The 72,089-nt window shown below is 36.8% G+C and overlaps 2 protein-coding genes across 4 annotated transcripts; one reads left to right on the top strand and one right to left on the bottom strand.

The window, feature by feature from the left end:
- Positions 1–3,123: 3,123 nt before the first annotated feature.
- On the top strand, positions 3,124–5,269 carry LOC307057821 (UDP-glucuronosyltransferase 2B4-like; the record flags this gene model as incomplete). Its single annotated transcript, XM_079711114.1, has 3 exons — positions 3,124–3,856; positions 4,481–4,629; positions 5,237–5,269. Exons 1-3 carry the CDS (start codon positions 3,127–3,129, stop codon positions 5,267–5,269), a joined length of 912 nt encoding a protein of 303 aa, XP_079567240.1. The 5' UTR covers positions 3,124–3,126.
- Positions 5,270–16,047: 10,778 nt separating this feature from the next.
- On the bottom strand, positions 16,048–52,049 carry YTHDC1 (YTH N6-methyladenosine RNA binding protein C1). Of its 3 annotated transcripts, none has more exons than XM_079717619.1 (17): positions 51,743–52,048; positions 41,826–41,927; positions 41,130–41,458; positions 40,581–41,010; positions 36,130–36,219; positions 35,610–35,663; positions 34,946–35,040; positions 33,310–33,418; positions 33,111–33,228; positions 26,972–27,056; positions 25,815–25,981; positions 23,214–23,296; positions 21,937–21,973; positions 21,801–21,864; positions 21,630–21,692; positions 19,976–20,110; positions 16,048–17,040 (listed from the first exon to the last, which is right to left on the bottom strand). In XM_079717619.1, exons 1-17 carry the CDS (start codon positions 51,768–51,770, stop codon positions 16,816–16,818), a joined length of 2,214 nt encoding a protein of 737 aa, XP_079573745.1. In that variant the 5' UTR covers positions 51,771–52,048; the 3' UTR covers positions 16,048–16,815. The 3 variants fall into 3 exon arrangements, with proteins under 3 accessions (XP_079573745.1, XP_079573746.1, XP_079573747.1); XM_079717620.1 differs by having other exon boundaries at positions 21,801–21,840; XM_079717621.1 differs by lacking the exon at positions 35,610–35,663 and having other exon boundaries at positions 21,801–21,840; positions 51,743–52,049.
- Positions 52,050–72,089: the final 20,040 nt, after the last annotated feature.

Here is a 72,089-nt window from a genome sequence, read left to right as displayed (position 1 = left end):
CAAATATTTTCTCTCAGTCTGTGGCTTGTCTCTCATTCTTTTAAAAGTGTCTTTCAAAGAGAAGTTTTAACTTTGATAAAGTCCAGTTGATCAGTTTTGCCTTTTCTGAACTATGCTTTTGGTGTCATATTTAAGAAATTTTTGCCCAACTCAAGGTCATGAAAGTTTTCTCCTAGGAGTTTTATAGTTGTAGATTTTGCATTTGATTTTATGATCCATTTTAAGTTAGTTTTTGTATATGATACAAGGTATGATTTGAAGTTCTTTTTTTGGTTTATTTTTTTTGGTTTTTTTGGCACATGCCTATTCTGTTATGCCAGCACCACTTGTTGAAAAGGCTATCCTTTCTCCATTAAATTGTCTTTACACCTTTGTCAAAAATCAATTGTCCATATATGTGTGCCATATGTGTGTGGGTTAGTTTCTGGACTTGCTATTCTATTCTGCTGATCTATTTGTCTGTCTTTGCACCAGTACCATACTCTCTTGATTATTTAGCTTTACAGTAACTCCTGAAATCAGGTAATGTTAGTCCTTCAACTTTGTTTTCCTTTTTAAAGTTTGATATACAACTTTGGCTATTCTAGGTCCTTTTCCTTTCCATATGAATTTAAAAATCAGATCATCAATGTCTATCCAAAAAAAAAAAATCTTGCTGAACTTTAAAAACAAAACAAAACAAAAGCCTGCAAGGGACTTCCCTGGTGGTGCAGTGGTTAAGAATCCACCTGCCAATACAGGGGACATGGGTTTGAGCTCTGGTCCAGGAAGACCCCACATGCTGTGGAGCAACAAGCCCGTGCATGACAACTACTGAGCCTGCACACCACAACTCCTGAAGCCACGCACATAGAGCCTGTGCTCTGCAACAGCAGAAGCCACCACAGTGAAAAGCCCGTGCACCACAATGAAGAATAGCCCCTGCTGACTGCAACTAGAGAGAGTCCACACACAGCAACAAAGATCCAACACAGACAAAAATAAATTCAAAAAAAACCCCTGCAAACTTGAAGATAGATCAATAAGAGAATACAACTCAAAGAACAGAGAGAAAAAAGAATGAAGAAAAATGAACTGAGGGGTTGAGAATTGTGGGACATAATTAAGCACAGTAACATACACAAAATGAGAGCGTCAGAGAAAAAGGAGCAGAGCAAAATATTTTTAAAAATAATTCCTGAAAACATCCCATATATGATGAAAAGCATTAACCTATGTATCCCAATTGTTCAACCAAGTCCAAGTACGATAAACACAGGAGAGCCATACACAGACCTAATGAAATGTTGAAAGCTAAAGACAGAAAATCTTGAAGCACTAAAAGAAGAGTAATTTATCCATACAAGGGAACTCCAATAAGACATCACTTATATCTCATCAGAAACAATGGAAGCTCTATGGCAGTGGGATGACATATTCAAAGCGCTGAAAGACAAAACTGTCAACCAAAAGTTCTATATCAAACAAAACTATCTTTCAAAAATGAGGGCAAAATACAGATATTCCTCTCCCTCCACTCTCCCCCAAAAAATTCATTGCTGGGAAATAAGCCTTAAAGGAAAAACTAAAAGAAAGTCTTCAAACTGAAGGAAGTAAACCCAGATTGCAATTCTAATCACCATGATAAAACAGAGAGAACTGGTGAGATAAGTAATTATATGACGGTATAAATGCATATATCTTCTTTCTTCTCTTAATAAATATAAAAAGCAAGCATGTAAAACATGTATATAGTTGTAGTCCTAGGCATTTGACATATAGCTAATATATTTGGGGGGGTGAGTGGGATGCAGCAGTGTTACAGGCCCTGAGATGACAGGGTTCTACAATGGTTTATGTCCAGGGGTCCAGGGTCCTGTAGCTGCACAGCCTGGAAATGGTGGGCCAAGATTCCAATTCTGGCCCTAGTAGAAGTCACAGAGCAGCAGCAGTGTGTGCCCAGCAATGGCCTCTTAAAGTCACAAGTCAGGACCCATGGGTTGGGGTGCAGAGCCCCAGCAGTGTGGCCATGGTAATTGTGGATCAGGACCCTGACCCAGGGTGAGGTACAAAGTAGCAGCATTTTAGCCCCAGGAATGATAGGTTAAAGCCGTGACTTAGGCTCCAGGAATGGTGAGTAACTCAGCAGCTCAGCCTAGGTAATGACCAGTCAAAGCCACAACTAGGAATACACAGTGAAATCCAAGAAATAGCAGCATTGCCCCAGTTATGGCAAGACAAAGTACTGACTTAATACCTCTGGGCAGGGCACAGAGCAGGAGCTCCAGTCTCATAGATAGTCAGGCATTGCGGCAACTCAACCAGGGAAAGCAAGGTACCGGAGTGATGGGGCCCCAAGTGTCAGATCTCACCACAGCAACATTTCCAGCCTCAGGAAAGACACAGAAGCAGGGAATCTGGGCAGCTCTGTGTCTGCTGTAATCAGTGTTGGTGAAGACTGTGGAAGTCCTCAGTAGCAAATACTGCAAACCTCTATGATGGTGAAGCTTGCTGAGATTCTCCTGCTCTTCTTCTCCCCATGGGGTGAAATCCATTTGAAGGAATTTCTGTGGGTGCCAAGCTGCTCTGAACTGGAGGATGAGGTGATGGCGGTAAAATCTTTCCCAAGCTTTTTACAGGGCCATCCTCAGTTTTTGCAATCGGCAGGGTTTCTGCTGCTTCTTTATTGTAATCCAGAGCTTTCCCAAAGTAATTTACATTGGTTTGTAGTTGCTCATTTATTGTTTTTGTTGCTTTTGTGGGCGATACAAGTGTTGGGACCTCCTAACCCTCCATCCTGTTGATGTTACATTATCTCTAATTCTGTGTCAAGGGGACTACAGACACAAAAGCCTCTCACTTGCCACTGTTGTTACACTATTTTTCTCTTTTACATAACTGATTTGCGTGTGCAAGGTCATCAACTTTTAGATGCATAACAGCACTGTTGAAATAATATTAAACACCAGTATAAACATGAAGTGTTCTATGCTTTGCCCTTTCACTTGATTTCCACAGCTGTGACTATTCATATAATGTAGTTATTTGAGGCACAGGAGTTATAATTTAACATCCTGATTGATTTCTCCTTGGATATAAGCATGAGCAATGGCAAAAGGATAATGTAATTTTTGAAAAGTATTGCATATGAACAAGATGTCTGTGAAATGCCTCTCACTTTTGCTGCTACTACAGCTGACTTGCTACTTTAGCTCTGGAAGTTGTGGAAAGGTGCTGGCACAGCCAATGAAATACAGTCATTGGATGAATAGGAAGACAATCCTGGATGAACTTGTCATGAGGGGTCATAAGGTGACTGTTCTGACAACTTCAGCTTCCATTCCTATTGATCCCAACAAACCATCTGCTATTAAGTTTGAGACTTTCCCTATGTCTTTAACTAAAGATAATTTGAAGCATGCCATCAAGCATTTGGTAGAGAAATGGACATATCTGGCAAAAAAATCGTTGCGGACATATTTTTCATCATTGAGAAGTTTATTTTGGGAACTTTCTGATATGCTTATGAATATCTGTAAAGATGTTGTTTTGAACAAGAAGCTGATGACAAAACTACAGGATTCAAGGTTTGATGTTGTTCTTGCAGATGCTGTTGGACCCTGTGGTGAGCTGCTGGCTGAGGTACTTAAAGTACCTTCAGTGTACAGTCTCCGCTTCTCTCCTGGCTATTCAGCTGAAAAGTATAGTGGAAGACTTCCATTCCCAGCATCCTATGTACCTGCTACGTTTTCAGAATTAAGTGATCACATGACATTCACGGAGAGGGTCAAAAATATGATATATGCACTTTATTTTGACTTTTGGTTCCAGACATTTAATGAGAAGAAATGGAATCAGTTTTACAGCCAAGTACTAGGTAAATCATATTTTTAGTTGGTAGAATGAAGTCCTAACTTTCCTAGTGCCTTGGAAGGTGAGTTTGTATAAAGTAACAGAATTTTGTCTCTTATAAGTGAAACAATGAAATGAAAATATAAAATGATTTCATAAATATTATCAAAATATTAAATTATAGGGTAAGGTATAACCCTGTTTCCCATTACTCATACAGATTCTCCTCCAAGAAGTCATAAAACACAAACTGAAGAACTTGGGTCTTCTCCAAGCAATTATATATCCATATTACTAACTTCTTTTTTTAACTTAAAACAATCTCTAGAAACCTCATAAGATGCCTTGATAAATGAAGACAGGTAGATTGAAGAGTTACACACATATTTGTAGCACAAGTATCTAGGTAGCATTTAGAAATTGTTTCTACTTGTGTAGCTCGGTTTCTGTATGATATGATATGATATGATATGATATGATACAATATGATGTACACTATACACATACATATATATTTGCGTTATTAGAGAACACTTTCACACATCTTTGGCTATATCATTCCAAGCTCCTTTCCAAAAACTACCTACTATATTCACATGGCAATACTATCATTTGATCTAACTCTTTTTGTTTTGGTTTATCCTTCCAGGAAGACCGACTACATTATTAAAGACAATGGGGAAAGCTGAAATGTGGCTCATTCGAACATACTGGGATTTTGAATTTCCTCTCCCACTGCTACCAAATTTTGAATTTGTTGGAGACCTCCACTGCAAACCAGCCAACCCCCTGCCTAAGGTTACCTATTCCTATTTATTTTGTTTTGCTTACTTTGCATTTTCAATAGGAATAATCCTGTGTTCTTTATTTAGAATATTTAATTACAGTGAGAGAGATGTGGGATGCTAGATAAAGTGACTTGCCAATTAGAAACTCATATATTTATTTCTATACCAACGCAAGTATCAGAATTTCATTATCAATGCCAATGCAGGGGACATGGGTTCAAGCCCTGGTCTGGGAAGATCCCACATGCCACGGAGCAGCTAAGCCCATGTGCCACAACTACTGAGTTTGTGCTCTAGAGCCTGTGAGCCACAAGTACTGAAGCCCGCATGCCCAGAGCCCATGCTCCACAACAAGAGAAGTCACTGCAATGAGAAGTGCGCATGCTGCAAAGAGTAGCCCCTGCTCACCACAACTAGAGAAAGCCCATGCACAGCAAGGAAGAACCAATGCAGCCAAAAATAAATAAAAGAAGATGTGGTACATATATACAATGGAATATTAATCAGCCATAAAAAAGAACAAAATAATGCCATTTGCACCAACAAAGGCTAAGATAAGTGAAAGTTCAATGCTATCTAACCCTAGTTTTTGAAAGATTTCCCCATTCTCATTGCAGGAAAGTGATAGTGTTAGTAAGAAGGGAGGTTAAGAGGAGAGAAATAAGGACAAAGAAAAGATGAATAGTAGGATAATGATAATAATTAGTAACAGTAGCTGTTGCTATTAAGTTGCAAAACAAGATTTAAATACGTCAATGATTGTGAAGATTTCATTATATAAAGAAACGATTCCTTCAAGCTACTAAATTTTCCATTCATTATTAGGTTCTCAGAAAATTTCTGTAATTTTTAAAGAATTAAGACATTTGTCAAAATGCTTCAAGAATCTTAAAAATGCTATAGCCTTTGACTTCATAATATACTCCTAAGAAACCATGCAGAGAAAATTAATCAAGATGTGCAAAAACAATATTTTGGGCAGTAATTCATAAAAGACAACACTGGAAGTAATGTAAATATTCAAAATTAAGCAATAATTAAATAAATTATCATGTGCACATCACACCATTACAATTGTTTTCTCAAATAATTTTTTGTTACACTAAATCAACTATAGTATGAGGTTTAGTTGGAAAATAATAGCTATAATAAGATCACAATTTTCTTGTAGGATAAAAAATACAAATTAGAATTACAATTTTCAAAATATATGTCACAATGTATATTTAGTTATAGGAGTAAATAAGATTAGAATGAAAGCACGAATTTTAGCATAATGCCATCAAAGTTCATTCATGTTGTCAAACAATGGCAAGATGTCCTTCTTTCTCATAGATGAATAACATTCAGTTCTGTGTGTGTGTGCATGTATGTGTGTGTATTATATATATCACATCTTTATTATGTTGAAGTATGTTCCTTCTACACCCAATATGTTGAGGGTTTTTATCAGGAAAGGATGTTCTATCTTGCCAAATGTTATTCTACATTTATTGAGATGATCAAGTTATTTTAAATTTCATTCTATTAATGCAATGTATTACACTTACTGATTTGGGTACTTTGAACCATCCTTGCATCCCAGGGATAAATCCCATTTGGTCATGGTATATAATCCTTTTAATATGTTCTTGAATTTGACTTGCTGATATTTGGATGAGAATTTTTGCATCTATATTCATCCTGGATAATGGCTTATATTCAAGGTAATACTGGCCTTGTAGAATGAGTTTGGAAGTGTTCCCTCTCTCCTCTTTAATTTTTTTGGAAGAGTTTTTGAAGAACTGGCACTAATTATTCTTTAAACATTTCATAGAATATGTCAGTGAAGCCATCTGGTCCTGGGGTTTTCTGTTGAGAGGTTTTTGAAACTCATTCAATACCTTTACTTATTATAACTGTCCAGATTTTCTAATTCTTCCTGATTCAGTCTTGATAGATTGCGTGTTTCTAGGAATTTATTCATTCTTCTTGGTAATGTAATTTTTTGGCATATTATTCTACACAGTAGTCTCTTACGAGCCTATGTATTTCTGTAGCATCAGTTATAATGTCTCCACTTTCATTTCTAATTTTATTTATGTCTTCTTCCTTCCTTAGTTAATCTAGCTAAAGATTGTCATTTTGTTATTTTTTTAAAAGACAGAGAAAGACAAATACTAGATAATATCCATTTTATGTGGAATATAAAAAAGTCAAACTTGTAAAAACAGAGAGTAATATGGTGATTACCAGGAGCTGAGGGGTAGGAGAATAGGAGAGATGTCTTTTAAGGGTACAGACCGGCATCTCATAGAAAAATAAGTCCTAGAGATCTGAGGTACAGTACAGTGAATATGGACAACCATATTATATTATAATCATCAAACTTGCTAAGAGACTACATCTTAATTATTCCAACCACAAAAAGAAATGATAATTATGTGACATGATAGAGGTGCGAACTACCATGGAAAATGACAATCCTATTACAATATACTGAATATAAATGTATCAAATCAATACATTATACAACTTAAATTACATAATGTTTTATGTCAAATATATTTCATCTTCAAAATGTACATATCTCAATTTAAAAACACCTTATTGGCAATAAATACTAATCATCTTGAGCCTTCAGTGAATCATAATCTTTTTGCAATAGTAACATCAAAGATCACTGATCAGAGGAAGATCAAATGGTGGTGGAGCAAGATGATTTGGAGCTCACCTCCCCCCACAAACACATCAAAAATACATCTGCATGTGGAACAATTCTCATGGAAAACTAACTGGAAAGTGGCAGAACTCCTACAAACCAAGGCTGTAAGTAAGATACACACATAATTGAGTAGGACAGGAAAAAAAGAACCGGTTTGGGACCAATACCCCTGGGAGGGTACTAAGAGGAAAAGAGAGATTGCACAGATGGACACTCACCCTGGGAAGTGAGTGGGTCAAGTCACAGACTGGGCATCCCAGTTCTAGGGTCCTACAGGAAGGAGACAAGTTCCCTTGGCTGCTTGGAGAATTGCTGGGACAGATAGAAAGTCTGGAGAAGCCTAGACTCCACTTGTGTGGAATGCAAGGGTGCTGGCTTGCCAACAGACAGGGCGGAGAGAGGTCAGCCCTAGTGGCTGCTGCCTCACTGGGCTCCCCAGTCCAAGCCAAGCAAACACTCCTACCCCACCCACTCCACATCACAGCTTGGCCCTGGATCTAGGGAGATTCCCCACCAACTGGGAAAAGATTCAATCTTGGGATGCAGAGGTGACCTGGGGCCTGGGGTGTTTGCAGGTGGGATAGCGGAGGCCGTTGTTGGTGCTTACTAAGACAGCACCCCATAAGCAGCCCAGACTTCTGATGGCAGCACAGCTGCCTGAACTCCTGTGACCACAAGTACACAATCCCAGATGAGCAAATGCTCCAGCCTTGCCCACTTGATGCCACAACCTAGCACTAGATCTGGAGTGACCACAACAGGGGAAGAGATGTGAATGTGAGCTGTGTCTGAGGTAGCCACAGATGCCTACACAAGTAGTGCATCAGACCACTGTAAGAACAGGAGCCCCACTTGCTTCAGTACTCCCCTGCTTTGGGGAAAAGACCCCAGTGCAGGGAGGAGGAAAAACACACACTTAAATGGAACACACAACCAGCTCGAGCCAGATTCTCAACATTCTGCTCCAGCACCTTGGGAGCAGACTCCACCTGTGAAAGGGTAGAGATGGCCACTGAACAGAGTGGAAGTTCCACCTCACACCCTGCACAGGCTCAGGCTTCTCCATCACCAGCCACAACCCCTACACCAAGGTGATAGCTACCATACCAGCACACCCTAAGGAAATGTGTGACTGGAATCCACATCAAACACAGCCCTCCCACCAAAGGCACACAAGGTCTACATAAGGATGCTTCCACATAAGAACACCACTTCAGGACCACAAGAGGTAACTGTTTCACCTATATTCACAGAGACAGGGCAAGTAAAATGAAAAGGCAGAGAACTACTCTCAATTGAAAGAGCAAGACAAAAGCCCTGAAAAAAAAAATAATGAACAGAAATAATCAGTCTACTAGACAATGAATTCAAACTGTTGATAATAAAAATGCTAACTGAATTAGGAAAGAGAATTCATCTAAGCACAGATCATTTTAACAGGGAACTAGAAAATATAAAGAAGACACAAACAAAAATAGATGATTCAATATCTGAGATAAAAAGCACTTTAGAAGCAATGAATAAAATACTAAATGATACAGAAGAATGCATAAGTAATTTAGAAAATAGAATGAAAATCACCCAATCAGAACATCAGAATAAAAGACAAATAAATAAAAATAAAGTAACATATGAGATCTTTGGGATAACATAAAACATGCCAACATTTGCATTTTAGGGGTTCCAGAAGACGAAAGAGAGAGAAAAGTTATCGACATGTAGTTGAAGAAATTATGGATGAAAAATTCCCAAATCTAAAGAAGGAAACAGACATCCAGGTATAGAAAGCACAGAGGATCTGAAACAACATGAACTCAGACAGACCCAGAATAAGACATATCATAATTAATGACAAGAGTTAAAAATAAAGAGAGAATTCTAAAGGCAGCAAGAGAAAGACAAAGAGTCATATACAAAAGAATCACTATAAGGCTATTATCTGATTTCTCTGCAGAAACTTTCAGGCCAGAAGGGGGGCAGCATGATCTATTCAAATTCCTGAAAGGGAAAAATTTGCAACCTAGGATACTCTACCCAGTAAGACTGTCATTTAAAATAGGAGAGATAAAGAACTTCTCAAACAAGCAATAACTAAAAAAATTTGGCAATAATAAACCTACCCAAAAAGAAATGTTGATGGGTCTTCTGTAAATGAAAAAGAAGTAAGAATCTATAGGAAAGGGATAATCACAGTAGAAACGGCAAATATAAAGTAAGGATTGAAGATCACTTTTTTTCCTGAAGAGCACTTAAATAAGCCAGTACATAGATTAAAAGACAAAAAAAATTGCAAAAGAAACTATAACTACCATAAACAGTAAAGGGATAAACATGAAGATGTAAAATATAATATCAAAAATACAAAATATGAGGGAGAGGAATAAAAAATTAATCTCTTAGAATGTGTTTAAACTTAAATGACTATTAGTTTAAAGAAAGTAGATATAATTATGGGTTAACATATATGAACCCCACGATAACCACAAATCAAAAATGTACAATAGATACACAAAAATCAAAAAGATGGATCCCAAGCATACTATGAAATAAAATCATCAAACCACAACAGAAAAATTAAAAGAAGAAATGAACAGAAACTACAAAACAACTGGAAAACAGTTTTAGAATGGCAATGTCATTAATAACTATCAAAAATTCCTTTACATGTCAATGGACTAAAGACATAGGGCAGCTGACTGGATAACAAGGAACAAGAGGGCTTCCCTGGTGGCGCAGTGGTTGAGAGTTCACCTGCCGATGCAAGGGACATGGGTTTGTGCCCCGGTCTGGGAAGATCCCACATGCCGCGGAGTGGCTGGGCCCATGAGCCATGGCCGCTGAGCCTGTGCATCCGGAGCCTGTGCTCCACAACGGGAGAGGCCACAACAGTGAGAGGCCCGTGTACCACCAAAAAAAAAAAAAAAAAAAAAAAGAACAAGAGCCTTCAGTATGGTGCCTTACAAGAGACTCACTTCAGGGCAAAACACATACACAGACTGAAATTGAGGAGATAGGAAAAGATATTTTATGTAAATGAAAACAACAAGAAAGCAGAGGTAGCAATACTCATAACAGACAAAATAAACTTTGAAAGGCCATAATGAAAGACAAAGAAGGGCATTATAGAATAATAAAGAGAAAACAAAAAGAGGATATTACACTTGTTAACATATACACACCCAATACAGGAGCACCTAAATATATATATAGCAAATACTAACAGACACAAAACGAGGACTTGACAATAGTACTATAATAGCAGGAGATTTTAAACCCCCTCTGACATCAATGGGCCAATCATCCAGACAAATATCAATAAAGCAACAGTGTCCTTAAATGGCACAATAGACCAGTCGAATTTACTTGGTATCTACAGGACATTACTTCCAAAAAAAATAAGAAATACACATTTTTTTCCAGTGCACATGGAATGCTCTCCAATATAGATCACATACTAGGTCGCAAAACAAGCAGCAACAAACTTATGAGGATAGAAACTATACCAAGCAGTTTTCTGATCACAGTAGTATGAAACTAGAAATGAGCTAAAGAAAGAAAATCTGGAAAAGAACAAACCATCTTCATTCCAAATCAACATCATATCTCTTTTGCCAGATTGCACCAGGAAACACATTCCCAAACAGAGGAGAAATAAGCTCTTCCTTCCTCCTCTCAGAAGATTGTGGGCTACTGAGTTAAAACAATGCGGCTCAAAGCCTGACTTTATTGCATACTAGCAATAAAGTCTGAAGTGCCTACCAGAGAGAGATGATGTAAAGATTAAATGTAACATCATTAAATTTCTCCCTTCCCTTTTCTCCCTTTACCAGATTTTTACTATAAACTCCAATGTGCTTTGAGCACCTTTTCCCCACATCAGCACTTGGGTCAGATGAGTTGAAGTGCAAAGCATAACCCTGTGTCACTTTTTTTTTTTTTTTTTTTTTTTTTTTTGCGGTACGTGGGCCTCTCACTGTTGTGACCTCTCCCACTGCGGAGCACAGGCTCCGGACGCGCAGGCTTAGTGGCCATGGCTCACGGGCCCAGCCGCTCCGCAGCATGCAGGATCCTCCCGGACCGGGGCAAGAACCCATGTCCCCTGCATCGGCAGGCGGATTCCCAACCACTGCACCACCAGGGAAGCCCCGTCTCACTTTTTCATGAGCTGAAATGTACTTTGTTTTATCAAGATGTTTGTCCATATTGATCCTGCACCCTCACTCACCCTCTGCTTTACTCAGATCTATGACCTCTTCCCAATGATTTTTCCTTATTTCTGTAAATCCTTGACTGTACTTACAGCATCTTTGGTTCAAGGCCTAGTGAAGTAGAAAAGTTCCTCAAAAATTACAGAAATTTCTACCCTATTCTATGATGCAAGACAGAATGGGTTGTCCTATTGTTTGTTGGATTTATCCTTAAACCAGTTCCCTGAAGCTGGCAAAATAGTTAAAACATTTCCACACTTCACATTCACATAATTTAGTCCCAGGAGATGAAATAGTATCTATTTCAGTGACTCTCCGAAGAGCAGGCAAACCTTTCCCAGAAATTCTCAGAAAACCTCCCATGGCATTTAATTGGTCTAAGTATGGTAAACTGCCTAATTTTAAGCCAAGTCCTGGCAAAAGGAATGCCATGCCCTGATTCATGAGTTCCTAAAGGAATGGGATAACCCTGGCCAATCAAGTCCACTCTCTAAGGATGGGGCCAACTAATCCTGAATCACATGGGTTCTAGCAGGGTGGGATACTTGAGTGATAATTGAAGAACTGTTAGGATGGATAAAACAATGAATGAAGGCTATAAAAGAAATCAGTAACATTCACTATAACTATTATTTAGAATTTATTAGTCAATGGATCTGTTCTCAAATTCTCTCTCAAGCTATATGACCTCACTGCAGTGATGAAAAACAGATGCTATAGTACAGATAATGTACGTTTCTAAAGAGGTCTGCTTACAAAGCAGTTCTTGTACAAGTTTGTCTACATCAGAATGACTTTGAAACAAGAAATGACACAATTGGAGATTTAACCTTATCCAAAATCCTAAAAGTTTATATATAGTAACTATTTTATGTGCATTTAGTTTTGAAAACAAGAATTTAAAAATTGAGTATTTTGAGCTTAAAATTAATCCCAATAGTATTCTATCTCCATAGACGTCAGTTAAAAACTCTCAGAAGGGGCTTCCCTGGTGTCGCAGTGGTTGAGAGTCCGCCTGCCAATGCAGGGGACGCGGGTTCATGCTCCGGTCCAGGAAGGTCCCACATGCTACAGAGCGGCTGGGCCCGTGAGCCATGGCCGCTGAGCCTGCATGTCCGGAGCCTGTGCTCCACAACGGGAGAGGCCACAACAATGAGAGGCCCGCGACCGGAAGAAAAAAAAAAAAAAAAACTCTCAGAAGTTAGAGGAAAAATACGATTACCCCCATGGTAAAAGAAACACCTTTAATCTAAATAGTATGTTCCCATAAAAACCACTTACATGTCCTAATTTTGTATCAAAATTCTCATCCACTTCTGAAAACCACTACAGATGAAGTGGGTAGTCGGAATATTTGCATTCTTATAAGTCAGTTGTTTGCCCATTGATTGAATATTTCCAACCAAAAGTACTGAGCTCACATTCCAAAATCATTGAGTCCTTTGAAAACTATTTGAGGCTAACTGCAGCCTCCTGTCTTTTGCCACGTAATTTAAAAACAAAGTTCCTTTGCGTGAGTTCAGTGGACGCCAAGATCTGGAACAGTTTTCTGACCTGTTATACCCTGAATATCATTTGTAGGATTGAATAGTCTTTCAGATGTCACAGACAAGTTTAGGACATAAAGAAACTGAAAGGGAAACACAAAGACTTAAAAGCATGAAAAGGAGAAAAAACTTAGATGACCCATAATACAGAGGATAGAATACTATGAATTGTTTAAGTTCTAAGATACCTATTCCTACTACAAGGAACTTGAAGTCTAAAGGCTTGGATGAATAGTATCACGTGCCTCAATTTTTAATATGTACATCAAATTACGTTTGGAATGTTTTCTATCCAAATCAAACAAAATCTTAAAAGTTGAGATAAAATGACCCATGTGTGAACAGTCACCCTTACCTTGCGGTCAGGGAACTCTAGCATAGTCAGTGAAATGCTGGCAACAACTCGTATTTCCTTATTATTACATACATCGATGCCTTAAGATCATAATTTTAGTGATATGACAAAGCAGGATCTATGTCCTTCAGGTGAGTGACCAAGGCATTCTACAGCAGGATGAAAAGAGACATCCAGGAACAGAAGGAAGTTATGCCTACGATGACAAAATATTCTGAGTGAAAAATCAGACATAGCGATGTTAGTTCTATGAGAGAACACGCATTTAACAGCTATCTACTTGTCCATGTCATTTGGCAACTGTCCCTCCTGATGTAATTCCAGTGGCACTGACATAATATGCCCAGCTTCTCTTGCCTCCAATGCTGGCTAGTCAAAGAACACCATTTCCCTGGACACACACATTGGATCAGAGCTGGCTCCATGAAACCAGCATGGCTATTCAGAGTTCTTTTGTGGAATTGATATGGAAACTTGTTGGAAAAATGGTCTCTCTCCTTCTGACACTGAGAACTATATGGATAACAGAAGCCTGGAGATGGTAATGGCCATTTTTGGAATACTTAAGACTATGCCTGAGAATAAAGTCATTATAGAGGAAAGCAAAGCCAAAAGAGAAGTGACATACCTGAATTACATTCCCCTCCCTTGAATTCTTACTCCACCTAATAAAAACCCTGTATTTCTAAACTCTGAATAGGGAATTCCCTGGTGTCCAGTGGTTAAGATTTGGTGCTTTCACTGCGGTGGCCAGGTTCAATCCCTGGTCAGAGAGCTAAGATCCCATGCTGCCAAAACAAACAAGAAAACAAAAAGAAAACCACTCTGAATAACTGAATTTTGTTTGACTTAAACATGTTGCTGATGTATAGATTTTTACAGTCAATATTGTAGAATACATGGAAGAAACTATGCTTCTCACAATAAGGAAGGCTGTCATAAATGTCTTCAAATAGCTAATCAAAATTTCCATTTTACACTTCTATTATTTTATTTGCATAGGAAAAAAATTATCATTCAATCTTTCACACCACGTTCCTCTGTCAGTTTTTTCATTCAAAAAACTCAGGAGAAAAAAGTTATTGTGAGGAGTAAATCAGCTAACATTAAGTATACAGAATAATACGTGATAACATAGTAAGAAATCAATAAATGTTAGCTTTTTAGATTAACTGGATACTAAGCATCTTAACACCTAAAATACAAAGCACACGTTAACATGTGATTGGATACTTCTTTTAATAAGGAAGCTTGAAATATGTTTAACATCCTTAGTAGAACCCAGCACCATCATTTAAAATATTATTTTTCTACTTTTTCCAAATGATGAGATGGCTTCTTCAAAAACACCAAACAGGATGAAATATATGGGTGGAATCTTGGCTCCATCAATTACCACCTTTAAAATCTTGAGCAAATTATTAACCTCTTTGGGCCTGTCTCTCCATGTATAAAAATAGAGATGCTATATGAAGATGAAGTCAGTACATGAAAGCACAAAGTGACTTTAAATACAAAGTGCTCAACATGATGTATATTTATTACTATGATTATTTCAGAAAGATGACTTTAATATTACCTACTTATCTCATAAAGTAACATTTTTGGTGATTCCTCTACATTTTAGAAATTCTCCAGAGTTTAAGAACTTGAAAAGAAAACCTTAGATATCAACTTGTAAAACATACTGATGAATACAAACAAAATGTCAGTGAAATGACTTACCATATATTACCAACTGGTTTAATCAAAGGCAATGCTGAAACTAGAACCCAGGTTTCCTAATACAGATAAATGTTCTTTTCTTCTCTACCACACTGCACAGATTTAAAATAAATCCTTATGCTTTATTTTTGAAATAGGTAAATATACCTACTAATTGTAAGTGAATGGAAAAATATTCTAAATATCAGTGAGCATATGAAAGCAGTAAACAGACAGTTTTAAATATCCTTCAACAGTGAAGTTCCTGTGTTCTTGAGACTAATATAAAGTAAATATAAAACTGTAATCATAATCTGGTACAGAACACAATTATGACAATGTATGAAAACAAAAAAAATGTGGTCAAATTTTCAAATATACCAAATATTTAATATTCAAAGGCCAAAACTATAGGTATAACTCAAAATAAAGTACAAAAAAAATCTCTCATAAACTGTATTTTATACAGCTTGTTACTACTGAGAGGGACTGATGATTAACTTGATTAACTTAAAATAAGTAACTATAAGAGGGTTAAAATTTAAAAGTGTATTCTAAAAGTAAAATAGAAAATACCTAAAGTAGCTAACTTATCAAAGTTACACACAAACCAACACAAAACCTGAAAAAATAAAACAATCCTATAACCAGAGTAGATCCAAAAATGTTAGATGAACACTTAACCAAAATACTAAGGAAACTCCATTGTGTACCATTAGTTCTTATATTAGAAATAGAAGTAAGCTTTTAATATAATTGACCTAAGTTAATCATTTCTGATAAAACATGCAAAAAAAGACAAATGGGGTTCCCAGAATTCCTGAACACAAAGCATTCTTTTATGTCCACTAATATGTAAGGAAACAAACTTGCATCCAGACAAGAAAGAAATACAAGACATAAGTGTCAATCTTTACCAATTTATTTTATACAAAACAGTAGCAATGTAGAATATGGGAATTATCTTCTGCTGCCACACACGCAAAGTTGTGAACATTCCAAGCCAATGTATACAGTTTGGAGGGGAAGGCTAAACAATAGCATCAACCATGCTACTGAACATAGGAATTTTTTATCTAAAAAGACTAAAAATTAGATAGCAATGCCTTCTTAATATTGCTCTCATCATTGAAGATGGAAGAAACATAAAAAGTGACTTTTTTTTAAGATTAAAAAAAAGGAAAAACCAAGAGGCTGCTACAACACTGCCATACAGTCAAACCATCTTATTTCAATATTTGCATAATTGATAGCAGCATTATTTTTACTGAACCGTGTGCACCTACATTTAGAAATACATCAAAGCAAAATATTGTGGCAGTCATCCATCAAGATCCAAAAGAAAGAAAACAAACAAAAAATAACTCTAGGATGAACATACTATATGTAGATGAACATGTATGGAGACTGAATCAAATATCTACATTCTTGGACTGTTCCATTCTGCCCCAAATAAAAGTCTCAACTCAAATTGTCAACGGTGCATTTTTTGGAGGATTTGAGTTTTTCCAGTTCTTATTATACTGCATGCTTGGAACAAAGAGGGTCATAATAAATCCTTCTACACAATGAACTTTAAGTAGACAGTTGAAAATAAATTTACTACTTGTAAACACACACAAAAAGAAAAATACAAGATTCTTTTTATTTTCAAACAATCAGTGCTTCCAAAAGCACATTATCTTCTGTATCGACCTCTCTCCCCTCGGTCTCTGTCCCGATCACATAATCGCTCTCTTTCTCTTTCTCTATCACGTCCTCTATCTCGTTCTCTGTCTCTTCTGTTATCTCTAGGGCGGTCTCGCTCTCGATCCCGATCTCTTTCACGAGGTCTACTTCTCCGACCACTGACAACAGCTTGTGTTCGACGAAGGAAATCATCCACCCTCATATCATAATCATGCTAGAAAAGGTAAGAAATGGGTACGGTATGTCAAAAATCAAACGGAATTTATGTGTCCCTTCATTGTAGAGAAAGAATCTAAATAAATGCCCTATTCATTAATTCACAGAATGTAATCCTGACATTGTTTAGAAAAAGGATTTTGATGTCTTACTAATTAGACATCTACAACAGAGGACTATTCAAATCTCATTAAAAAATCACTTCATGCAGTTTTCTATTTAACTTTAATGATTTCTCCATCCAATCCCTTTAGTAAGATTTATGCCAGGGCTTCCCTGGTGGCGCGGTGGTTGAGAGTCTGCCTGCCGATGCAGGGGACACGGGTTCGTGCCCCGGTCCGGGAAGATCCCACATGCCGCGGAGCGGCTGGGCCCGTGAGCCAGGGCCGCTGGGCCTGCGCATCCGGAACCTGTGCTCCGCATGACCTCTCCGGGAGAGGCCACAACAGTGAGAGGCCCGCGTACCACAAAAAAAAAAAAAAAAAAAGATTTATGCCAAAATAATCACCTAATGATGACCATCAACCACATGATCAATACATGATCAATACATCAATACATGCTGTCAACAAGCTAAATGTCATCAATGTTTTTCTGCAACTGGTGAGCTCTACTTATTTTTCCTCCTTTGAGTCCACAAACTAAACCAAACCAACTCTGCCCTCTAAAGGTGAAATTAAGAATTCTTCCATTCCTGAATCACTGTTAATGACAATTTATGGAATTTGACAGAATTTTAAGAAAATATGTACTGCAGTAAGATTGTAGTCTATTCCACACAGAGCTAATAATACACAAAAGGTTGAGGAGGACGCGAAGGGTAAGATATGCAACTGAGGTGCAAGGTTGTTACCGTGGATATTTCTAAACTTGACCCCTGCTCTAGATTTCTACTCTTAGTTCTCAATTCTTCTTTACTTACTGAACTTGGTCTCTTCAAGAGTCAGCTTAAATATATAGAATATAAGGTTCAAAAACAATTCCACACTACCTTTCACATATAATAAATATGTGAATATTACCTAATTATGAAATATATACATAAATACTAACAAAAAAGCTACAATAGAAATATAACTTGTTTAAAAGTACATTTTGATAAAAGAATCTCAGAAAAACTTCCTTTTTTGAAAATGTGATCATTTACAAAAGGCATTTTTAAAAACACAACCCAGCTAGTCAACTAAGATTTCATCATACATAGGCTGTATATTTCTTCTTCTGTGACTGAAAAACCAAACAAAAAAAACCACTACTAAATTAAAGTCTATTAGTCAATTAGTATTCTCAAATTGTTTAACCGAACATTAAAGATCCTAGTATGACTTTATTTTGAAGGATTAGTATCTTTGAGGATAAGGAAATAAATGACAGATGAAAGTATCTCAAAGATAGGCTAGGAAACCACTGCTCTGACCGGTCCTCTCGGATATGCATGCTCTTTATCATGTGGGAAGATAAAAGGATGTTTATGTGGCCCAGCACAGAGAGGGAGGGGTGGGGGTGTGTGTGTGTGTGTGTGTGTGTGTGTGTGTGTGTGTGTGTGTGTGTGTGTGTGTGTGTGTGTGTGTGTGTGTGTGTGTGTGTGTGTGTGTGTGTGTGTGTGTGTGTGTGTGTGTGTGTGTGTGTGTGTCCCCTCTCAGATATGCATGCTCTTTATCATGTGGGAAGATAAAAGGATGTTTATGTGGCCCAGCACAGAGGGAGGGGTGTGTGTGTGTGTGTGTGTGTGTGTCCCCTCTCAGATATGCATGCTCTTTATCATGTGGGAAGATAAAAGGATGTTTATGTGGCCCAGCACAGAGAGGGAGGGGTGTGTGTGTGTGTGTGTGTGTGTGTGTGTGTGTCCCCTCTCAGATATGCATGCTCTTTATCATGTGGGAAGATAAAAGGATGTTTATGTGGCCCAGCACAGAGAGGGAGGGGTGTGTGTGTGTGTGTGTGTGTGTGTGTGTGTGTGTGTGTGTGTGTCCCCTCTCAGATATGCATGCTCTTTATCATGTGGGAAGATAAAAGGATGTTTATGTGGCCCAGCACAGAGAGGGAGAGGTGTGTGTGTGTGTGTGTGTGTGTGTGTGTGTGTGTGTGTGTGTGTCCGGTCCTCTCAGATATGCATGCTCTTTATCATGTGGGAAGATAAAAGGATGTTTATGTGGCCCAGCACAGAGAGGGAGAGGTGTGTGTGTGTGTGTGTGTGTGTGTGTGTGTGTGTGTGTGTCCCCTCTCAGATATGCATGCTCTTTATCATGTGGGAAGATAAAAGGATGTTTATGTGGCCCAGCACAGAGAGGGAGAGGTGTGTGTGTGTGTGTGTGTGTGTGTGTGTGTGTGTGTGTCCGGTCCTCTCAGATATGCATGCTCTTTATCATGTGGGAAGATAAAAGGATGTTTATGTGGCCCAGCACAGAGAGGGAGAGGTGTGTGTGTGTGTGTGTGTGTGTGTGTGTGTGTGTGTGTGTCCGGTCCTCTCAGATATGCATGCTCTTTATCATGTGGGAAGATAAAAGGATGTTTATGTGGCCCAGCACAGAGAGGGAGGGGTGTGTGTGTGTGTGTGTGTGTGTGTGTGTGTGTCCGGTCCTCTCAGATATGCATGCTCTTTATCATGTGGGAAGATAAAAGGATGTTTATGTGGCCCAGCACAGAGGGGTGGGGTGTGTGTGTGTGTGTGTGTGTGTGTGTGTAACATTTAATAAACTCAGCCCAACTACTATACTGAAGACCCAGAAATCTCAAACTCAAATATAGTCTGCTTAAATAATCAAAGGGGCTAGCCATTTTTAATAAAAACAAGTTGTGAATTACTTCAAAAACAGCCTTCAATAAGAATATGAAACCGTCTACCACTCAACATAATCTGGTATCCCTCACATTCAAATTATCTACAGAATTCTAAGCAGTTCCCTCATACTTCTGCCTTCTCATTCACTTACTACTCGTTTATCTCTGTATCTTGCTTCATGTGGTACTGGGTGATGTCCTGAGTACGGGGGATGAGCTTGAGGAGGTGGAGCATGGTGCTGATAGTAAGGATGGTGTGGAGGTTGTTCCATTCCAGGATAAGGAGTCTAAAAAAAGAAAACCACTTCCATAAGCATCTACCAAACAATCTTGTAAACAAACCATTCTTAGAATTCCCCTATCCAAACCACCCATCCCAAACAAATAATTTACTCTGTACAAGCCATTTACTTTGATGGCATTAGGATTCTTCAAAATATCCTCTTTATTTGCTTGTTGAAAACGTGTGTAATAAACTCTCTAATTACATATCTTCCAAAATTTAACAATTATACTTTTATACATACAATTTACATACTAATAAAAACAGCGAGCCCTCACTACACAGTGATTACTATGGACCAGGCACTGTCCTAAGCACTTTACATGGCTCATTTAATTCTCACAGCAACCCTACAGATAGGTACTATTTCGTAATCCTAGTTTACAAAAGGGAAACTGAGGCACCAAATGGTTAAGTAACCTGCTTAAGATCACACTGCTAGTAAAGGGGTGGAAGTTAGACACAATATCAGGCATTCTGGCTCTAGAATCAATCATCTTAACCACTATGCACAACTGTATTCTTAAAAAAAAAAAAACAACTCAGGGGCTAATGAACTTTTATATGCCATTATAAAATAATGGAAAATCAAAGGTACTTCTCCCCCTAATTAGTGCCAAGATAATATTATTAAATATTTTAATTTCATAGAATCTAAAGGAAAGAAACCTCATAATTCATCTATCTGTACAGAGTAACTAAGTGAAACAAAAGTCAGATGGAAATGCCACATTACAGGCAGCATTTAAGATAAAAAAGGTAAGAAACAATCAGAACTACTTAAACTTCCAAGTTTTTTATTTTTTAGGGATTAATGCTTCAGTTATCCTCAATACCTTAAGATATATTCTAAGAAGAATATCCAGTTTTCTTAAAGAAAGGAAAAAACATTAAAGTTTAGGAACAGGGTTTAATTAACCTTATTTAATATAGAGAATTTACTGAATATTAGGGTCAGGCACTATGCTAAACTTAACTTGTATTTTGTATATTTAGCTTCTTGACAATCCTGAGGTTGACATTAAATGACATTAATGACTACTCCATTAAATTTTAAGCCTTTAAAGGATAGACATAATGTTCAATTTATTCACCAACATATACCCAGGGCAAGCACAGTGCCTGCAACAAGTAGGTACTAAATATTAGTTTGACGAGCCAAAGAATGAATGGATGCTTATCGAGTTTTACAGATAAGGAAAACTATAAGAAAAAAAATACATTATGAAACGTGTCCAAGGTCAGAGTTGAGAAGGGAAGGTATTTGAACCCCGAAGAGTTTGCACTACTAGCCACTACAATAATAAATCATAATACTCATCAATTAAGCGGGTACTATTAATATAAATCAAATCATTCATTAGCCTTTAGTTTTAAAAACAGCATGCAAGTATATATCACCAAAGATACGTATTTTAAGTCTCCTAATGGGTAACTGTAACAATCATATTCCAAGTAAGCACTCAAAATGTATGGAACTGCAAATGAAGTTAAATAACTTGCAAAAACAGAATAATACAAACCATTCCTTGCCAAGGTGGTGGTGGTCCCATGTTATGAAATTCCCTCACATAATCATTGTAGGACTAAAATGAAAGATGATAATGTTAATAAATAAATAAAAAGCCCAGAAGTTACAAAATAAATCAGATACAGATTTTATGTACATTAAATTTAAAAAGTGAGATGCTTACCCCATTTAAAAACACATCTCGGCGAACTCCTGAAAACCGTCTGTTGGGAATAAGATTTGTGAAACTAAATTCAGGTAATTCATAAACTAGTTCCAAGAATGTAATTCAAAACTAAGCAAGAGTGAACCCAACTTACCTATCTACTTCCTGGTATCGTGGATCCTTTAAATACCCTGTTTAAACATCAAGCATTTTAGTATATCAAATATATGTTTTTTATTATGGCATTATAATTAAACCTTCCTTACCACTCAATTCAATTCTTCCCATGAAATAATAGTGATGCTATTATTGTATTATTCCACTTTCAGATTTTCTTCTCAGATTACATGATAGAAGTAACTAAATAACTTACTGATATCACAGAATTATAAACTGCTAGAGAGATTTTCATATGGATCTTCTAAATTCACACCCCAATTCTTGCTAGACAGAAATTTCTTCATGCTGCACCGTAAGGAAGGTAATGGCAGAGGAATTATCTTGAGGACACCGTAATAGGTCTTCCTTAAAACAAATGTTTACCTCTACCTTGAGTAGACACAGGCCTTGCTAAGTCAACCATAGTTTTAAAAAATGCAAACGTACAGGGAGAAAAGCAAAATTAACAAAAGTTGCAAAAATGAAGATATATACATTTTATCAATAAGTGAAAGAACCATGGTAATAAGAGAAATATTCTACCTCCTTCTTTTCATAAGTACTCAGTAAATTAAAAATGTAAAAAAATCTGAGTGGCCAAGTTACTGGGGAAAAATTTAATTTTATTCTCTGGAATATCCCATTTTGGAGAAGAATGAGGCTTATCAAGCCACTTGTCACATACAGTGCTTTAATGCTAACACCAACTTCCAAATTGCCTAATTTTTATACGTGTATCACTGACTGTTTTAAATGTCTTCTCTTAAATACACTTTGCCTTTTTCAATTCCATTAAGGGAAAGACTAACTGAAAAGCTGCTTTTAGATTAAACCAAGCATTCCCCATTCCTCTCTAAAAAAATGATGTCAAAGGTATTTTTATTTAGAAAATATAGCATAATTTCCATTTCCATTTAAAGCTGTATACACATGAAATACTAAGTATCAAAGGGAATCAAAAGCTTAATAGAGTGTAAGATCACTGCTTTCCCTAACTACATTTAATCTTAAAAGCACAAGTGCAGTTTCCATTTGTGCAATGATAATTAGTAATTTCAGATAATTAACATTATGATAATGAGTCACACTAAAATAAACAACCTTAACAAAGTAGAGGAATTACTACGTGATTAATAATTTCCTAAGGTTTAAGTAGTCACATCCTAAAATTTTCTCACTTTTAAAACTATAGGGTCATGATAGAAGTTTGTGTTGTTGTTGTTGTTTTTAATAATTTCAAGTCAAATATCTGCAGGATTATAAAATATTAACCTGGTCTCTGATGAAACTCAGGGGCATAGTCAATCCTTGGTTTCTTTCTGCTGTTATGAATATCATAATCTTCTGGTCGACGCCTACACAAATTAGACACATTAGAAATTAAACCAAAAACTGCTGGGAGAACAAACAGAAAAGCAAGTGTTTCTGACAGAAATAAGCATACAAAAAAGCTCATTATTTCCTTTAAAATAACACCCTCATTTTTGGTGAGCAAATATCTTAAAATTTCTAAATTCTAATTCCTCAAAGTAATTACTATACACCAATGCTTAGATGAAGCGCTGGAATAGATATTCTGTGTAATCCTCATGCTATGACGAGGCACTTGCAAAGAGTAATCTGCTCAAAATACGTAAATCACATTTTAGTAATCTAAACAAAAGTAAGTGAGCTGCCCTCAAACTAATATAAATATCCAGTTTAACAATTAAAACACTTTCCCAAATAAAGTCTCCATTCAGGTAAAAGAAAGGGGGGAAAAAAACTATCATCATTACATAACAGGTAACTCTAAAATCTATATATTTATACGTATTAATGTCATTTTAGGCTAAGTCTAAAGAAAATTAAGAATTTCTTAAATATTATTCTTCTGCTTTGCACAAAATTACACTTTTCACATGATCATACAGAAAATTTGATACTTATTAAACGTGACTTTACAGAAAACTTTTGAAAATCTTAATACTTTGAAAAACCAATTTCTAAAGTTAATAACATTTAGGAATTATGGGAATGTTTTCCAGAGACAATGCCTTAAAATAAAACTGGCACGTAATGGGGCAGAGTTTTAACAGAGTTCATAAAACGAGTTCAAAGTGTATTCTTTAGAAGGTGACAACTTTACTATCTGAAGAGGGCTGCTCTTCACTATCTTCCATAAATCTCAATGGTTAATGTAAATACATCATTACACTTCATTTTACTTAGTATTTAATAAAGAGCTACACAAAAGAAAAACAAAAATCCAAGTTTTTAAGGTAATAATAAATACACCTTTTTACCCTTAATGTAAAAAACTCCATAATAACCTGGTATCACTAGTTTTCCAGCTATTTCTCTGCATATCAACTGCTATCATTAACTTTTGCAACACAAGTTCACTCAAACTACAAAGCTGCAATAAACCCAAGCCCCCCCCAACAGAATAAAAACAGTTGCATCTACAATAAATAAGACTAAGAAAATTAAAAGCTGGTTTAAAAAAATAAACATACCGCTTTCTTGTAGTTTGGGGAGTGCATTTACGACCGGTATAAAACATGATAGTAACAGTTCATAAAGTAGTCCAACTACTGACTTTAAGCTGTAAGCCACATACAAATATGGAGGCCCTGGCAGGCTTGAGAGAAGGTGTAGTGTAAGTATAGTTTACAGTCCATTGCAAAACTGAGGTAAAAACTTCACTTGTATGTACTGCATTGCACTGGAAACCTCTTAGCTTAAAACTTCAAAAGACATCTTGGTGCTCAGTCCTTTTAGGCCAAAAATAAGGGGGCTCTGCCAGGTTTCCTCCTACCTACTTGACAGTGTCCTTCTTAAGCTCAAAGAAATGGGGACTCTTGTTGGATTATCTGTACCTACCACAGGATGTTTCCACCAAAAGGAAACTTAACCAAAGGTTTCATCCCATCAACCACACATCCAACAGTCTTTAGCAGAATATTTTAGATTTAGCTGTATGCAAATCTATACAGGGGAAGGTGTTGGGTAGAAGGGCATAAATCAGTCCTTTGCAAAGACTTCTCCAATTCTGTAACAAGTTAAACCCCCTTTTCCTGGAAAATGCTGTTTAGTTCATAAGTAGTGATCAATAACCATGGCGATCCTCTAAAAAACACTTTAAGTCCACAGGTACTGCCAGCATCTGGAAAAGCTGTAAACAGACACAGCAACAGCCCTTCTTTTTGGTTTGTTGCCGGGTCTCCCAGGGCCACTTGATCCCCTTTGGAAAGAACCTATTGTGTTCAGAAGCTCAGCAAGATGTGTGAATTCACTGGGTACAAGTTAGACAATATTTGACAATGGGGTTAACACATCACGATGGTAAAATCTGAAACAGTCCCAATAATGCTCCTCTTGAATATCAAAATAACTTAAAATATTTTATCCTCTAAATGAGGCGTCATCTTCTGAAAAAATATTAGTGATCCTTTATAAAAGTCCCATATCTGATAAGGCTTATCCAGAGACACACCTGAAAGAAAAGGCTTTTTACAAAATATTAACAATTTTTGCAAATAAAGACTTCCTCCTCTTCCTCCTTTCTAGCCTGTTCTTAGCAACAAAGGCCTACCTCATTTCAATGGTATACATTGTATTATCAGATTATTATCTAATCTAAACTGGTTATCACTCTTTAGCAGATAATTTTTTCTGCATAAGGAAAGATCCCCATTTTCCTCTTGAAAAATGACTGAGACCAAGGTGACCATGTGAAATCCTCAATGAAGCCACAAACTAGTCCATGCAGCTTGATTTGAGGATTTTCTCTTTCTTCTTTACCGCAGGACAAACTTTTGACGAATCACATTCCTCCATCATGTTATTCTGATACATGTGCCTATTATCAGTCCAAAGAACGTTTCTAACCTTCCCACATCCCGGACTGGTTCTCGACGGGATGGACGTCCTCTTGACCGGGGCTGAGAATGCATTCTTCTCTTGTGACGCATTTTATGAATGACCTGATACAAGTCAATACTTTCATCAGGGGGAAATAGAAGACAAAGCTGGGTTCCACATTCAAGTTCAATTTCCTAGAATAGGAAAGTAGTAATTTACAAGATGAAAAAAAAGGAGAAACTTTCAATAGACTTGTATTTTCCTGATGTACAAGAACAAAAACAGATTGACTTGGAGGCTTCCTTCCCAAGGCTGATGATCGTATGAGATTCCGATAAATTTCCTTGAAAGGTTTTAAAAAAACCTTTTAAAAGTGTTTCACGTATTTATATAAGGGGAAAAATTAAAAGTGTAGAATCTCCAAAGTTAACTACACAAAAAACTCTGTGACAATCACCCTCTGCAACAAAGGAATATTTCTTTGTGCAAAACACAGAAGTATCAGGACAAAGTCATCCATCTCAATACAGTGGAGGAAAAACATATGTTAGTGTGTCAACAATTTTCATAATCATAAATTGCTAAATGCACTTAAATACATTATATTAACTAGAAAAACAGACTAATCTACAGACTTTTTAAAATTAAGTTTTATTTTCAATTACCAATATTTTCACTTATGAGCAATGAAAACCTGGTTCAAAATTACATGTAGAAACCGTAAGGTTCACAGGTTTGGGTTTAAGTCACAGCACACTTTTAATTTCATTTGCAGACTTGAAAACCTGACTACACATACTTATCTCCTTTTCATAAAGCTTCCTTCTCCTCAGAAAACTTCAGCAAAGACATTAAATGGCATTTGTAAAATATACAAAGTTCAGAATCTGTTAAACAGTAATAACATAATGAAAAAGCATGTAAAAATCATGTCAACTCTCTTTGAAAACTTTTCCTTCAATTGTATTAATGAAGTACCATATAAAGCTACCTATCTTTCAACATTAACGGAGGTCAGATTAATCAATCAAAATCACAGTAATCACAAACTCCAAATAAGAATATTTTCCCTTAATCTTTCCCACAAATTCAATCAAAAATGGTTTTAAAATATCCTTCAATAAAGATCTCTAAAAGGGTTGATTAAATGTATGTTTTTTAAAGAATCAATTAAAACAACAAACCTGTCCATCACGTCCGATCTTTACTGGCTTATGTTCATTCCAAGGATTGGTGAGATGAGCCGACTTAGTGAAAGGTAATTCACGCCTAAATACAAAGTAATATTAATTATATTACTTTGCAGAATCCTTATACTACTTTAGTAGCGAATTCCTATGTTAATCATGATTTAAATATGACTAAAATTTAAGATTGATAGAGCTTATTCCCCAGAAAGGGAGCCCCCTTCAGAGACACACTCTTTCTACATTCTCACGTGTTCTCAAAATTTTAAAAACCTAAATAATACGCTTAAGATAATGAGTTTGAAACCAAGACAGTTTGGAGTTTAATCCCAGCTCTCTCTCAGCTTCTCTGAGCCTGAGTTTCTTCATCTTATAAACAAGGATATCACCACCTTCTTCATACTTGTTTTAAGCAGTTTGCATATGAAATAACATATCAAATGTTTAGCATATTTCTTGCTTCTGTGTACTAAAAATCTTGTATTTTTTTTTTTAATAAATTATTTATTTTTGGCTGCGCTGGGTCTTTGTTGCTGCGCACGGGTTTTTCTCTAGTTGTGGTGAGTGGTGGCTACTGTTCGTTGCCGTGAACGGGCTTCTCATTGCGGTGGCCTCTCTTGTTGTGGAGCACAGGCTCTAGGCATGCTGGCTTCAGTAGTTGTAGAGCACACGCTTAGCTGCTCCGTGGCATGTGGGATCTTCCCGGTCCAGGGCTCGAACCCGTGTCCCCTGCATCGGCAGGTGGATTCTCAACCACTGCGCAACCAGGGAAGCCCCTAAAAATCTTGTATTTTTAAATAACTGATCAACAAAGAGATGAAGCTTAACCAGGCAGTTAATACCAAATGAAAATACACGCCCTCTATCCTTGGTTCAGGGCTGCTTTCCCAGATTCAAATGTCCTCCCTCCTTTTGATAAGGCAATATTCCCCACCACATATGGAATGGCTCTTGACAACACGTTTTTATTCATAAATTCCTATATTTGCATGTATTAATTATGCCCTCCACTTACACTACAGTGCTATACCTAAATAATTTAAACAAACTCTGGCTCTAAGTTGAGCCATAGGGCAAAATGGTCTCACCAAGTTAAAAAAAGATACCCTGTATTTTTATAGTTCTTTATCGACCCAGCACAACACTGAACACAAACATGACACACAATAAGTACTTGTCAAAAAAAATAATCGAAAATTAACATCATTCAATAAAGTTTCATCTATTTGTGCATAAAGTAATACCAAATTAAATAAATGCTTTAATTAAAGATTATATATATATACAATACAAATGAAACTGCTCAAAGGACATACAAAGATGAATAAAATAAAGAGCTTGAATTCCTAACCTTTCTTCCACAGCTTTTATCCAAGAGTAAACAAGCACACACAATTATTTTGTAAAAGAATGGGTACCATAAATAGAGTATAAAAGTTTTGTTTTTAATGTGCATGGTCATATCTATTTTGGAAAGAAAGAAAAAACAATCAGAAAATGCTTCCTGGAAAAGGTGGCATATGGGATAAGCCTGAAAGAAAAGTGACTCAGGAAAAGCCGTATGTAGAGAGGTAAGGCAGGGTTACATTTGAAGCAATGAAAAGGACCTGAGCAAAGATATAATGGAGAAGAAAAAATACAAGCAAATAACCTGGTCCAGTGGACAAGCTATATACCCATTTATTCTAACCTTACGTGAATTTTCTTAAAGATGAATATTAAACGCCCAAATTTTACACAACTATTTTTAAACCTCAGAAAATATTTCGACATTTACAGGAAAAGAGAAGTATATATCTAAAATTAAAGTATCAAGGTGGCATGATCTGTGGTGGTGGTGATGTGAATGTATGGGGGAAGTGGGCAGAGTGTGACAGAAATGCCTACTAGGTACTACTACTGGATTCCTCATCTAAAAGACATCTTACCTCACACATCGAGAGTGGTTCAAGAGTGTATGTACATACATAAAAATATGTGTGTATGTATATATATCTACACACACACACACACACACCCCCTTTACAGGGAAGGCAGGGGGAAAGAGACTATCATTAAGCTAGAGTAAGTCCATACCAAAGGCCTAGAATATCCAGATGCAGATCTGTAGTTAAAACTGTACTTTAATGGCTTCTCAGATTTTTCCTCAGTTGCCAGTTAAAAAAAGGTTACGGAAAGGAATAAATAACCTACAACTACGAAAGTGCAGGACGGTTACAAGTTATTATTGCACAGAGTTACCACTGTTATTTAAACATTAGCAATGGAATACCCTAGGTCCAAAAAAAGGCATATGTTGAGCTGTTTGAGTCACTTAGGGTTAAAATTCTTTGGTGGCACTGATTCTAACTAGATTCTAGAGACCTCTGCCCACTGTTTTGACAAACTAGTTAATCCCAGACTGAAAAGCACAGAGAACTGTAAGGCCTTAGGAAAAACAGGGCTTAGATTAAGAGAAACTGCACATCTGTGGTCATCACAATTATAGAGCAGGGATCCTAAAAATGAGCTTTTGAGCAGACATGTAATGAAAAAGCCTACAGATGATTATCTTTACTGTGAGTACCCTAGGTAACATGGCAGTGATTCTCTGACTTAAGGAGCTTAGAAAATGGGGCATACCGTGAGCCATGGCCGCTGAGCCTGTGCGTCCGGAGCCTGTGCTCCGCAACGGGAGAGGCCAAAATAGTGAGAGGCCTGCATACCGCAAAAAAAAAAAAAAAAAAAAAAAAAAAGAAAATGGGGCATATTTAACAAAAGAACATGAAACTCTTCAGAGGCTCTTATGTACTGACAGCTGTTTTGGTCATTAAAACTAAAAGGAATAATATCGAGAAACCATGAAAGAAAAGAGAAATGGGTTATCTGGAATGGACAAGAAAGGGGTAAGATTAAAATACAATATAGTCAGTAGATTTAATTCTGGTTGAATGACATTCTATAGATTTTAGCCTTATTTTGATCTAACTCCCAGCGGCAACTTAAGTCACTTTTTAATGCTTCCTTTCATATCTGCTACCATGCACCATCTAGTTTTAAACTCCAGTGTGCCTACAGGTTTGAGGTGCATGTAAGGATTCTGCATTTTAATAATCAGATACTACTGATGCAGGTGATCCAGGGGCCACACCTCAAAAAACTTAAGGCTAGTTATTATTAAATCCAAAAGGTACTTAAATAAAACTCTAATAACTATCATATCTGAAAAAATATATATTAATAGCAGTTACTATTACTGATAGCAAAGCCTTCAGGGTTTATATTAAAGTTTAATCCTTTTTAACACTGAAGGTCAAATGTAATTCTCATTTCACACAGAAAACTTAGAGTTCAAGTGACTTACTCAAAGAAATGTCAATGTAATAAGAACGCGTGCCCCCTCAGAACTCTGAAGTATTTTAATATTACTCTTTAACGCACTTATGAGTATTTAAAAAAAAGTTAGTTTTTTTTTTAATTAAGAATATTCTTTCCAGGTAAACCTAAAACTTACTTAACAGTAATAAAAAACATTAATACCCAAAATTTTACACAAAATCTTAGCAGAATGGACTATTTGGGTTTGTACCTCTTCTGATGCTAGCTATATATATTTCAAATGCATTAGTAAAAGAGCCAGTAAGTCAATGAAGAAGAAAATGAAGATGATAATCTGTGAATAAACTCATCTTCTAAAATTAAGAAACAAATTTCCTTATCAATAATCTGAAATGAAGGTTCATAAAACAAGTAACATTCTAAAATTTGCTACCACCAATCTAAAACTGGGTAATTATTTTCCTTCTAAGAAAGCATCACCTCCAAATATTTTCCAGTGACACCAATAATGTTTCTAGTCATAAAACCATAGACTTAACAAATCTCTCCTTTGGCCTTTACAGTTATCCATCCAAAAAAATAAGTAAAAATGTCTATCTCTGCTAAGAAATAATTGGCACCTTGTCTTCACTATAAACTGCCACCAGATTTTTAAATTTTATAATTTTGATTATGATTTAACTTTAGAAATTAAGAACTATAAATCTATATTTAAAAACCCTGGGTACAGGGGAGTATGGGAATATCATCTATAGTCTCACCACCCTGACAATGCATTCCAACATTATAATTATGTATCCTTTCATTTGTTGTATCTTTCCATGTTATTACATGGACAATTATTTTTGTGTATTACATTTAAGTGACAAACCATAATTTACTTAACCAATTTCCTATGAGAGAATTTAGATTGCTTCTAATTTTTCCCTATAGAAAGTAATGACAGGGGGCTTCCCTAGTGGCGCAGTGGTTGAGAGTCCCCCTGCCAATGCAGGGGACAGGGGTTCGAACCCTGGTCTGGGAAGATCCCACATGCCGCTGAGAAACTGAGCCCATGCGCCACAACTACTAAGCTTGTGCTCTAGAGCCTGCAAGCCACAACTACTGAGCCCACATGCCACATCTATTGAAGTCTGCGCGCCTAGAACTCGTGCTCCGCGACAAGAGAAACCACCGCAATGAGGAGCCCGCACACCACAACACAGAGTAGCCCCTGCTAGCCGCAACAAGAGAAAGCCCGCATGCAGCAACGAAGACCCAACACAGCCAAAAATAAAAATAAATAAAATAAATTTATTAAAAAAAAAAGTAATGACGGGAAGAATAATGGTGATATATTTATATGCACATATAGCTTTTTGCTACTCTATTAAACATCAACCTAATACACTATCTCTGCTGTATCACTGCCCATTTTCATAGTTCCTCACTGTCCCACAGCAAAGGTTTATTAACTCCTTAGACTGGCCCGCATTACTACCCATCTTTGCCTTTTGTTCTTCTCTTTACTGACTATCTGCTTTATTAAAAAGGTGGTTCCCTATCCCATCCACACACCCCACTCACATCCCCCACCCCATGGTTTCTGATTTCATGTCTCTTCTTTGTGCTACTTTGCCTCCTGAATATGAACAGCATTTTTCTTTCTTATCCAATTCCTCTATCCTCATCAAAAATCCACCTAAGCCGACTTAATGATACAAAAAAATCCATATGGTCCCTTTCAGATAATTCTTATTTAGCTAAAGTTAATTTTACAGGTAGTAGATTTGTGCATGCCATATAAAGTTCACTTAAATAATTAGGTTTTCATATTGTTGAAACACCTTTCTAAGTCCAAGATGGAGCCACTCCTGCCCAAGGTGCTAAGCCAGCAAACTGAAACTTAGATAACTTTCATGTCCCTGTAAATGCTCCACTTGACCAGAAATGCAATATATCCAGTCAGTCAATCCCCAAACACCAAGCCAACTCTGGGCTTCCTCATCGCAAACAAGGTTGACTGTGTGGCCCCATCCAATCAGGTATTTTCTTATTTGTCTGTTTCTTATTCTTTACTATTTATCCTATAAAAGTTTTCTGCCTTCTGCCCCATTTTGCAGTTCTCGACAAGAGATTATCCACTTGCTGAAGTGTTAAGTCTCTCTGTATCATCTAAATTGACTTCTTTAATCATTTTTTTAAACAATATACAATCGTTCAGTAAGGACAAAAAAAGTGGTAAATAACTCGGATTCAAAGTAAGTCTACTTTTCTAACAAACATTTAAATCTTAACTACTGCAGTTTCAAAAGGTCACAATGCCAACTAACATGATTTGCTAACTTCCTTAAAAAACACTAGTTGTTCACAACTAAATTAGTCACCTCCAAAATGTTATATTAGCCAAGTCAAAGGGTGACTATTTTCCCACTCCACAGTAATAAAATGGCATGTTAAATCACTAAACATAAACGTGTGCTAAATAACATAAGCAACTATCTGATTTGTAAATTTACTGCCATAATACTAATGCAGAGAACAAATGAAATACATAAAACTCTTGACTAAATAAATCTTTGCCCCATGCATTCTATATTAATTATAAAGGTGGTGAACAATACAATCTAAGCATATTAATGTTACTTTTACTTTTTTTTAACATTGTTAAATAAACTCTATAGATCCCCATCAGCCTAGGAATGACACCAAAAAAAGGGGGACAATAATTAGAATAAATTAAAACTAAATAACTGTGGAGCTTTAACATTATTCTCAACTGGTAGCCCATTCAAAACAAGAGCAACTTTAATTATCTACACTGAAGTGTGTAATTTACCTGCAAATCCAGTCAATTTTAAAGACACCTCCGAGCATTTTAGCATTCATTCCTGCTGGAAGTACCCAATGTATAGGAGATCCTCCATGGTGTGATTCTGAAGAAAGTCTTGCAAATCCTAGGGGAATAAATCACAATATAATATATAGATGCAAATATAATTAATGTTTTTACATATCCAAATTATTTTTACTCTTACCTTGAAATTTTCCACTCTCTCTCACAGAAAATATTAAGATAACACTCCTTGCCGATCTGAATGCAGCATTTAATTTCTTCTCATTTACTGGCAGTGTAGACCATACACCCTATATAAATGATGTAAAGATCAAAGATTGAAATTAATGTAAATATTTTATGTTTCCAATTACATTTGCAGGAAACCAAGGTTACCAATAAGCTATAATGAATAAATGTCCTATTTATTCGTAGGACATTTATGAATAATGTTGTATGTCAAAATAATGGAATAATCTATTAAAAACTTGGGAAAAATATGGAGAAAATTACCAACCTTAACAAAATCATTAAAACAATTAGTAAACAAACACATGGGGGCAGGGGGCAATCAAATCATATGGGCTAGAATTTTAGATAATAAAAACAATCACCTACAATTTAAAATCAGAACCATTTACTGTGGTAAAAACATTCTGTTTGAAGGTGAATCACAATGTGTACATTTTTTTTCTTTAAAAACTGTGACTAACCAAATAATTAAAAATGATCATGTTAGTAAATCCGTAAGTGAAGAATTTCTGTCAAGTTTCTAGCATTTCTCTCTTCTTTCTATTTAAGTTCAAATTTTCATGTATCAATAGTTTGACTGAAGAGACCTGTGTTTTATGTAGAGCTGGAACATAGTTATTATTTCCAAAGCATTTTAAAGAATTCTTTCGTCATGAAAGATTCAGAGGCAGGAATGCTAATGTAAACCAGAACCTCTAATTCAGTTTAATCTGCTGATACATACTAGACCTCATTCTCACTAGGTGCTTAACTACTTCTGCCTAAATCCACTCCAGATAAAGAACAGAATAAACTTCCACTATTTAGTGTACTATTCCTTCCATCTGTAAAATTTAGTGGGTAACCCTCAACTTAAGTTAGAAATATAGGATTATTAATATTGACAGAAATACAGTTTAAAAAATGCTTAACTTTAGTTTTAACTTTCTCAACGTCAGCAGAAACTCTCTTAAAACAAAAATACAAAAATATTAGAATAGTTGGTATAAAAAGTAGATGCATTTTTGTAACAAAAACACTTTTTAAAAAATTAACCTTACGACATCCTATAGCAACTGGGCATATCCCTTTTGTAAAGCCCAGGGTGGGGCTTTAAACTAAAATTAACTCTTCCCTTTTCTTCTAAATCCAAGTGATCTTACTTCTAAAAGTAAAAGAAACTCTCCGTAAAAGAATGATTTCTTTTCAAGAAAATCTCAAGGTGTAAAACAAGCAGCAATATAAAACAAAACTGGTTAACTAAAAAAACTTTATAAAATGTATTAGTATAATAAACTAGCAATTGAGTATAGAAACACAAAAATCCAAAGAAACACGGCTTTTGTTGTACAACGTATAATTATATATTCTTCAAATATTGAACATTTTTATTTCTAAACTCATCTTCAAAAGATTTAAAAGAAAACTCAAATTACTACTAGGTTGCCTAACCAGTCAAAAAAGCAGACCCTACATGTCAACTGGACTATGGATCTCTAAAGCTTTAATGAAAATTACAGTATGTCATGTACTCAAGTGATACTCAAGTCTACCTTCACATTTAAATTTTCAAGATTAGGATATTTCAACAGAACTGATGCTAATACCTTAGCTTTGGCAAGGGACACATTCTCATGGTTGTTACTCTTTATGAGAAAAAATCTCGCATCCTGTAGGACATATTTGAGTTTACTGGTTTGATCTGAAAAAAAGAAATCCAAATTGATTAAACAGAAGCCATTATCACACAGAGGGAAATAAGTTGTACTAACTGAAATTAGCCCTCCAAAACCCAGCTAAACTTTTAAAATTCATAATCACCCATTCAACCTAGAAAGCTAAGCCACAATACATAATAAAGCAAAGCTAAGAAAGACACCAGCATTTTGCAAGAAGGCAAACCTAATATAGTAATGTTCTAATATATCAGATCCATATTTTTTAAGTGTGAAAATGGCTATAAATTTTATAGATCTTTATCACATTAACCATTTAAAATTTGCTAATAGACCATTATGCTACTAAAATATATATAACATCCACTCTGTCCAAAAACTGTTAAGATGTCCTAAAATGTCTGCTACTGTTCTAAAAGATACCCAGTAAGAAGTGAACATGGAGCTCTGTGTAAGACTAAATTATTTTTTTCCCTTAATGTAATATATCAGAACATTACTACATTAAAACGAACTATTAATGGAGAACCAATAAGGCAAAATAATGACTTTTAAGGAAGCATGCAATGAAAACAATTTCAAATTTAAATGATACCTTTTCGGACAGCACGAACGGAAGATGATAATTTCTCATGCTTCTTTTCTGAACCTGTATTTAGCCAAAGTACATTTGTTCAGATTGAGCTTTAATAGAGATAAGACAAAATTTCTACAGTCTTGTCACATAAAGTTCTCATTCAAGACAAATTATTCTTCCTGGCGCACCCACACACACAAAAAAAAATACTTCTCAATGTGTACGAGTGTTTTGCTTTTTGGGTTGTTTGGACGTTTTTAAAAATATTTGAACAGTTTCTCACTCAGAAAACTAGTCACTGAATCATCATCTTCCAAGAAAAAAAAAAGTGAAATTCCACTTAAGCAGTAACAGAACAGGATTAAAATAATAAGAAAAAGCTTAGTTTCCTCTAGATTTATTACACTGAACATGCCAGAAATCAATACTAATGAATATTAACAAGTTCACGCTAAACTACAGCCTCCACACACTTTTTACAGCAGATTACATTAGAATCAGTCAGATATGATCACAAATAAAAGTAAAATGAGAATACCTGCATATGACTCTGATGCAGAGCTTCCACTTCTATCAAAAACAATAGGAGATATTCCTCTAGCTCTCTTCCTTTCCTTCTTTTTCTCATCTAAAAAAGAATTCAGACAAGATTCTTAAAAACATTACAATATAGGTACAGTTAATCAAATAAGAATGTATCATCATGCATCTGGATTTTGCATAATTCCTAAGTATTATTCATTATTAATCCTTCCTGACCCCCTCAATTTCCTAACATGTTCCAATTCAGACAGTGTTCAAAAACTAAGGACATTTTGTTATTTCTCCCCCCAATTTTAATCAAATAAAAATACACAGCTATAATTAAGAACTACTTATCCTATATATAAAAGGTCTTAAAGTTTTAAAAGGGAAAAAAAATTCTGCAAAGCAAACACAACTTTTCTTTCAATTAAATTTACGGTGCTCCCTTCTACGAACCAAGTACCACTGTTTTAAGTCCTCTTTTTAAAAAGTATACTATCATTCTTCATCACAATTCCAGCTCTGATTCTATCTTAGATGTCTGATGAACCGCAGAACCCAAAGCCTTTCAATTTTTTTTTTTTTAAATTACACTATAGTAAATTAGCGACTCCCTTCTGGTTGCCACTGCTTGCTTTTATATCTTCAATTCCATTCTTCGTGACCACTTCCTTCCTAAATTACTGCTTATTTTCAAATTCAATTTAAAATTTATCTCTAAAATCTCAGCGACAGTCTACGTATTCTATTAAAAAGCTGGGAATCTTCAGTAGACAGAAGAGGTTTGCATTACCTATAAGAACCATTTCAGGCTTAATTTGGAAGCATATAAATGAGGGCCTAAAATGGAATTAGACTCTCTTATTTCTATTGGTATTTTAATTACATCAATATAAGCACCTTTACTTTTCAGCTAGAAAAAGGAATATGATGGGAGAAAATGCATATACTTATTTTTATAAAAGTTAACAGAATGTTGAAAAATAATAATCAATGATCTTTCATACAAACTCCTATTTTAAAAGCTTTAAATAAATTATTTCCCTTAATCCTCATAACAAACTCATGAGATACATAATACCCATTATTCTCATTTACAGAAAAGGAAACCTCAACTTAGTGGTGTGGTTAGGCAACTTGGCTAGGGTCCCACAGTTCCTGAGTGGCAAACCTAGTTTCCAACTTGAAAGTACAAGCCATGAGCAAGAGAATAGAAAAGATATTTTACTTCTATTCTTGAAGGGGGATTCTAGGTTTAAACTAGCTTAAAGATGGAAAACTCCAAGGACAAAAGTTCCTTTTCTTTTAGTTTAAGCATTTTTCCCTTTGTAATTTACTACTAATTCCTTCTCCAAATAGATGTTAACAAGAAGCTTGTAAATGATGCTAATTTTCCTAACTTAAGGCAAAAAGGAAAGGCAAAGCAGTACATATTGGCACAACTACAAAGCCAGGCCCATTTAAAGCTAGCAGCTTGGGAACATAATGAAATTTATATAACTAGCTATAGAGAAAAGCATTTATTTACAGGTTTGTTGGCTTTGAATGATACCTGACCTTTAAGTTTTAAAATCCTCTCCCTCAGAGTAAACTATAAGACTTCAAGAGAATAGACTGAAGCCTTTTAGTGTAAAATGAGTGAGAATCTCGCCCAAACAGATAACAGGAGTTTTTGTCATATCCCAAATCTCTTTCTCATCTATGTCTGTTTTGTTCACTGACTACACATTCTTATATAGTGTTTGGCACACAGAAGGAACTGAATTCATTGAATCAATGAGTATGGCATGTACGTGAAAGAGATTAGAAAAATAAAACTGTTAAAAAAATTTTTTTACATTATTTCTTTCAAAAATTCTAGCATGTTTCTTTTATTCTTTTCCTCTTTGAAAAGTTAGGGATCTAAGCATTATAAATTGATCACAAAGGTAATACATCTCTTGCTGCTGTTTAAAAATAACACTTTATGGTTCTAAGTACTAAAAGAATCTCTCAACAAGATGATGCAGGGACTTCCCTGGTGGTGGAGTGGTTAATAATCCACCTGCCAGTGTAGGGGACACAGGTTCGAGCCCTGGTCTGGGAAGATCCCACATGCCGCAGAGCAACTAAGCCCATGCGCCACAACCACTGAGGCTGCGCTCTAGAGCCCATGCGCCACAACTACCGAGCTCACTCGCCTAGAGCCCGTGCCCCACAAAAGGAGAAGCCACCACAACGAGAAGCGCATGCACCACAATGAAGAGTAGTCCCTGCTCACAGCAACTAGAGAAAGCCCGCACGCAGCAATGAAGACCCAACACAGCCAAAAATAAATAAATAAATTTATTTTTTTAAAAAAAGGATGATGCAGGAAATATAATAGAAGCAGAAGTAAGATCTCGCCCAACAATTTTTATGTAATGTTAAATATAGCATTACCATGAAAAATCTCCAAGGATTTTTTAATCTTTTTTGTATAAATAACTTTCACTGCTCTTAAGTTTATGATCTCCTCTCCCGACTATTATTCTCAGGTCAAAAAAACAATTGAAAGTTATCTAACAAATAAACCTTTAACAACCACCAAGTGTGTCACTTTTATAAGGAAATTACTGAAATTTTGAGAAAAAATAAGGTAAAATAAACTGGAATCTAGAAAGTTCATGACACAGAAACTGAACTGTGATCCCTTGTATTTAAAACTCTTTAAAAACATTTTTTACCTCTGGTGGAGTTCCAGATCCACCCCATTTTTCTCTCACACATTATTATAAAGAGAAACCACTCCAAAATAAAAATAATAATGTCCTGCATACTAAATACAGTCTTTAAAAAATGTTCCACATAAGAGCTCTTCCAAAGAAAAGCCACAAATTTTCCTTTAATATGGAAGGTAAGAGTTTCAGGCAGGTATCTCTTTTGTAACAGTAAGTCTCTTAACAGTTTTAATATCCAAGTTTTATAAAACTATTGGCTACCATTCAATCTGAAATGTCTAATCCACAAAAAACATAAAAGTATGAATAAGTATCTTACTAAGTATCGGCATCTAGGAACTTACTAAAAATATACATTATTACAGGCCCTACGTATTTATATAAGTCTCCCTCGTTTGACTTAAACAGGATAAACGTTCAAGTCTAAGAAATATCGTTCTTAACATGGACACCAAAAAGAAGATTCCTATAATAAAATGTTCCCTACTTTTACAGGTTTCACACATTCTCCACAATAAATGAACATTCATTCATATTGCCAATGCAACTTTTGTTCTCTATCCATTATCATAAATTATAAAATGTATATCCCATCAGTTAGCAAAAAGTATGATGGGATAGTAGAATTAAAGATTCCACAAGTTTTTTTTTTATATCAAACCCAACTACCCATCTATTCAGTTTAACTCTTTAGCCCCCTGTCAAAACCTGTCTAAACTCCCAAACCTAGAACTCTAGTGAGCAAAAGGCTAGAAGCACTTCAGCTGACAATTAGAAAATACCTGGTCATTTGCTCTTATCATTTACACTATATCAAAAATATGATTTACTAACAATGTACTACATTAAATGATAAAATTCTATAATAATGACATTTAACTATCATATACATCAAAAGAATAGAATTTTTCTTGTATTCCAATATTTAGTGCATTTGGCCTATGTAGGAGATCTGGCTGCATCTTTACATAAGACAGCCATGAGAGTATAATCATCAGAGTGACCAGCAGTCTCTAAGTACCCTGGCCTCTCGTTGCTCTACCCTCTGAATTTCCCCCCAAAAGAGGGCTCCCTCAGCCTAATGACTGCAACTATCTACCATTCTCAAATTCAAGTCTCATGGGTCAGATAAAGTGGCAGGGCATGTAGTATTGAAGGAATGACCCAAGATGCCTCTTACCCAGTCTCTCCACAATAATTTTATACTCTTATTTTCCATCTGGTACCTTTACACCCAGCCCTCTGGAGACCCTGCCCATCAGTCAACCCACAGGTACAAAAATGAAAGAAAAGTTTGTGCTCCCAAGAGAAAAGGAAAGTTATTTTGGTTTCTGTTGCCACATGATGGACATCTAGAGGCATTTAACATGAAAATATTGTAATACCTAGCAGACAGGTTCCATATGAATATACTTCAAGTACATCAGTGTTTAAATAAGCTGTTGTTGACTAGTATGGAAATCTAAAAATTTATAACATTAAAACCTCAAATACATTTCCTTATAGAGAAACAATCAGACTAGTGTATTTATAATACACTCAATTTGTAGCTGGGAAATGCCTTTACTAAGATATGTAAATCTTATTCAAGTGCATTTATAATACTCAAAAGCACACTATAAAAAAAAAATCACAGGACAGTCTTACTAACATCCCCCCCATTGCCTCAAAAATTTTATAATTCAATTTAAACATGTTCAAGAAAAAAAATATCAGGTCAATTAAAAAAAAAAAAAGACAAACCTTTACATATAAAAATTAGTACCTGATCCATCTGTTCCTGAACCAGATCTGACAGACCCATCCGTGAAGGAAACAGATTCAGAATCAGAGTCGCTAGCCTCACTTCTGGTGTCATAATCATTTCCCTCTTCCTTCTGGTCTCTCTCATCCTGCTCATATTCTTCTTCTTCTTCCTCCTCCTCTTCCTCCTCCTCCTCCTCTTCCTCTTCTTCCTCCTCTTCCTCCTCTCCTTCGTCATCCACCTCTTCATCTTCCTCTGCATCTTCTTCTACTTCTTCATCTTCCTCCACATCTTCCACCCCTTCCTCCTCATTCTCAGTATTGTTGCCTTGCTCATCAGAAGAACCACTGCTGCCAGTCTCATGGTCAGAGCCATATTCTTCAGAGTTCACTTCCTCCTTAGAAGACTGGCTGCATCTGCTTGCACGTCTATCCACTTCAAGCCCAATTCTCTGATGTTTAAAGAAAAAGGGAATCAGCAGTCATATAACAGACAAGGTCAGAGTGAATAAACAGTTCTAGCCTCAAAAAGAACTGCCTTCTGTATTATATCTGCAATAATATTTACTACCTCAGAACCATCTGGTGTAGGGGATTTGACCTTCCTTTCAGGATCCCTTTTCCGCAGACATGTTTTCTCAGGTTGACTCTTATAAGCTTCTCTGGAGGCACTACTTGACAAACGAATCTTCCGATCAGCTTCTAGACGTTTGTTTCTTTCAGATCTTTGATATTCCTCATTTTTATACTCTGTGACTGACTTTCCTTTTGCACTAACCATTCTTTTGTTATTGCTAACTGATGAGCTCAGTGGCTTAGAAATCAATTGTCTTGAATGAACAGAAGGCTTTTGTCGCTTTGTGTCAGTAGATTCCATTCGGTCACTTTTTCTTTTTGAACCTTAAAAATACAATGAAAAAAATATATATAAGAATTTGGGTATTAGACTTATTTCACCAAAGTTTAACAGGTAAATATATCAGAGAATAAAAGCCTCATTTCTTTAAAATGTCTTCTGAAATACCTTTACTCCAAAGTTAATCATAAAGAAAACACAGCTTTCTAACACTGGAATAAATACATGAGACATTTCACACGTTTGGAAAAAAATATATTACTCTCATTCATATGGAATTGGGTACCACTGCTTCTTATGATTGTGCTTTTGGTGGTAAGTGCCTCAAGGAACAAGTACAAAAGCAAAGACTCTTTCTTAAGAAATTGATCTCTACTTTGCTATTTTAACAAAAATAGAAATCTTACATACCCTTTTTCTCATTTTTATCTTGTTCACTCTCTGGATTATAGAGTTCATCATCTTGTTCTGGTACTTCAGTCAAAATATCATCTAGAACATTAAGTTCTCCATCTGGAAGCAAAAGATTAAAAAGTAACAGGGAAAAATCATTAACATTAAGCATTTATTTTTGAGTACTTACTGTGTTGAGGTTACGGAAGTATGAGAACATAACCTTCAAGGAGCTTTTATTTCAGGATCAAGACACAAGAATAATTCCTATAAAACGATATAAAGTAAAGGATACGATGCACAGCTCTGGTCTACAAAGCCAGGAGTATATATCCCATAGGGTATGAAAGGATATACTGGGGCACAAAAAGAAAAAGTGAGACCTTCTGTATTTGTAGCTCATCCTTTAATGTCTAATTTTTGTAACTGCTTTAAAATGTGTACAACAATAAAAATACATGTGTATAATTTTTAAATAAACATACATTTATCAAATATTGTGTACTCCGGGCAGAATACTTATTACCATTTTACAGTCGAGAAATCTGGCAGACTCCAGCTTAACCAAGTAATCAAGGTTAACATCACTAGCAGTGGGTCAAAATCAACAACATGGACCCCCTGGAATGATGCACTATGAATAGAAAAATTCTGTGATATTCCTATGCAAAACCTAAACCTATACATGAGTAAACACACATCAAACCAATCCAAATTTAGAGGCATCCAAAAATGTCACAGTTCATTCATGAAATACAAACACTAAGGAAATACTTCAGATTAAAGGAGACTAAAAGATACAATAACTGACACAGCACATGATCTGAGACAACTGAAAAACTAGTGAAATCTAAACAAGGTCTGTAGATTACAAGTATCAATGTCAATTTCCTGATTTTGATAGTACTACAGTTAAGTAAAAGAGAATTCTACTTTTTAGGAAATACATACTTAACTATTTAGGGGCAAAGAAGCATCATGTCTATAACTGACAAAAGAGGGAGAAAGAATGAATTAGAAAGACAAATGTGGTAAAAATGTTGACATTTGTGGAACGTGGCTGAAAAGCAAAAGAATTCTTTGTACTATCCTTACAGCTATCCTGTTTGTCTGAAACAATGTCCAAGTTAAGTTAAAAGAAGAAAATTACTGACGGGGTACACAATCAAAAACATTTGAGGCTGCTGGCATGGACTATAAAAGTATAACTTGTTCAGACAAGGAAACTATTGACTGTAATTGATACAGTCAATGATCGTGAAAATTTAGAACTCAGTTTTATCACCCCATCACCTTCCCTACACCCAACCCTGTCCAACTGGACAAAATAAGTCTTAGAAATACATGCAACTATGTATTTACTACTTTAAACTGATTTTTTTTCAAATAAGGCACTAAAGCTAATGGTAAATGTTTTGAACACTAAATATCCTGGCATCAAAAAATATCTTTCCAAATCTAAGGTTCCGTAAAGAGAGGTATAAAATCATAAAAACTGATGAGATAGGACAATTGTATCACGGCTCCAGCCAAAAAGCAAAGCCCACTAAAGTACAGCAAGGATTATTAACCTGAGGTCTATGAATAGATTAGATGGAGTTCAAATATCCCCCAAGAGGGACAGAAATCAGTGACTCAAGAGAACTAAAACTGATAATATAGGCATAATAAGAAGGAAAGCAAGGTTACACAGGATATGGAAAAGGTAACAATGCATCTTCCTCTGTGCTTGGAGTCACTGCTGCTACTTAATAACACTGACACATACACACTACTATGTATAAAATAGATAACTAATAAGGACCTACTATATAGCACAGGGAACTCTACTCAACACTCTGTAATGGCCTATATGGGAAAAGAATCTAAAAAAGAGTGGATACATGTATTTGTATAACAGATTCACTTTGCTGTACACCTGAAACTAACACAACATTGTAAATCAATTATACCCCAATAAAAATTAAAAAAAAAAAAACACTGAAAATTACCTGTGCTTGGAATAGCATCGTAACTGATTTCTTTGAGTGGTAAGAATGCTTTTCTGTACTTTACCATTTTTCTAAAATGAATATATACTATACAGACCGTTATCATTTTTGTTTACTTATTTTTTTAAATGGTACTGAAAATCAAGATACGCCAACCAGAAAGGCTTCTCTCATCCTCTGGGTTCATGTTTTCACTGAGGAAATTCCCTCAAGATCTGAATGGTGGCAAACACAATTTCTGGATGCTATATTGTAAATAAAAAATAAAAACATACAATTTGATTTTTTAAAAACCCAAGCTTTATCAGATATTCAATGATTCTTAGGTCAAAGCTCTCTAGTCAGTAAAAAAAATGGGTCCAACAGATCTTGAAGAATAAGAGATCTGTAGAAGCAAAAGAAAAAAAATAGAACTAGGACAGCAAAATAGGCAATTAAGTAAATAACAGCGCTACACAAATCTTTTCATGAAATCACTAGTTCCTGATTAGAAATATCCACTTCAAAAGCCTGAACATTCACATGAACTTTTATACATGCTAAATCTAGACATGCTAAACACAGAATGAAATAACTGTGCAGGTTAATTAATCAATTTAAATTTCAGACATGCCTAAATCATGGTTTCCCTATAAAAAGGGTATTACTGTCTTTTAAAAAGCTTTAACAAATAATTTTATTAGTCAAATTCAAAGATTGGTTGCAGTTTTAGAAAGCATCTACAGAATTTTAAAATAATCAATACTTGCTTTTCTAACATTTTATCACTTTCACACATATCATACATGACACACACAAGGTATGTTTTAGATCCAATACTCTGCAGATAAAGAAACAGAAGCTCAGAAATTCAAGTTGAGCAAATTCACTCGTCTAGAGTTCAGGCTTTCTAAATTTACGGTTAAATTAGATGGGGGACATTAAAAGCACCTTTTTTTTTTTAAACATCTTTATTGAGGTATAATTGCTTTACATTTTGTGTTAGTTGCTACTGTATAACAAAGTGAATAAGCTATACATATACATATATCCCCATATCCCCTCCCTCTTGGGTCTCCCTCCCACCCTCCCTATCCCACCCTTCTAGGTGGTCACAAAGCAGAAGCTGATCTCCCTGTGCTATGGGGCTGCTTCCCACTAGCTATCTATTTTACGTTTGGTAGTGTATATATGTCCATGCCACTCTCTCACTTTGTCTCAGCTTACCCTTTTCCCCTCCCCGTATCCTCAAGTCCATTCTCTATGTCTGCGTCTTTATTCCTGTCTTGCCCCTAGGTTCATCAGAACCCTTTTTTTCTTTAGATTCCATATATATATGTGTTAGCATACAGTATTTGTTTTTCTCTTTCTGACTGACTTCACTCTGTATGACAGACTTTAGGTCCATCCACCTCACTACAAATAACTCAATTTCATTTCTTTTTATGGCTGAGTAATATTCCATTGTATATACATGCCACATCTTTACCCATTTATCTGTCGATGGACACTTAGGTTGCTTCCATGTCCTGGCTATTATAAAATAAGCATCTTTAAACAAAATATAAGAAAACAAAACTACAAAGTATCACTGAAACGTCATGTGCGCTAGTAGATTAATTCCAAATTAGTGCACCAGAAAGCTCCATATTACCAACATTATAGCACCTTAAATTTAAGATCAACCATAACATCCTCACTTGATGGTCTACAAATTTTTATCCATATTATAGTCTATGACATCAAAAACCTAACTGTGGTTTTATCACAATATTAGCCAACTAATAAGACCTGCAGGACAAATTCAGCCCATGGCCTATTTTTGACTGGCAAGATATGAATGGTTTCTGCATTTTCAAGGTTGTGTTTTAAAAAAAAAAAAGGAAAGAATATATGACGAAGACCTTATGTGGCCCACAAAGCCTAAAATATTATTTTCTATCTGACCCCCTGACATAAAAGATCACATTTTAATTTACTTCCCTCCACCACTGAAATCGCTTATATATTTGCTGAAATATGATACATAGGAGCAAGAGATTTGTATTTGGAAGCAAGAAAATCCAGGTCATCATTTAAGAGCTAGGTATCTTTAGGAAAGTCCCAGTCTGAGCTCCAGTTTCTTCACCTCTGAAAAGAGGCATTTAGAATAAAAAGATCAGTGTTTGGGGAAGGGAAGGGGGTGGACGGGGCAGTTATTTGATGCTCTTGAACCTTTTGTTAATGACTAGGGTACATGATACACAAAATCTGGTCCAGCACATAAAATAAAATCCTCTTTTCTCAATAAGACAAATGCATAAATGTTCCTACTATCTACTGCCGTAAGTTCAACATGCTACCCCAAAAACTTGGTGACTTAAAACAATACAGTAATTTACTATATTATTGCTTATGGTTCTGAGGCTCAACTTAGGGTCTCTCACGTGGCTGCAGTTAAGGGTTAGCTAGAATCATCTGAAGGCTTGCTTATTCACATGCCTTGGCTGGGAAGACTCAAAACAGCTGGGGTTCCTACGGCACTCCTTTCTATGGTCACTCTCCCCCATGACAGCTTCAGCATAGGCCAACCTCTTTCACGGTGGTTTAGAGCTTCCATGGTGGTTTAGGCAGAAGCTCAGCAACACTGCCACAGTATTTTATTCAGAGACAATCACAGAAGTCTACTCAGGTTCAAAGAGAGGAGCCATGGACTCCACCTATTGTTGGTTGAAATGTTAAATACTTGATAGATGTTTTCAAAACTACCACCACCTGCTTAGTTTTGCTTAAACTTAAGGATTTTAATTATAAATGTAAGGAGTACTCTTAAAAACCAAAATCTGGTTTAAAAAGGTGAGAGAGTTCATAGTATTGGGTTATAGAGCTAACAAGCTGCTTCCTCTGACCACTTCATTCATTGGCTAGAGAAAGGAGTTTGTATATTTTTTAATTCATGTTTTCAATTTAAAATAAATTAGTTATAAAGAAAGATTATTTTAGTAGTCTCAGAAGCTACTACTATTAAAGACTAATCTATCACTGGCATATCCTTTTCAGAAAGAAATAACTATGTCCTTAAGAGATAAAGTAACATCCACCGGTTCTCTAGGGTGACTCTCTTTAAACTACTTTAATGTTTTAAATCACTCACTTTATCCTGAAATTTAGCATTATTATTCTGTATAGTGATATGTACATATACAATTTCTTCACAGTAGTTTGACAGCAGCACCTTAAGAATATTAGCAATAAAATGAACAAAGGTTAGCAAATGCCAGGTTAAGAATTCTATATAAAAAATAATTCAAATGCATTATTTCCACAGTTAAAGCACTTCATTTTTTTTGAGAAGTCTAGATAAAGAACTATGCAGTCTTTTTAAAAAAATCCTTTTAAAACCCTGAAAATTGTGTTTTAGATGCCACAACAAAATGAATTTTTCCACAATATGTCAGTGCAACAAATTAACTCAAATGAAACACAAATAAACAGTATTTCCATTTACAGCTAAAGTTCAAATCCATTCAAAGTTATACACTAACAGCCTGTAGGATGAATCTAGCTCTTGGATGCTTTGTTTTTGAAAGAGCCAAGGATTTAATATAAAAATCCAGACCCTACATTTGTAAAAAAAGACTATTTGATCACTAGGGGCCCAGACTCCCATCTGAAAAAAACCAGATGGAGCAGTCCTGATAGTCTTCTGTTAAGACACAGAGAAGGTAACTTATGTCAAAGTTTTGCATGAGACAATCTGGGTTTATGCCCCATACATCAGTGTATTTACTAATATTGCCTGAACATATACCATGCTTACTCCTTTATTCTCTATAACCTAACACTCACCATTACCTACTGTACTAAGTAAGTACTTTATCTGCCTGACCCTAGAATGCATATAAACCCACAACTCCTGAACAACACTGATGTTAAATAACTGCAAAAAAATTTAAGGTTCAAGACACTGAGGCACAGGGACACCAAACTTCAGTTTTAGTATATATGATACTTTGTGGAAGAGTAGGAATGCTAAAGTGAAAAAGCCTACTCAACTCCAGTGGATTAACTGCCTTGACAGAATGCAAGTGCCATGTCAGATCTTACAAATTTTCAAGAGGATTCCCAAATTCAGATTTTTATTTGAAATTATCTGACTTTTAAATGCTGCCTCAATTAAAAACAAAACAAAGCAGGCTGCTGCTTGATTCGTCTATGGAAATGCAATAATCTGTGAATGTTTTGCATTCACAACATATGATGTTTTTATATGGACTTCATTATCATCACTTGTTAAGCAAGCATAATCTTAGTTATCATCACAAACTATCAATATTATTAACAAACTGAGTTTTGGGAAAGAGGTACAGATCCATGGGTATAGGAAGCAAAACAAGGAAATAAAAAATATCCCAAATGAAGCCCAAAGAATTAAAGTACTGTGACTTAAATCTCACAGTTCTGAATCCAAATTTAATGCTCTTTCCACTCACTCTACCAGAATTACACCTCAACCTTGAAATTCCTGGCCCAGGAAGGCCACAAACCTTAACTCCAGGGCTATCAGTGTAGAAAATTAACCTTTATCTGAGATGCAGTTCATTTTTTTGACCCTGGAAGCTTCTGGGTCAGGAGATACAAAGTACTATTTATTTCAGGATCCAGCATCAGACTAAGTCCTGAAATATTTAAAGAAAAAAAACAAAACAAAAAAAAACTGGGTACTTAAATATACTACTTATTTTGTTTTCCAATACAGGGCACCATAACACATTACAGTTTTTATTTTAATTCACTTAATATAGTTTTAGTCAGGTTTGGCAGTGTAGCAAGATTTCCTGGAGGATCCCTCTGTTGTGTTTTACATTAGACCAGTCTCAGTTACTTTTTTGTCATTCAAAACCGTCATTCTTCAAGAAGTGTAGAGACTTGGATTTCCTATCCCATCCAAATTTCCTGTCTTCCAAAATGCATACAATTGAAGTCTAAGGAGGGCATTTGTAATTTTTTGTCCTACTTCTATTATGGGTAAAACAAATATATCGGAATATCAAATACATACTCTATGCTTTACAAAGCCCTAACTAAAGTAGACCAAGTCAATCTAACCCTAAGGACTTACTATAGTGAGGGCTACAGTGTGTATATACATATATGTGTGTATATTTAACCATGCATACATATTTATATGTATTTGCCTGCATGAGTGTGTGTACGTATATAATTTAAACTGGGAAACTCTTAACTTTGGACATCAATAGCAAATATCACATAACTAGTCATAACTAGTCAGTCATTAATGAAGTCCAACCTTGAGCTAATGATTTACAATCTTCTAAATCATTTATTCGAGGCACTGAGACATAATTACTGTACACCAGGAACCTGGTAAACAAGACAGACATACTCCTGGCCTTCATGGAGCTTTCAGTCTGGTAATGCAGAAAACATGTTACTTTCGAAAGTGGTACCTCATTATCCACATTTTAGATACATTAAACTTGTATAATTGTTCTTCAGAGAGAACTTTTTAAGAGCTTAAGAAATAAAATATAAACCAGGTGTTTATAATAGAAAACATAGAAAAATGGCAATTAACACTAGTTAATACCACCAACATTCCAACATCTTCCACATCCACTTTTTGGACAATCACCACAGGAATCAGGAAGCTGGCAAATTCTCCAGTTATAGGCTTCACTTTCTAGGTATGGGTATTACAGAAGCATTTATAGAAGGTAATGTCTGCTTATTACACAGCTAATTTGCAAAGCCCGATAATCCAAGGACTTTATGACTGAAAGTTTTGTAACTGCTCTGTGATTTATAGCAAATTTCTGCAACTTAAACTCATTTCTTATCAAGATCTTACACAACTTACGGAATCTTTCAAGAAAGGACTTAAGGTTTGTGACATGTCTAAAATTTGTGACAGGGCTTACCTTTATAATTTCCTAGTGTTTCATATAACATAACTGATGACAATAAGTACTTAGCTTCCCATTTTTCCTTGTTCAACATGATAAGAAAGAGTCAAGCATTAATTCTAATTCTGGCTATTATTCTAGCTGTTTGACAAAGATCAAGAAAGCGAGACACCCTAGGCCTCAGTTTCCATACATGCAAAGTGGGTTATTCTAGAAATCTGCTCATTCCAAAATTAAATAAGCAATTCCAGTAGGTATGTATCTGCTAGCTTTCCCAGTAAACGAGAGACAATCTTAAACTATAAGTACTTACATCATAAATTCTGAAATGAAGCTGAATTATGAAAATTAATTTTTAAAAAACTACACAAATGTGAGGCCTTTCAGAAGCTGGACAATTTATCCTAAGTACTGCTAATAGGTGGCATTACTACTTCCCAATAATAGTTACAAAGTTTATGCATTTAGACGTTTTCATCACTAAATCCATTTCTAAAACAAAATTTTTAAAACATCACCTACTTTTTTTCCTCCGTGTACAGTATTGTGTCTACTCCATAACTGACTTACAAATATGTTCACCTTAACAGACACTGAACTCTTGAGAAGTACTGAGCTTTTACTCATTTTTTATCTAGTTCATCTCACCCACCACAACCACCACCCACTCCCATACACACAGATCATAGATTACACTCTGAAACAATCAAATGTTGACTGAATTAATTCTTCCTGATTAAAATCATCTACTTAATACTACTTTACTACTAATTAAAAGCAGTTTCTTTTATTCACTAACACCATGCAATCCTATGAGCACATTCCTTCTGGACTTCTCAAAAGGAAGGGAGAGGATTTTTAGGATTCGTTTAAGGAAGGAAAATTAAACTACTAAAACCTAATCACCGAGCTGCTTTGAGATAGGAGCCATATCTTAAACATATTCCCACCCACACCGTTTCCCAAACTTGTCCCTATTATTGAGCAGTTCGCTGATTCATGAAGACTCTACTTTTAAGGAGAAAAATTAGAGGTCACAAGTCTAATGGAACTTGACTCTACAGCCCACTTAACAAATCTCCCCTCCCCCAAATCAATTAGCCACACAAAAGAGTAGATCCGTAAAATACAGGACAGCAGCTGGCCAGATTTTTATCAACTATAACCTTTCCAAATCTATCATGGTAATCTTAGGGTTGTAAAAAACCTTAACGTACCATCCAATCTAGACCACTCTCCAGACTTGTACTGATTCAGGATCTACATTAACATTTCCAGGGTTTGGAAGGTCGGTATTTAAAAAGACATGACATTTCACTCTGGCAACATCAGTTCTTCCCATATTTCAAAGTAACCGTACGTAGCCCTCCGACTCTCTACAAATTATATCCATTTGTTCCTGGTTGTACCGTCTAGGAACTACGCACAACGTGTGTCTATCACAACAGCGGCCAGGATTTTTCCTGCCTGGCCTAAATCACATAATCATCTTTTCAAACATCAAGTTTTCCAAAATAAGTATCTGAAGAACCAAACAGGCCATTCTTGCCACTTTGCCTATTTAACAGAACAGCCAGAAGTTCACTCGTAGACATTTCGCGAGATTATCTACCTATACCACTTCTTAAATATGCTTACTTAGTAGATTACCAGCTTTAAGGGTATTTAAGGGTTTTCGAAATTCAGCCTAACAGAAAAGGCTGTTCTGAAGATACGCATTACATCAGCATACCACTACCAGGAAATAAACCTAAGGGCCTGCAACTCAGAACAGGCCTTCTCTCAGCCGCGCCCAGGACAGATAAACGTTAAGTGAAGAAGGGAATTAGGATCAAAGAAAAATCCAAGGCTAGATGAAGTGTTAGGTTATATGAAGACCGAGGACGAAAGGGCAGGCCTGGTCTTTTCCAATGAGTCCAAGCGTCTCGATGGGGAGACCGGCTCCGCGCGGAGCAAGCTAACCTCCACTACCCAACCTCCCCTACCCACAACGACGACCACGGCTCCGTCGACCCACTCCCGAGCCCCGCCTCCGCCCATCACCTTTCTCCGCACTAACCTTTCTCCTCTCGGCTGTCGGCCGCCATTGCTCCCCTCTTGTTTCCGCTGCTGCCGCCGCAGCCGCCACCGCCGCTTCGACGCGACTCGCGCGGGCGCCGCAGCCGCGGCAGCAGAAGCACAGGGGCGTCCGTCAGTCCGTCCGCTGGGCTTGCGCGCTTCGCACGTTAGCCTCTACCACTCACCCTTCCCGACTCACCCTTTCTCCCCACTTCTTCCCTTTCTCCCTTTTCCCCTTTCCTCCTTTCACTCCAGCCTCCCCCACCCTAGGCCCAGCCTTCCCGCTGGGGCTTAGGGACGGGAGGCGGTAACGGGGAGGGAAGGGAAACAGATGGCGACAGCGGGCGGCGCTAAGATGGAGCCTGCTTCCTGCGTGAAACAATCCCGCTCCCAAAATGCCTTGCGCTGTTTACGCTTCGTTCCTCCCTGAGAACGTCCCAGTGCGGAGAGGGCGGGGTCGCAAGTCAGGCAAGAACGTGACGTAACGTCAGCACGTCGCCCCGCCCCCCGCAGCCCGGAAGTCCCTGGAATGAGTTTTATTTCTAGTGATAAAGGTCTCCCAAGTTTGCAGGGAGCCTGCCGCGCTGGGTATTCCCAGGTGGCTCAGGTTTTTCACCTGAAGCGCCTATTAACGGAGCTTCCAGCCTCAAGGCCAAGATGCTTTCTGTCGCTCCGCGGAACACCTGATTCAGTTCTGGAAATTGGAGACTTATTTAGGACAAGTCTGGGCCAGTCCCTTTGCAGCCACCACTTTCTACTCTAGGTACCGGATGTACTTTCTTATTTGGTACTACAGGCTTACCCAAAGGCAGCACAGGACACAACCAGCTCACTTGTCACAAAAGCCTCCTAGTTTCGTTTTTAACTGGGGAAGGGAATTATATTGTATTTTAAAATGGATTTGTAATTCACATAAATTTTATTGAAATATTTATCGAGGTCCTGGGGTACACAGTTGATTTAAACAGACTATTGAGAAATTAAAACTACAGAAGTAACGAAAAATTATTTTACATGATATGGTAAGAGATATCTAAGAGGAAACTTGCTTAAAGTTCATTGTCCAACGAATGAAAATGTAATTTTGCTTCACTGCTCCATAACTGAGTTTATAAGGGGGAAAAAATTTGAAGAACAAAAAAACAAAAAAAAGTAACAGTGTTATAGACATAAAAACAAACTATAAACTTATGGCAAGTTTAGAGAAGGGCAGATCTATGGTGTCTTGGTCTTTGATTGCCCTTTTAACGTAGAGACCAAACTGAAGGCAGTGGGAAGATTTTAAGTAGTGGGAAAACACGAATAGAGATTCGTTTGGAGCCATCAGGAGGGCTTGAAGGGAGAAGAGAGAAGGAAATCAATTCAGTAAATATAAAACCCAGCTTTGTATCAGATGCTTAGGAATCAAGAGTGAATAGGACAGTATTTCTGCCTTTCAGGAATTTTCAGTATGTATAAGGAAGAGACAAGTTAACAGGAAGTTACTGTGTAAAAATAATAGCTAAAAATTGTGTGTTCTTACTGTGTGGCAGGAACTGTTCTGAGCACTTGACCTACACGATCCGATTTCATCTTCCAAAAACACAATTAGATTAGTATATTACTAGCTCTATTTTACATAAAAAGAAAGTGAAGTAATATGAAATTAAAGTGCCCAAAGTTATGAGTAGTAGTAAGTAACATGGCTCAAATTCAGGCAATTTGGATCCAGCCACCACCTAACACTGCCTTATGTGGAGTAAGCTCAATGTTATTGGAACTTCTAGGGGTATTTCACTCAGACTGCTGGAGGGTACAGAGTAGAGTAAAGGAAAGCTTTCTAGAGAAGGGAAAATAAAGCCTAGTTGAGATCTAAAAGCCTGCTAGCCTAGGTAAAGGGGAGAAAAGACAAGGGTGGTGGGCAGAAAAATGGTTTTCATGTTAAAAAAAAAAAAAATGTCCTAGGTGGCAAAATTGCCCATGGTTCAATTCAGGTTGATATTCAATGGTTATGTAAGAAGAAGCTGAATCAAGAAAAGCATTATATATGTTCTACTCACTTATTATTTCAGTTAACTAGTATTTATTAAATTCCTATCCTGCCCCAAATGTTGTAATAGGCTCTAGAGTTAAAAAATATACATGGTATAGAATCTGGTTTCTCTTTTCAAAGAGTTCAAGTTTATGTTCTAGTGAGGGAGACAAAGAAAAGTAAACAAATAAAAAGTCATGACGAATTCTATGGAAGAAACAAGAGGCTAATATGGCAAAGGGTGGGAGGAATGGGTGGAGGCTTTTTATACAGAAAAACTAGTAAAGTCCTCTCTGAGGAGGTGAAGTTGAGACTGATACCCAGTAAAAGGTGGAAATAAGGGTCTTCCAGGCAGAGGACAGCACACCCAAAGGCTCTGAGGGAGAAGGAGGCCTTGGTGTGGTCAAGGGTCTAAAGAGAACACCAATGAGCTGCCACCCAGGTAATGAGTGAGAGAGCAAGTGGCTGAGATAATGCTTGAGGGACTGGCCACATCTTAGGAGAGTAAGGGCCTAATCAGGACCCAACCCTAAACAAAAGCAGTATAAGGTCTACAGAGAAACAGAATTTCAAAGGTGAGCCCACTGGAGCGTGAGGAAGGAAAACACCTTTGGCTTTCTACAGATCCACACCTGTAAAATGTGAAAATAAGCCAACACAAGTTCAAGATGATCAGCACTCCTCAGAGGAAGACAACAAAATCTAAAATCTCTGAAACATATTTTTCACAATATTTAATATCACATCAGGCTAGGGCCAGGTTATATAGCACAGGTTGCAAACTGGTGCCTGCTGACCTAAGACTTTCCTTGAACCATCAGTGTTTATGTGCTTTTATTGAAGCTTAATGCCTTTAATCAGGGCATGCACTTTCCAATAAGATTTCCTCCACCATCCCTCTCAATTGCCCTACCTTTGACCAGTATTACTGATTGAAGTATGTATCAATGAAGTGTGTGGATTCAGAAAAAAAAAAAAAAAATTGATAGCTGTGTTCTGTCGCCCCGGGAAGGTTATGTAGAGTGAACAGTAAAGGAGACTCAATCCAGACTCAGAGAATGTCAATGAAGAGAATATGCAATATGAACCTAGAACATCTTCTCATATTAGAAAGTAGTAATCAGAGAATGCCAGAGACCTATCAAACTATGGAGCATTTTGAGCAGCTGTAAAGATAAAATTGCATTGGACTGAAACATATCAAATATGTTTAAATCCTTGAGTTCATAATAGTTCAGAAAAATTCATCATTCCCCTTTGGGTGATGTTAGGGAACCAGTTCATTATTTTGAAAACTGGTAAAGAGAAATCATCACTTAACCTGTCTTTCCAATTAGAACTGTATCTCAGGGTTACCAAACAAATAGTTGATGAAGGGAAGTTTCTCTTTAGGGAAGTATTCCAGCTACTATGTGGCCAGGGCAAAGCAATGATAGAAGTAGGACATCACCATTTTATAACCATTAATGAAATAAACAGATCAAGACAATGGTTATTAATGGCTGCTAACTTGTATAACAGAAAGACAATCAGATGTTATGTGCCCCCTGATGGAAGTACCTAATTCTGTCTATGAAGCAATCTTGCCAAAAAACTAAACCTGGATCTCATCAAGACTTCTGTCAGTGGTTCTGTCAGTGGTTCTCTAGCGGGGGGGGGGGGGGATTCTGTCCCCAGGGGACATTTGGCAGTATTTGGAGAACTATGTGGTTGCCCCAACAGAGAGCGTGCTGCTAGAATATAATCAATGGAGGCCAGGGATGGTTTTAAGCATCCTGTAAGGCACAGGAAAGCCTCCCACTTTAACAAAGAACTATCTGACCCAAATGCCAACAGTGCTTGTGCTGAGAAATCATGCTCTGGGACACAGACAAAGCACAGGTGATTGTGTTAAGCTATCCCCCACAAATACTATTAGCAAAATCCAGACAGTAGGAAACTCTACAGGACAAACAAGCAGATGTCTTCAAAAATAAATTGCAATGAAAAAGGAAAGAAATAGAGAGGAGTAAGTAATCTATACACTAAAATAAACTTACAAGAAATATAAAAAATGTAAACCAGTTGTAGTATGTGGACGTTATGGGTTGAATTGTGTTCCCCCAAATAATATGTTGGAGACATAACCTGCAGTACCTCAGACTGCAACCTTATTTGGATATAGGCTTGTTTCCTATGTAACTAATTAAGATACGGGTATACTGGAGTAGGGTGGGCCCTTAATTCAATGACTGGTGTCCTTATAAGAGAGGAAAAGAGACACAGAGACAGAAGTACACACGGAAAATTTGGCCATGTGACAAATGGAGGCAGAGGTTGGAGTGACGCAGCTAAAGAATCCCAAGGGCTACAGGCAAAAACCAAAAACTAAGAGAAGCAAATACTCTCCCCTGCATATTTCTGAGGGAGTATGGCCCTAGTGACATCTTGATTTCAGACTTCTAGCCTCCAGAACTGTGAGACAATAAATTTCTGTTGCTTTAAGCCACCCAGTTTCTGGTACTTTGTTACAGCAGCCCAGGAAACTAATGCCATGGATCTTATTTAGATACTGATTTGAATACGTGAATACACTTGCATACACACACACACACACACACACACACACACACACAGTCATACACATATACATATCAGCAAACTTAATATTGAGTGAATGATGATTTTGAAAGAATTGCTATTAATATTTTTAGTTTAATAAGTTATGTTTAAAAAATAGTTCTCGGGGCTTCCCTGGTGGCGTAGTGGTTGAGAATCTGCCTGCTAATGCAGGGGACACGGGTTCGAGCCCTGGTCTGGGAAGATGCCACATGCCGCAGAATAACTAAGCCCGTGAGCCACAACTACTGAGCCTGCGCGTCTGGAGTCTGTGCTCCGCAACAAGAGAGGCCGCGATATTGAGAGGCCCGCGCACCGCGATGAAGAGTGGCTGCCGCTTGCCACAACTAGAGAAAGCCCTCGCACAGAAACGAAGACCCAACACAGCAAAAGTAAATAAATTAATTAATAAACTCCTACCCACAACATCTTCTTTAAAAAAATAAATAAATAAATAAAAATAAAAAATAGTTCTCATAATTTCATGATATATACTAAAATATCTGTAGATGAAATGACATTTATCTGAGATTTATTTCAAAATAAACTTGTATAGGGCAAGGGGATTTGGGTGGCATCATACAAGTCAGCTCATGAGCTGCAGATATGTATATATTCGTAGAAAAACATACTCTCCTCTCTACCTTTTTTTTTAATATTTTAGATTTTCTTTAATAATTTTAAAGAAAGGCAGAGCAAGAGAAACCAACCAAGAAAGTTAAGGCGATATCAAAATGCCATTTTCCCTAATCCGTATTTATTCTATCAGAACTAAGAAGTAATTGAAAGTAATCTTTAATGTAATTAGAATTCTATATTTAAATATTTGCTGTTAAAATAAGGTTATGTGATCAATGACAACAAGGACCTACTGTATGGCACAGGGAACTCTGCTCAATACTCTGTAATAACCTAAAATGGGAAAAGAATTTTAAAAAGAATAGATACATGTATGTGTATAGCTGAGTCATTTTGCTTTACACCTGAAACTAACACAACATTGTTAATCAACTACACAATACAAAAAAAAATTTTTTTTAATTAAAAAAAATTTTTTTAAATAAGTTTATGTGAGAACAAGGGTACAACTGTTTAAAAAATGCAGTTTTCATTTCAGTCATGTTAAAAAAAAGGGAAAGTTATAGGGGTTATAAAGGACTGAACTCTAGATTTGTTGAGCATTCAAGTAAACTATTGTGTACTTATTAAAAGCACAGATTTTGCAGTCATAATAAGCTGATACAAATTCTGGCTCTGCCATTCACTATCATGCGATCTAGGAGAAATTAACCTCTAATCTTTAGTGTCTTTATGAATGAAAACTTAGAAATCATTTTCAGAGTTGCTATAATGTTTAAAATGGTTAGAAAAGGGCAGTTGAATGTTCAATAAGCTGGAACTACTGTTATTTTTATCATTTCTGTAGTTCAGGGATGATGGATTGTTTTATCAGTTGTTGTTGGTGAACTTAATCAGAAAATGTAGCACCAAATGACTCTAAATAGATTTTTGGCTTAGCTGTCTATGTATACATATGATTTCCTGAGTAAAGATCAGTAAATTAAAAACATACAGCCAAAACTTCTCTTTAGATCTCAGGGATCATCAAAATATTATTTAAAAAATACAATACAGCTTCTAAAGGGGGAAGTTCCTTTTAAGCTGATGGTAATGAATTGTGAATTGAAATTAACAGAATTTAGATAGCAGTAAAGTGCCCAGAGCTATACATATGGAGAGAAGAACCATGATAGGATTGATTACCAGATTTCAGTTACTATTGGGTTAATATCAGAGCAGAGATACTAGGTGACAAGCAAAGCTAGAGGAGCAGTGGCAGGGACCTTTGGAGATCTAGCCCTTCTGGGGTAGAAATCTCATTCATACCTCCTAATAGCCCAGGTATCCACCTGAGATACCAGAAAGGCCACACCATAAGAATAAGGACTTTAGCCTAAAGTAAAGTCTAATCATGACCTACTCAGACAAAGACTAAAACCAAGGCCCAGGGAGACCCACAGGGGAAACAAAATGTGGAGGTTGCATCTTGCATATTAGAAAGGATTTAAAAACTTGGATTGTTCCTATAAATCATAAACATACAATATACACAAGTTCAAGGTGATTAGCCTTCATATGACTGCAGCCTTAATCTGACCTCAACTTCATGAGCCAGAACTGCCCAGCTGAGTGGTTCTGAAATACCTGACCCACAGAAATGGCAAAAGGTAATAAAGGTTATTTTTAAGCCACTAAACTTGGGAGTGTGCTGTTTCATGGCACTAGATAAGTAATACACAATGTCATATGTAAAAATCAATTATATTTCTAAATATAGCAACAAACAATTGGAAAATGAAATTTAAAAACATTTACAATAGCATTAAAAACATAAAATACTTAGCAATACTGAAAACTATAAAACAGTGTTGACAGGAATTAAAGAAGACCTAAATAAATGAAAAAATACTCATCATGCATTGAAGGACTCAATATTGATGTCACTTCTCCCTAAATTGATCTATAGATACAAGCAATCTCATTCAAAAATCCCAATGGATTTTCTCAAAAGAAATTGGCAAGGTGAATTTAAGTTTGTAGGGAAATGAAAAGGACCTAGAATAGTCAAAACAATTTTGGAAAACAACAATTTTGGAGCATCAGCATTACCTGATTTCAAGACTTATCATAAAGCCATAGTAATCAAGACAGTGTGGTACTTATTAAACTAAGACAGATAGATCAATAAATCAATAAAGTATGATATAATCATAGCTAGGCATGGAATACAGAATTAAATGTAGAGATAATTTGTTATATTCAAATACAGTTACATAATATAGCATTAAAAATGAACAAGAGCTACATGTACCAACATGGTTAGATTTCAAACACATAATGTTAAGTGAAAAAGGAACTTTCAGATTTCTATGGTAATATTGTTTAAATGTTAAACACACACACAAAAAAATACTATGTATTCTTTTATAGAAATAGATATATGTATGAAAAATACAAAATTATAGACCAGAAGTAATCTTCAAAACAGTGTTTATTTCTAGGAAGGGAGGAAGGAATAGAACTCAGAAGGGGTACAAAGAGGATTAAATGCTCATCAGATATGCTTTATTTATTTAAAGACAAGAAAGACCTGAAATACCTGGCAAAGCAATAACACTAGTGAGCACATGAGGAATACATTACTGTCGTCAGTGTCTGAAATATTTCATTTAAAAAAATTACACGAGAATTTCAGGCAAATTTTTAAATGGAACTTGTTGCATTATGCAATTGTGTTTAAAATAGTTGCTCAAAGATGTAGAGAAACTGAGCCTCCTTTGTCTCTTGGCCTTCTCCACTAGAGTCCTTGTTTCTGCTCATTCTAGCTTGATGCAGACTTGACAACATTTCCTATTCCTAACCAAGTATGTGTAGGTGAGAGGAGAGCACAAGATAGGACTCGTATCCTTTACTGAAATGGTTATCTGGATCTCCAGATGCATAAAGTCTAGCTTGCCTTCACAGCCCAGCCCCTCTTCTATTTACTGCCTGCCTGAGTGCCTCTGTAAGCTGCTATGTGAGCTAATGTGCTAGGGCCTGATTTGCTGCTCCTGACACTATATTTTCCCATCTTCACCCATGCCTTGTAAGGATGAGGTGTTTTTATAAAATAGCACATCAAGAAGTTTAACATAATAATGGAATACATTATTAAGAGAGCTACAAACTTTCAGCTTTAAGATGACTAAATTCTAGGATCTAACGTACAGCATGGTGACTATAGTTAACAGTACTGTATTGTATACATGCTTGCCATTGCTTAGAGAGTAGATCTTAAGGGTTCTCACCACACCAAAGGAAAAAAAAAGGTAATTATAACTATGTGAAGTGACGGATGTGTATATTAACTTGATTGTGGGAATCATTTCACAAATTACATGTACTTTGTACATGTACAAATACAAATACTTTGTATTTCTAAAGTACATTTTAGATCTTAAACATATACAATTTTTACTTGTCCATGATACCTCAGTAGAGCTGGGAAAAAAATAAAGTAGAAAAAAAAAAAGGAGAGGAGTTGTTTGTACTGTAGCTGCTCCACTTTGAAAAAACAAACATTCGTGAAGGACCTAGGCCTTTTAAGGGCAAGTGGGTCTCTCTGGGCTGACAGGAGAAAAAGAGGCCAAAGCGCTCAAAATCCTGAGGAGGAGAGCAGAAGGCTAGAAAAGAGAGTCTGAAGGAAAGCCTTAGAGAAGGGAACTTCCTGAACCCACTTGAAATAGGTTTATAGAGACTTAAAGATACCCCGATAGGAATCATTTAAAATATTTAAATATGTATTCTGTACCACCTTCTGGAATCTGACTGAATTCATGTTTGGCTCCTAGTAAGGACTTGGTCCTTTCTGGTATTGGACTTGTCTGAAGCTCTTCCAGAACTTCCCAAACATGAGGAAAGGTTACATTAAATATACCACAGTAAACATTGCTGAACTATTGAGTACAATGCAGCAGAGTCCTTGATATAGCACTGAACTGCTGCCTGCACAATTTAGTATATTATGTAGTCTTAAAATAACTAACATTTGACTAGCATATTTACTGAGAACTTCTTTTTCACATATCTTATCCCATTTAAACTTCACAACCAGCTTCTGAGTTAGATTCAATAAACATTTATCCTAACAGCAATTATATTTTTAATTTAAAAAAATCAATAAAAATAGGCCTGTTTAAATATTACAGGGTATTTTAAAATTTGGAAATGTATTAATCTTTTGATTTGAAACCAGGTACCTGAAACTGTTCTTCTACACTAAGATGTTAATGTCAAGTTTTCATTTAGTTTTTACATGTACCACAGTAGGCAGCCTTGCATTCTTTAACAGAAATTCTATTGGTTTAAGCCTTTTAATAGGAAATAAATGTTCAAAATATAAGTACTCCCAAAAAAGAATAGAATTTTGCTCAGCTTTTTTAAAAAGTATCTAATTCTGGGATATTTAAAGAATTCTGGAATTTCAAAGTTGTTCTGCTTCCTTTTTAACAACGTTGATAGCTGACATTTACTGAGCACTGACTATTATGGAGTCTGTTCTGAACTCTGCCTGTGTTTTACTTCCCTTAATCCATCTAACACCCCCATGAGACCTTATTGTTATATTTATTTTACTGAGGACGTAAATTTCTTTTGAGTAAAACACTTAAGCTTTCAGGGTTTTCCTTCTTTTCCTCTTCTCTTTTCTTGGTAGCACCTTGGCACAAGGGTGTGCTGGATCTCTGTGGCTGCCCTGATCCATTTTTCGTACACTCTATCCTGCTCTGTACCTTAGAAAGCTGATCCATAGAGACTGGCCAATTGGCTCCCTTCCTTGGTTTTGTTTGAGTGCAGTCAACGGAAGGCACAAACAGAAGACCTGAGAGTAGAGTTGAAACATTTATTTTCGTGACTACCTCCATGCAGGGTTACCAGAGGTTGGCTCTGTCCTTTTATCCATGGACCCAGTTCCTAGCAGTCAACACTATCTGTACAGTTATCCTAACTGGGCTCTAGTAATTCCAACCTTCATTTGCTCATCCTGGCTTAGGGTAGTACTCTGGACTGAATTGTGTCTCCCCAGGACCCTTATGTTGAAGCCCAAACTCCCAATGTGACTGTATTTGGAGATAGATCCTGTAGAACCCAGGGACAGCCCCTGAATACCAAGACAGATTTGTTCCAGTGTCACTCTTAGTCTTCTGCTCTTTTGGTGGGGACTGTAATGGGAATCCAGGCTGACAGACCTGGAGCAAGTTGAGGAGGATTCTGGGAGCTCTACAAAATCAGTAGCAAGTGCTGTGAAAGGCACAAGCCAAAAAGGTAAAGGGAACCTGAGGCACTGAGTTCCTCTCTGACCTGCTTAGGGCTAGCCCAGTGAAGAAGAAAAACTTAGAAACTTAGAAACTCATGTTTACAGAGTTAAATCTGTCAAGCAGGAAGAACCCAGGGTTTGAAACCAGCTCAGTCCTTCAGGTCTGAGAAGTCCAATGCGCCTGACAGTGCTCTACTTTCTGGTTCTTTAAAGAATGCTGTTTTTGTTCCCTTCTCCCTGTTTGGATGGGTACAAACTTAGTTCTCTTCAGCAGCTGGAAGACATTCCTCCTACGCTTTTCCCTTCTTGGCCCAAGAAAGTACCCACAAGACAGTACCACCTGGTTTCTCCAGTGCTGAGGACAGTCAGATCACTGCTTGGACTCTGCTTTGAGTAGGGGTGGTAAATATCCTGCCTGAGTGGCTTTCCCCTTCCTTCTCCCCTCCTGTTCCCATGGTGAACTGCTCTGGTTATCACAGGGTTTTATTGAACCCAGCTGCAGCTGCCTGGCCATCTGGATGCTGTCTGCTGCATAGCCATAAGATACACTGGAGGTTGGAGCCTGTTCGCCTCCCCTCGACAGGATGTTGTGGAAATCAGGGAAGAGAAGGTGGTGAGCCTACCCTTATTTCTCTCTCCACTCCCTCTCTTCAATAATACATTCCCCATCTGTGTCTCTTCTGTTCAAAAGGAGAGGAAGCAGCATTAATGGATGGAGGAGACTATGTGTTACTTATCCACTTCTGAATAAATATTTGTTACTCCTAAAAAAAGGGTGAAAAGGATATACGGTGTTGGGAAAACTGGATATCCACATACAAAAGGATGAAACTGGATCCCTATCTCACATAATACACAAAAATCAACTCAAAATAGATTGAAGTCTTGAACATAAGACCTGAACCATAAAGCTCCTAGCAGAAAACATAGGGGCTAAGCTTCTTGACATTGGTCCTGGCAATGATTTTTTGGATTTGGCAACTAAAGCAAAAATAAACAAATGGGACTACATCAAACAACAAAGGAGGGCTTCCCTGGTGGCGCAGTGGCTAAGAATCCACCTGCTAATTCAGGCGACACGGGTTCGAGCCCTGGTCCGGGAAGATCCCACATGCCACAGAGCAACTAAGCCCATGAGCCACGACTACTGAGCCTGTGTGCCACAACTACTGAGCCTGCGCGCCTAGAGCACGTGCTCCACAACAAGAGAGGCCACTGCAATGAGAAGCCCGTGCACCGCAATGAAGAGTAGCCCCCGCTCTCTGCCCGTGCCCAGCAACGAAGACCCAATGCAGCCAAAAATAAAAAAATAAAATTAATTAATTAAAAAAAAACAGCAAAGGAAACCATCAACAAATGAAAAGGTAACCTATGGAATGAGAGAATCATATATCTGATAAGGGGTTAATATTCAAAATATATTTTACAAACTCACAAAAGTCAATAGCAAAAAAACTCAAACGATTCAATTAAAAATAAAGGAAATGAATAGACATTTTTCCAAAAGAGGATGTACAAAGGGCCAATAGGTATATGAAAAATACTCAACATCACTAATCATCAAGGGAAAACAAGTCAAAACCACAATGAGATACCTCAAATCTGTTAGAGTAACTATTATCAGAAAGACAAGAAACAGCATGTGTTAGAGAGGATGCGGTGAAAAGGGAACCCTGGTGCACTGTTGGTGGAAATGTAAATTGGTGCAATCATTATGGAAAAGAGAAGAGTAGGGAGGGGCCTCAAAAAAATAAAAACAGAACTACCATATAATCCAGCAATTCCACTTCTGGGTATTTATCCAAAGGAAACAAAAACACTATCTTGAAAAGATATCTGCACCCCCATGTTCATTGCAGCATTATTTACAATAGCCAAAACACGGAAACAACTGGAGCGTCCATCAATGGGTGAATGGATAAAGAAAATGTGGTATAAAAAAAAGAAGGAAGGGCTTCCCTGGTGGCACAGTGGTTGAGAGTCCTCCTGCCGTTGCAGGGGACATGGGTTCGTGCCCCGGTCCAGGAAGATCCCACATGCCATGAAACAGCTGGGCCCGTGAGCCGTGGCCACAGAGCCTGCGCGTCCGGAGCCTGTGCTCCGCAACAGGAGAGGCCACAACAGTGAGAGGCCCGCATACGGCAAAAAAAAAACAAAAAAGAAGGAAATTTTGCCATTGGCAAAAATATGTAGGGACCTTGAGAGCATTATGCTAAGTGAAATAAGTCAGACAGAGAAAGACAAATACAATAAGATCTCACTTATATGTGGAATCTAAAAACAAAACAAAACAAAAAAAAAACCCAAAACCCAGAACCAAAACCAAAGAAACTGAGGTCACGGATATGAGGTAGGGAGGGGTGTGTGGATGGAGTGGGCAAAATGGGTGAAGGGGGTCAAAAAGTACAAACTTCCAGTTGTAAAAAGAGTAAGTCATGGGGATGTAATGTACAGCATAGTGACTATTGTTAATAATACTGTACTGTATATTTGAAAGTTGCTAAGAAAGCTAAGTTTAAAAGTTTTCATCACAAGAAAAAAAATTTGTAACTATATGTGGTGATAGATGTTAACTAAACTTAATGTGACAATTGTTTCACAATACATACATACATCAAATCATAATGTTGTACACCTAATACTAATACAATGTTATATGTCAATTATGTCACAATTAAAAAAAAACAACAACAACAATAGCAAGGTAGGCAGAAGTGGAGAGAAACAGGAAGAGAAGCCAGAAGCCATGAATTTTAAAAAGCCATAGGGTCAAGAGCAGAAGACTACAGTATGCTGTTAGTGGCATAAAGGGCAAAAATGAATCAAAGCTAACTCACTGTAATGATGGACTGATTGCAGGAGAAGGAAATAAGAAATTCCCACTTCTGAGATGTATTTATTAGTATTGTTATTAGATCAGTATAACTTGTGAAACAATTAGAGCTATTTTTGTATCCTAAATTATCTTCCAGTTGTTTATTTTTTGTGGCACTTGCCTAAAAGGCTGTGAATTGGGAAAATGGCTACTCCCTACAAGGGGTCCAACATACTTCCCAAATGTAACATTTTATTTCTACTTTCCTTTAATAGAATTTAATTTTAATCAATGTTCTATAAGTGTGTACACCTTGTATAAAAGAAAGCTATGTATTTATTTGTATATTTCTTTTTTTTTTTTTGAGATATCATCCAGCCTCAGTTAACCATTCCCTGCTCTGTAGTCCCATGACACTTGTTCTCACTGTGGTTACTTGTGAACATGGCTATCCAAACTGCTATGTAGCTATCCAAACTCACAGTCATCTCTTAGCAGTAACTTATCCTTAAAACTGCCATCCTATATTTTGAACCAACTATACTTCAATTTTAAAAATAATTTAAAAAATTGTAGAAGAAGCAACTGTATTGTTATTGTGTTATAGCTAGTTTAAAGGAACCTATCTTCTAGTACAGTAGAAGTAATAGATAGTAGAGAAAAGGGTATTTTGACTCCTTTAATTGATAGTGAGATGATAGATATTTAACAACCAGGACTCCAGAAGGAAAAACCATCTTTGTAGCGTTTGACAATTCCTATAGTATAAGTACTTCCATATTATCATGACCTATTTCAAGCTACCAATATGACACCATATCACTGAACAAAGTTAAGAAGTGTGCAGTAACACAAAATTATATAGTATTTTCACCACACAGATGCAATAGATGTAAACGTAGATAACCTCAAGAACATAAATAATATTGGATTGGCTCAAGATGGCGGAGTAGAAGTATGGGCACTCACTCCCTCTTGTGAGCACACTGGAATCACTACTAACTGCTGAACAATCAATGACAGGAAGACACTGGAACTCACCAAAAAAAAAAAATATCCCACATCCAAAGACAAAGGAGGAGCTGCAATGAGACGGTATGAGGGACACAATCACAATAAAATCAAATCCCATAACCACTGGGTGGGTGACTCACAAACTGGAGAAAAATTATACCACACAAGTCCACCCACTGGACTGAAGGTTCTGAGCCCCAGGTCAGGCTTCCCAACCCGGGGGTCCAGCAACGGGAGGAGGAAATCCCAGAGAATCAAACTTTGAAGGCTAGTGGGATTTGATTGCGGGACTTTGACAGGACTGGAGGAAACAGAGATTCCACTCTTAGAGGGCACACACAGAGAGGTGTGCTTGTGAGGACCCACAGGGAAGGAGCAATGACCCCAAAGGAGACTAAGCCAGACCTACCTGCTAGTGTTGGAGGGGCTCCTGCAGAGGCGATGGGTGGCTGTGGCTCACTACAGGGAAAAGGACACTGACAGCAGAAATTCTGGGAAGTACTCCTTTGTGTGGGCCCTCCTGGAGTCGGCCATTAGCCCCACCAAAGGCCCTGTAGGCTCCAGGGCTGGGTCAACTCAGGCCAAACAACCAACAGGGAGGGAATTCAGCCACACCCATCAGGAGACAAGAGGATTAAAGTTTTACAGAGCTCTGCCAACCAGACCAGCACCCAGCTCTACCCACCACCAGTCCCTCCCATCAGGAAGCCTAAGCCTTTTAGATAGCCTCACCCACCAGAGGGCAGACAGCAGAAGCAAGAAGAACTGCAATCCTGCAGCCTGTGGAACAAAAACCACATTCACAGAAAGAAAAACAAAATGAAAAGGCAGTGGACTATATACCAGATGAAGGAAAAAGATAACATGCCAAAAAAGCAACTAAATGAAGTGGAGATAAGCAACCTTCCAGAAAAAGAATTCAGAATAATGATAGTGAAGATGATGCAGGACCTCCGAAAAAGAATGGAGGCAAAGATAGAGAAGATGAAAGAAATGTTCAACAAAGACCTAGAAGAATTAACGAACAAACACAGATGAACAATACAATAACAGAAATGAAAAATACACTACAAGGAGTCAATAGCAGAATAACTGAGGCAGAAGAATGGATAAGTGACCAGGAAGACAGAATGGTGGAATTCACTGCCACGGAAATGAATAAAGAAAAAAGAATGAAAAGAAATGAAGACAGCCTATGAGACCTCTGGGACAACATTAAACTCACCAACATTCGCATTATAGGGGTCCCAGAAGGAGAAGAGAGAGAGAAAGGACCTGAGAAAACATTTGAAGAGTTTACAGTTGAAAACTTCCCTAACATGGGAAAGGAAATACCACCCAAATCTAGGAAATGCAGAGTGTTTCAGGCAGGATAAACCCAAGGAGAAACATGCCAAGACACGTAGTAATCAAATTGACAAAAATTAAAGACAAAGAAAAATTATTACAAGCAACAAAGGAAAAACAACAAATAATATAAAAGGGAACTCCCATAAGGTTAACGGCTGATTTCTCAGCAGAAACTCTACAAGCCAGAAGGGAGTGGCATGATATATTTAAAGTGATGAAAGGGAAGAACCTACAACCAAGGATACTATACCCGGCAAGGATCTCATTCAGTTTCAACAGAGAAATCAAAAGTTTCACAGACAAGCAAAAGCTAAGAGAATTCAGCACCACCAAAACCAGCTCTACAACAAATGCTAAAGAAACTTCTCTAAGTGGAAAATACAAGAGAAGAAAAGGACCTACAAAAACAAACCCAAAACAATTGAGAAAATGGTAATAGGAACATACATATCAATAATTACCTTAAACATGAATGGATTAAAGGCTCCAACCAAAAGACACAGGCTGGCTGAATGGATACAAAACAAGACCCATATATATGCTGTCTATAAGAGACCCACATCAGACGTAGAGACACATACAGCCTGAAAGTGAGGGGATGGAAAAAGATATTGCCTGCAAATGGAAATCAAAAGAAAGTGGAGTAGCAATACTCATATCAGATAAAATAGACTTTAAAATAAAGGATATTACAAGAGATAAGGAAGGACAATACATAATGATCAAGGGATTATACCAAGAAGATATAACAATTACAAATATATATGCACCCAAAATAGGAGCACCACAATACATAAGGCAACTGTTAACAGCTCTAAAAGAAGAAATCAACAGTGACACAATAATAGTGGGGGACTTTAACACCTCACTTACACCAATGGACAGATCATCCAAAATGAAAATTAATAAGGAAACACAAGCTTTAAAAGACAAAAGAGACCAGATAGATTTAATTGATATTTATAGGACATTCCATCTGAAAACAGCAGATTACACTTTCTTCTCAAGTGCACATGGAACATTCTTCAGGATAGATCACATCTTGGGTCACAAATTAAGCTTTGGTAAATTTAAGAAAATTGAAATCATATCAAGCACCTTTTCTGATAATAATGCTATGAGATTAGAAAAAAATTACAGGGAAGAAAAGCAAAAAACACAAACATATAGAGGCTAAAAATACATTACTAAATAACCAAGAGATCACTGAAGAAATCAAAGAGGAAATCAAAAAATACCTAGAAACAAATGACAACAAAAACACGATGATCCAAAACCTATGGGATGTAGCAAAAGCAGTTTTAAGAGGGAAGTTTATAGCAATATAATCCTACCTCAAGAAACAAGAAAAATCTCAAATAAATTATCTAACCTTACACGTAAAGGAACTAGATAAAAAAGAACAAACAAAACCCAAAGTTAGTAGAAAGTAAGAAATCATAAAGATCAGAGCATAAATAAATGAAATAGAAACAAACAAACAAAAAAACAATAGCGGGCTTCCCTGGTGGCACAGTGGTTGAGAGTCCGCCTGCCGATGCACAGGACACGGGTTCGTGTCCCGGTCCGGGAAGATCCCACATGCCGCGGAGTGGCTGGGCCCGTGAGCCATGGCCGCTGAGCCTATGCGTCTGTAGCCTGTGCTCCACAGGCCACAACAGTGAGAGGCCCGCGTAACACACACACACACACACACACACACACACACACACACAAAAAAAAAAAAAAAAACAATAGCAAAGATCAATAAAACTAAAAGCTGGTTCTTTGAGAAGATAAAAAAAATTGATAAACCATTAGCCAGACTCATCAAGAAAAAGAGGGAGAGGACTCAAATCAATAAAATTAGAAATGAAAAAGGACAAGTCACAATGGACACCACAGAAATACAAAGCATCCTAAGAGACTACTACAAGCAACTCTATGCCAATAAAAGGGACAACTTGGAAGAAATGGACAAATTCTTAGAAAGGTATAAACTTCCAAAGTTGAACCAGGAAGAAATAGAAAATATGAACAGACAAATCACAAGAAATGAAATTGAAACTGTGATCAAAAATTGTCCAGCAAACAAAAGTCCAGGACCAGATGGCTTCACAGGCGAAGTCAATCAAACATTTAGAGAAAAGCCAACACCCAGCCTTCTCAAACTCTTCCAAAAAATTGCAGAAGAAGGAACCCTCCCAAATTCATTCTACGAGGCCACCATCACCCTGATACCAAAACCAGACAAAGATACTACGAAAAAAGAAAACTATAGACCAATATCACTGATGAATATAGATGCAAAAATTCTCAACAAAATACTAGCAAACAGAATTCAACAACACATTAAAAGGATCATACACCATGATCAAGTGGGATTTATCCCAGGGATGCAAGGTTTCTTCAATATATGCAAATCAATCAATGTGGTACACCATAATAACAAACTGAAGGATAAAAACCATATGATCATCTCAATAGATGAAGAAAAAGCTTCTGACAACATTCAACACCCATCTATGACAAAAACTCTCCAGAAAGTGGGTATAGAGGGAAGCTACCTCAACATAATAAGGGCCATATATGACAAACCCACAGCATACATCATTCTCAATGGTGAAAAACTGAAAGCATTTCCTCTAAGATCAGGAACAAGACAAAGATGTCCACTCTCACCACTATTATTCAACATAGTTTTGGAAGTCCTAGCCACGGCAATCAGAGAAGAAAAAGAAATAAAAGGAATCCAAATTGGAAAAGAAGAAGTAAAACTGTCACTGTTTGCAGATGACATGATACTATACAAAGAGAATCCTAAAGATGCTACCAGAAAACTACTAGAGCTAATCAATGAATTTGGTAAAGTAGCAGGATACAAAATTACTGCACAGAAATCTCTTGCATTCCTATACAATAACAATGAAATATCAGAAAGAGAAATTAAGGAAACACTCCCATTCACCACTGCAACAAAAAGAATAAAATACCTAGGAATAAACCTACATAAGGAAGTAAAAAACCTGTATGCAGAAAACTATAAGACACTGATGAAAGAAATCAAAGATGACACAAACAGATGGAGAGATATAACATGTTCTTGGATTGGAAGAATCAGTGTTGTGAAAATGACTATTCTACCCAAAGCAATCTACAGTTTCAATGCAATCCCTATCAAATTTCCAATGGCAGTTTCTACAGAACTAGAACAAAAAAATCTTAAAATTTATATGGAGACACAAAAGATCCTGAATAGCCAAAGCAATCTTGAGGGAAAAAAACAGAGCCAGAGGAAGTAGACTCCCTGACTTCAGACCATACTACAAAGCTACAGTAATCAAGACAATATGGTACTGGCACAAAAACAGAAATATAGATCAATGGAACAGAATAGAAAGCCCAGAGATAAACCAACGCACCTATGATCAGCTAATCTATGGCAAAGGAGGCAAGGGTATACAATGAACAAAAGACAGTCTCTTCAATAAGTGGTGCTGGGAAAACTGGAAAGCTGCATGTAAAAGAATGAAATTAGAAGACTCCCTAACACCATACACAAAAATAACCTCAAAACAGATTAAAGACCTAAATGTAAGACCGGACACTATAAAACTCTTAGAGGAAAACATAGGAAGAACACTCTTTGATATAAATTGCAGCAAGATCTTTTTTGATCCACCTCGTAGAGAAATGGAAATAAAAACAAAAATAAACAAATGGGACCGAATGAAACTTAAAAGCTTTTGCACAGCAAAGGAAACTATAAACAGACAAAAAGACAACCCTCTGAATAGGAGAGAATATTTGCAAATGAATCAACGGACAAAGGATTAATCTCCAAAATATATAAACAGCTCTTGCAGCTCAATATCAATAAAAAAACAAACAACCCAGTCAAAAAATGGGCAGAAGATCTAAATAGACATTTCTCCAAAAAAGACATGCAGATGGCCAAGAAGCACATGAAAAGCTGCTCAACATCATTAATTATTAGAGAAATGCAAATCAAACCTACAATGAGGTATCACCTCACACCAATTTGAATAGGCATCATCAGAAAATCTACAAACAGGGCTTCCTTGGTGGTGCAGTGGTTGAGAGTCTGCCTGCTGATGCAGGGGACACGGGTTCATGCTCCAGTCTGGGAAGATCCCACATGCCACGGAGCGGCTGGGCCCGTGAGCCATGGCCGCTGAGGCTGTGCGTCTGGAGCCTGTGCTCTGCAACAGGAGAGGCCACAGCAGTGAGAGGCCTGCGTGCCGCAAAAAAAAAAAAAGAGAAAATCTACAAACAACAAATGCTGGAGAGGGTGTGGAGAAAAGGGGACCCTCTTGCACTTTTGGTGGGAATGTAAATTGATACAGCCACTATGGAGAACAGTATGGAGGTCCCTTAAAAAACTAAAAATAGAAGTACCATATGACCCAGCAATCCCACTACTGGACATATACTCAGAGAAAATCATAATTCAAAAAGACAAATGCACCCCAATGTTCATTGCAGCACTATTTATAATAGCCAGGTCATGGAAGCAACCTAAGTGCCCACTGACAGACGAATGGATAAAGAAGTTTTGGTACATATATAAATGGAATATTACTCAGCCATATAAAGGAACAAAATTGGGTCATTTGTAGAGATGGGGATGGACTTATAGACTGTCATACAGAGTGAATTAAGTCAGAAAAACAAATATATACTAAGGCATATATGTGGAATCTAGA

Source organism: Hyperoodon ampullatus (genome assembly GCF_949752795.1).
Source record: "Hyperoodon ampullatus genome assembly, chromosome: 1".
In the NCBI taxonomy this organism is placed as follows: domain Eukaryota; kingdom Metazoa; phylum Chordata; class Mammalia; order Artiodactyla; family Ziphiidae; genus Hyperoodon; species Hyperoodon ampullatus.
Note: the sequence above shows the minus strand (reverse complement) of the source record. Positions and strands in the feature narration are given on the sequence as shown.

Excerpts from the sequence above, each read along its gene's own strand:
- YTHDC1 (XM_079717619.1), bottom strand. The coding sequence starts at position 51,770 with ATGGCGGCCGACAGCCGAGAGGAGAAAG. Across the intron at positions 23,297-25,814 it reads CCAGTCCGGGATGTGGGAAG|GCGTCGACCAGAAGATTATG; the intron begins GTTAGAAACGTT and ends TAATTTGTGTAG. Across the intron at positions 21,865-21,936 it reads CGATACCAGGAAGTAGATAG|TTTCACAAATCTTATTCCCA; the intron begins GTAAGTTGGGTT and ends ACCTGAATTTAG.